The following is a 72,089-nucleotide window of genomic DNA, read 5'->3' as shown; positions in this document are numbered from 1 at the left end:
CTGGATAGTAGGAAAAGATATAATTTAAATAATTTTTGGCGTATATTTTTTCTAAAAGTTCTAAAATGAACTGAGCAATTTTTGGAAAAATAAAAAAAAGCCATTAAACAATACGGTGTCCACAACTGAGCAAAATCCCCTAGAGAATCATTAATTCAGTGCAGAACAGAACACAGCTATTTCCCTTCTTATACTTAACCTGATTTTTCTATAAATATAGCTTAATTATGTTAGTTATTTTGGGCAAACACATTTAATTGTCATATCCTATGTGAGATATGGCCTACGAAAGTCTTGTGATAACTTTCGCTTATTCATGCAACAATTATTTATTGAACATCTATTGACCAAATAACATGAGTGCTTCAGTCTCTGCTCCTAAGGAGTACGCAGCTGGTGAGGGAGGTAGATTTGTAAACCTCCTGGTATAAAATGTGTGACAATAGCTCCAACGTGGGTGACCACAAAGTAGCACATAAAAGGAGCACCCAAACTGTTTTAGAGACTTGTTTCATGGAAGATTGAGTCCTGGAGTGAACATACCTAAGGCTTTTAGAGAGCAGGACAAGTATACTCACAAGGTGCCTGGGGGAGGAGTGTGGGCATGTTGCGATCCTGGAGGAGAATTAGGGAGGGGAGATGAGCGGAGCTTAGCAAGGAGGCTAACGGGTCAACCAGAGACCAGCTTCTTGAAGGCTTTCTGAAAGGTACTCTGAGTTCAATGGAGCATCAGTAACGTTTAAGCAAGGAAGTGATGTGATCAGAGTGGATATATCCAAAAACTCATCATGGCTGCATGCCACTCCACTGTCCAGTCAGTTTTACGGGAGGGCATATTAAGGACAACTTAATAACTTCAATTTAGGTGAAAGTTGCGTCATTGAGTAAATAGCATTTTGTAGTCAATATATGGCTAACTTTAAATGGTCAGGGAGAAAACTAACAAAAAAGACTTTTTTTTCTTAAACCAGATTTGAAATTTTCGTTTTTCCTGGCTCTTTCATGGATGTTAGCTTCAAACTTCAAATATTTATTTAATTTTACTGGTGTTGGTGGATTTACTATCTTTGAAAACCAAGTGTGACATAGCTTTATTTCATATTAATAATGCTGTCTGAGCTTGGTTTCTATGACTTTTGAATACTATTTGGAATACAAAGACGATCTTCTGGAAGTGGAACAAGACCTTTTCAGCTGTGCTTGTGTTAAGCGGTTTCAGTCCAAAAATAATCATGCTCTTGTATTACCATAGGGCAGTGGGCTTTCTTTTGTGTTCAACCTTGATTTGGATCTGTAAAATTTAGTACGCCAAGTTTGTCATCAAATCCTTGGAACTCAGGAGAGAGAATGGAGTTTGAGGTTAGCTTTGCAGAAACAGAACTTTTTATTAATATTGGAAAATAGCCACATTGATTCAAGGAAGGGTGGAAAAGCAGTACCATGTCTCCTTCAGTTTGAAACAACATGCAATCTCTTGCTAAGTGCTTTGCTCCAAAGAGCTTAAAGTGCATAGTGTTGGGCTGCCTGCAAAATCAGCGCTGGAGAGAGGAGGAATAACTGAATGATGTCTTTCCTCCTATAAATATCAAGCTCTTTGCCCGAGCAGGCTCATTTGCCCACTGCTCTTAGGCCTCCATCAAATGTAGCTCTTTAATGTCAGTTAACTTGTCCAGGTGATAAGCACAGGACTTGTCTAGCCAATGGCTCTGTGCCTACATTTTCATGTTTGGCTTGGTTGGCCTGGGTTTTTCCAGCAGGCTGTCGTTGGAGTGAGTAAAGGGAGAGATTGTGTCCTCACAGACCTTTGTGTTAAAAATTACCTTCAACTTTCAAACCAGGTCAACCTATCTGTATTCTAGACTGTTGGTACCTGAAATGAGAGCACCTTGGAATATCAAGCCTGTCCCTGCAAAATTCCTGCCCGGTTGGCACCATTCTTTTGTTGATTCTGTTACTCTGTGTTATGGGTTGAATTGTGCCCCCTGAAAGATGTTGACGTCCTAACCCTCACCACCTCATTGTTGAAGTCCTACACCCACTATCTCAGAATATGACTTTATTTGGAAGCAGGATTGTTACTGATGTAATTAGTTAAGATGAGGTCATACTGGGGTAGTGTGGGCCCGTCATCCAATATGATTGCATCTTTATAAAAGGCAGAAATTTGGACACAGAGACACATATACGAGGATAACTCCATAAGAAGATTGGAGTTGCACTGCCACAAGCCAGAAACTAGGAGAGAGGCCAGAAATAGGTCCTTTCCTAGTGCCTTGAGAGGGAGCACGGTCCTGCTGACACCTTAATCTCCGACTTCCAGCCTCCAGAACTGTGAGACAATAAATGCCTGTTGTTTAAGCCCCTCAGTTTGTGGTACTTGGTTACAGCAGCCCTAGCAAATGAATACACTCTATTTACTCAACTCTCTCTCTCTTATTTTAAAACATTATTTCCTGAGCATACCCACTGAGCTAAAGGTAAACTTGACATCCTGGTACCCTGGCCTGAAGTGCAGTCTGGGCTTCCTCTAGAGATTGCTCTGCCTTGAGCTGTTCTAGTATAATTGCTTTATTTAGTCAAATCAGAGAGTAACACCCAGGCTCATTCTCAACCAGCTAAGTGGCAGCCTTGCGCAGTCTGTCCCGCATGCCCCGTGGGAGTGATTGTATAACCTCCAAAGTCCGGTGGTAGGCCACAGTGGCAGATCCTTCCCCCTTGCCGGGCTAGACGGACCATGTTAAAAAGACTTTTGGCATAGCCCCAAAATAACTCCCACTAGCCAAACTAATGTCATAATTCATTTTTAGTACATAGGTCCTTTATTCTATCCTTAACTCTGAAAATAAAATTTACCAACTCGAAATGTTAGAATTATTTTAGAAGTGGCTTTAGAACTATCAAGGTAATTTAAGATGAGGTTAACCATACTTCTATTTGGAAGAAGTCGGGTAACCAGCTTACAATCTTCCAAAACTCTTTCTGTGGTGTATTCAGCAGATACATTTGACTATTAATCATGCGCAGCACATTGTGTAGAAGATACAAAAGTGAATGTGTAAAATGTAGCTCCTCTCTATGTCCAACTTAATAAATATTTATTAAGAGAGAATAAATTAAGAGGAATATGAACTCATTCAACAATGAATTATTTGGAACTAACCACATGCCTGGTACTATGCTGTTCCATGTAGATACACTAATGGGTAAGATAAAATGGGCCTGCTCTCAGGAACTTTCCATGATAGAAAAGGGTCTCTTTTCAGTTCTCAATTCTCAATTCAATTCTCAAGGAATATGTACTTTAGAAGGGAGATGAGATAAATGCAAAAATAAGTATATTGAAATCAGATTTGTATAAAATGACTTGAATGCTAGGCAAATTTCTTCACGCACATAGAAGTGAAAGCAAATGGAATTCTACAATTAAAAATAAAGTGGTGATGTCACATGGGACAAACTACTGAAATATTGGTCCAGACCAAAGATAAGAATTGTATCACATGAGGCTCTTATACCCATATCCGAGCGAACTGTGACACGCCTGTGCTGCTGCCTTTCTGCTACTCCTTTCCACCCTGATGCCTTCTCCTCCTCCCCTCATCCACCTCTGCATTCTAGGAGCGTACTCTTCACATGAGATGCTCAGTAAATTTATAATGGCACAGACAACAAGCAGAATATTCTTAGAAAATTTCTGAGCTTGTTAGCACAAAAACACAATTATACACTTTTTACTATACAGGGGAAGAGTGAGGGGGTCAACATGGGCGTGTTCATTTCTTTCATTACCAATGGTCAGTGGAAGGGGAGTTTGTTAATTTATTTGAGGGAATCTGCTCCAGACCGCTATATCAGCATGTGCTAATACAATTAAAATTGCTAGTCTTAATTACTACATAAGTAGAATTAGTTTGGAGAAAATATTCCAAAATGGAAAAAAACCTATTTTTCATCTCCCTATATGTCAATGGAGAAAATTACCACTAATGATTCAACTAACAAGGAATAATGTACAGAGGAAGGAACTAAACAGGGGGCTTGAAGTCCTGGGTTCTAGTTTTTGTTGTGTCACCAACTGTCTGTGTAGTTATGGATAAAGCATGTTTTCTCTCTGAGCATTGTTTTTTATTATCCATAGAATCAGGTGAATTGGCCCGGATGATCATTAAGTTTCTTTCAGTGTTGAGACTCCATCTTACAAAATTAGCTCAATTAGAGCAAGAGGCCCATGATATAAATATTTTGGATTCTTTCTGGCAGGATGCTGGCCAGCTGCTCTTGCCTGCATAAAGCTTAGCCATCTCCAATAATGTAAGCGGTTGAGCAAAGAACTAGTAATAATAGGGAACATTCGTACCAGAGAGTATGCCAAGGGTCTTACTATCTCTATTTTGATTTTTCACCAGAAACCAGGGCATAGGTCCTTATATCGTCTGCATTTTACAGAGGAGAAAAGTGCTCTGGGTCACTCAGCTGGGAAGTGAAGACCAGATTAGCACCCAGGTGTACCTGACTCCAGAGGCTGATGTTTTGAACTCAAGGCTTCTATAGTCGGTTGAATGATGCCCTCCCACCCCCAGCTCCAAAAGATACATCCTACCCTTGGAAACTGTGACTATAACTTTATTTGGAAAAAGGCTCTTTGTGGATGTAATTAAGAATCTCGAGATAAGATCATCCTGGGTTTAGGGTAGGCTGCAAAGTTAATGACACATGTCCTTATAGGAGACAGAAGAAGGGGACACACAGAGACACATAGGAGAGGTGGCCATGTGAAGACAGGTGCAGAGGTTGGAGTGCTGCAGCCCCAAGGCGAGGAACATCTGGAGCTGCTGGAAGCTCGAGAGGCAAGGGAGAATCCTCCCCTGGAGCCTTTGGAGGGAATGTGGCCCTGAGGACATCTTGATTTTGCACTTCTGGCCTCTAGAACTGAGAGAACAAATGTCTGTCGGCTTGATCTAGCAAGTTTGCGGTAATTCTTGTGGAGACTCTAGGAAACGAACACAGCTTCCATTCTAGTGGATCTTTAAAATCATGGGAAGCTTTTCTTACATGCAGACAGGAGGGCTTGGGCCAGATAAGCCAAATGAGGATATTTGTACACCAGGCCATTTAGTTGCCAGCAGTCCACAGAAAACTACTTCGGGAATGACACCCCTGCCTTACACCACCATGGCTTTCACCTGGGCCAGCATGACTGCAGTTAGCCACGCACTGGGCTGCTGCCTCAGCAAGAGATCCAGAATTCCACACCGGGTGCTCCCCGAACCTTCCTCAAGCTTATTATTGCTCAGAAATTACTGACAAAATATTGCAATGGTTCAGTACAATTTTTATTTTAACAGTGAAGTGAAATATCAACAAGCCCCCAAAAGCTAAAAAACCCAAAGAGTTGGTCACAGTGAGCTGCTCCTTTCCTTGACCATCTGAAAGGAAGATCATAATTTTTTCGCAGGACAGTAAGAAAGTTAGGCCGGAACTCAGGTAAATTCTCCGATCTCGAATCTCAGTGTTGGTGTATCTATTCTTTGGTTTTATCATAGATATTTGGTTCAGTGTGGAATAATCCCTTGTGGAATAATCCTTTGTGGAAATGCAATCTTGGCTAAAAAGTGGCCTTGTTCCTTCTTTGTAAAATTAGAAGCTGCCAGTTTTTGTCAAACCTCTAGGTAAACAGGGCGTTACGTCTGAGAAATCCCACAAGCAGCTTGGGATGTAAGTACTGTGAGAATATAAATCTACCTATATCACAGTAAATGAAATAATCGCAGAGGTACAGTTCCCCAGTCTCTAAAAAGATAATGGTAATGACGCCTGACTTGTAGCAATCTTTGTAAGATAACTTTGAGAACGAGACGATGTCCAATACACAGCTTGGCATAGCCACATGTGGCCCTTATTGTTTCATTTCTGCTGGTGTCTTTTAGTGGACTTGAGATCAATTTTCTCTGTCAATCTCATCTGCTTTATGTTTTCCTAAGTACATGTTTCTCATAAATAACTTTTTAGCAAGAAATTATTCTAGAGTATTTCATATTTATTACTACATTTTCGGGAACGTTTGTTAGGTGTTTATTTAGAAAGCATGTATGATCATTGTTTAAAATGGAGTAGTCGTAAAGACAATACTCTAAGTAAGGAAAGATAATGCACTACAGTTATGTAATAATTTTGTCTCCCTACATGCTTGAATCAAGAATACTTTTATTTGGTTCTCTATAGAAGAGAAAGGGACTTTCGTCCTTTTGAGTCCCAAGGACTAATGGCAGTTGAAGATTCTTCTTGATTTTCTCATTTTGCTGAACTCTTCAGCTGAGTCCATTTTGTTTGGGTTTGGGGAAAGGAGTTGTTCCCAAGGAAAGAGAACTTTTAGACATATTTTGCCTTGATTTGACGGTAACAATAACATTAATTAGTTAGGGATTTGCAAAACCAGCTTTTCTCTCCCTTCTTCCTACAGCTTCCTTCTTTCATAAGTATCCCTGAAGATCCATTTGATAATTCAGTAGAGTCTGTTAATCACAGATTCCTGGAAAATTTTTGTTTTGGTAAATTATAAGATTTGCTTATTTCACTGTAAGACAGTGAGCAGTGTTCAAGAAATTCTGTCAATGCAGTATCATGGGAAAGCTGTTGTGGGTCTACAACTTTAGGCTGTCTATTGGTGCACATTGGTTTCACAGGTGATTGGAATTACTTTCATAACTTTTACAATACGTGAGTTAATATTTACTAAGGGCTTTCTGTGGTCCTGGAATTGTACTAAAACTTTGCCTATATTATCTCATGTAATCTTCTTCCTGTATCCATTTAAAAGGCAAGGAAATTGACGCTCAGAGAAATTATACAATTTGCCTAAAGTCACACAGTTAGTAACAGTGATTATAATAATAGTTTCTAACAATAGTACAGTAGTGATATCCAAACTATTAGCATGGGATAGTGTCTATTACTGACCCAAAGGACGATACAGTACATGATTTATTATTATTACTACGTACTCAATCAAGGAATGCTTCCCACTAAATTGCAAGGCAGTTTTCCCAATGCATGTTTTGGTTATGTTTGCTTAGCTAAATGTTTTCATTAAGTTTCATTGACACAGAGTAATATCAATACAAGCAGTTAAAGCAAAACATTTAGCATTAAATTGAGAGCTGGCAGAGGAAACTGGCAAGCTTTGTATAACTTATCTATTTCTGCATAAAAATTAAACTTAGGGACTTAAAATAACACACATTTATTTCCTCACAGTGTTTGTAGGTCAGGAGTCTGCACAGCTTTCCTGGGTGCTCTGCTTCCGGGTCTCTCATGAGGCTCCAGTCAAAGTTTCAGCAAGGGCTGGGCTGTCTTATGAAGACTTGCCCAGGGAGGGATCTGCTGCCAAGCTCACTTATGTGGGTGTTTGCAAAATTATGTTCCTTTTGTGCTGTTGAACTGAAGGCCAGAGTTTCTAGCTGGCTGTTGAAAGGAGGCCGTCCTCAGATCCTCGCTATGTGGGCCTTCCCAACATGGTGACATGTTTCATTAGACAAAGGAGCAAGTCCGCATCTAAGGTGGAAGTCAGAATTTTTGTAATCTAGTCGTGAAAATGACATCTCCTAATTTTCTATTGGTTTCCCGAGGCGGGTGGATTACGAAAGATTGTGAATATCAGGGGCATGAATCATTGAAAGCCATCTTAAAAGCAACCTACTTTAAATCCTTTCCCTTTTTTGGCCATTTTGCTATGTTTCTGGAACGCCATACTGTACTATTCTTGATATATTGCTGGAAATAATTAAAAAGGGGGAAAGGTTCTTAAGCTGGGTTCCCTCTCATTGAAATCTCTTTCTTGGTGCCTGTGATATAATTCATCTGGCTCTCTGTCCTTTCGGATTCTACAACTATCTAGGCACTCATATAAACGGTGCCTCCTATTGTCACATTGAAGTATGCGTCTAGTTTTTTTGATAGGCATTATTTTTTGAAGTAATATTGGGTTCACAGCAAAACTGAACGTAAAATACAGACAGTTTTCATATACCCTCTGACTCCACACACACATACCTTCTCTACTATCAATATTCCATACCATTTGTTAGACATGATGAGCCTACATTAATTCATCATTATCACTCAGAATCCATAATTTACACTAGTATTCACTTCTGGTGTCGTACAGTCTACAAGTTTTGACAAATTTATAACGATACGTATCCATCATTATAATATGCAGAATAGTTTCACTGTCTTAAATATTTTCTGTGCTCTGCCTATTTATTCCTCCCTTCTGCCCCCAACCCCTGGCAACCACTAATCTTTTTACTTTCTCCGTAGTTTTGCCTTTTCCAGAACATCATTTAGTTGGAATCATATAGTATGTAGCCTTTTCAGATTAGCATCTTCCATTTGGTCATATGCAATTTAAGTTTCCTTGGCGTCTTTTCATGGCTTGATAGCTTATTTGTTTTTAGTGCTAAATAATATTCTATTATCTGGTTATATAACAGTTTATTTATCCATTCACCTATTGAGGGACACGTTGGTTGTTTCCAAGTTTTGGCGGTTATGAGTGAACCTGCTATAAACATCTGTGTGCAAGTTTTTGTGTGGGCATAAGTTTTCAGCTCATTTGGGTAAATACCAAGGAGAATGATTGCTGGATCATATGGTAAAGTATGTTTAGTTTTACAAGAAACTGCTAAACTGTCATTCCAATTGCTGTACTACTTTGCATTCCAACCAACAATGAATGAGAGTTCCTGTTGCTCTACATCCTTGTCAGCAATTGGTGTTGTCAGTCTTCCAGATTTTGCCCATTCCAACAGGTATGCAGTGATATCTCATTGTTGTTTTAATTTGCAATTCCCAAATGACATATGATATGGAACACCTTTTCATATACTTATGCTTCTTTGTGGAGACGTCTGTTCAGGTCCTTTGCTCATTTTTATCAGATTATTTTCTTATTATTGTGTTTTAAGGGTTCTTTGTATATTTTAGATAACAGTCCTGTATCAGATATACCTTTTGAAAATATTTTCTCCCAGTTTGTGGCTTACCTTCTCATTCTCTTGACATTGTCTTTTGCAGAGCAGAAGTTTTTAATTTTAATGAAGTATTGTTTATAAATGATTTCTTTCATAGACTGTGCCTTTGGTATTGCATCTAAGAAAGTTGTCACCGAACTTGAAGTCATCTAGATTCTCTCTTATGTTATCTACGAAGTGTTTTATTGTTTTGCATTTTACATTTAAGTCTGTGACCCATTTTGTGTTAATTTTTGTGAAGGGCATAAAGTTCTTTGTCTAGGTTCATTTTGTTTTGCATGTGAGTGTCCAGTTGTTTCAGCACCATTTGTTGAAAAGCCTATCTTTGCTCCATCGTATTGCTGCGCTCCTTGGTCAAAGATCAGTTGACTATGTTTGTGTGGGTCTGTTTGTGTTCTCTCTAATCTATTTCTGGTCTCTCTAATCTGTTGCATTTATCTGTTCTGTATTTTTTGGTCAATACTACACTGTCTTGATTACTGTAGCTTTTAATGTCTTTAGGTTGGGTAGTAGTCCTCTGAATTTGTTCTTTTCCTTCAATATTGTGTCAGCTATTCTGTATCTTCTGCCTCTCCATATAAACTTTCTAATCACTTTGTTCGTATCCACAAAATAACTTGCTGGGATTGGTTGAGATTGTGTTGAAACTATAGATCAAGATCGCTTGACAATATTGAGTCTTTCCATGCATGAACGTGGAATATCTCTCCATTTATTTAGTTTTTCTCTGATTTCTTTCATCAGAGCTTTGTACTTTTCCTAGATAGATCTTGTGTTTGTGTGTGTATATATATATATATATATATATTTATTTATTTTGGATTTTTATTTCAATAGTGCAGCACTTGGTACACAGTAAACAATCAATAGTTATTTCTTCTTTTTCTTCTTCTAATCATTATTATGATGATGATGGCTGTGATCATATTGAGTTTTCTATGGCTTATACTACAATATTTTTTTCTACTTATACTGTATATTCATATTTCTAAGGTTATACTACCTGTGCTATAAATCTTTTGATATATTACTTATCCTACTTCCTATTCTCGGGTAAGGTAGGATATGCAAAATGATATAAATTTCAATAAAGGAAAGTAAAATTTCTTTCTGTGATTAAGAGGAAAATGTGGGAGGAGTAATATATCAACTTTCATAAGAATAATACAAATCAAGAATACAACTATGGAATGACTTAGATAAAATATTTTCCTAGCAGGAGCATCCAAGCTAGGGAGATGCAGAGATGCTTGGAACAGCCACCGAGAGGCTAAGTCTCCAGTACTTGCAATTCCACCGTGGCCTGTGTTGTGAGAGCTGGAAAAGAGTCAAATTATTCTATGAAAGAAATTGGGGATGATATTTAGAGACTGTATTACAAAGAGACAGACGGAATCTTGCAGGTGATGGCTAAAGAGTGATAGTGATGAGAACAGGCTTTTATTTTGATGTTAGTAGTTTGCTGTGCAACACAAACCCTCTCCTTCATTTATCACAAGTTCCTTCAGTAAACGCCAATAAATCTGCCTTGCTCATGAGTAGTTTGATAAAGAGATACATTTTGAGGGGAGAAGACGCAGAAATAAATCATTTTTGAAGACTGGTCTGGTGTGAAAACAAAGGCTACCCATTGAAAATAGGCACATATAAGCAAATAATTTAACTTCTCTGTTATCTTGGTAATGTGCTATCTGCTGTGGATGCAGAACTAAGTGTGATAGAGACCCTGTCTTCACAGAGGCCACAGTCATTGCTACAACATATCTTGCACATTTCATAATGTATTACTTGAGAACCTGTTTAGACAGTTACTGATAAATGTGCCTTGAAAAAGGATTCCTTGATTAAAGAGATTTGGAAGATGCTGCATGCTCTAGCTCTTCTTGGAGACTCCCAAAGCTCTTTAGTAAATTGAAGATTGAGAAGTCTATAATTAAATGTACTCACAGTCATCTGTACTTATTTAACTTTGTTTAAGCTAGTCTTTCCCAAATGTGTTTGCTCATCAAACTCATTTTTTTAGGAACATCTATATTATCTGCTCGTGGACAATGTTCTCTGGGAAAATCTCATTTAGAAAATATAACATTAGCAGGAAAAATAAAGTACAAAATGTTACATTTTTGTAAGGGGCCATGAATTTGTTAACATAACAGAAGATTGGAAAAAGCTATCATTCTCCTTGAAGTTCCTTGAGAATGATAACCCTAAGTCATTGTATTAGTTAGGGTAAGTAACAAGTGCTGCTGTAACAAAAAAATCCCTAAGTCTCAGTGACTGAACATAACAAAAGTTATTTCTTGCTTGTGTCACAGTTGCAATGCTGGTTGGCAGGGAACAGTGTTTCATGAAATCATTTAGTGAATCAGGCTTCCTTCAACATGTAGCTCATATTCTAAGTCATTCAGTTAGTCAGGCTTCTTGCAACCACATACTGAAGCATCAGAGGCCTTTACTTGATCCTATGCACCCAGTGATCATATGAGGAAAAGGTATTTCTCATGGAGAACTACGTAGATAGTTTTGGGTGCCAGGCCTAGAAATGGAATACATAACTTCTGCCCACATTTCATTGTCTGGGACGTGGGGATATGGCCTCATGTTGATTACTGTACCAAGCAATAAGAGAGAACACAGATATGGATGATCATTTTCAGTTTCTATCACAAATTTTGAAAAGTATCTAGAAGTTTTCTAGTGGGGAAAAGTAGGTAAGAATATTTTAGGCACAGGGATCCATATGAATAAAGGGCACAGATTCACAAAATGGAGGAAGCTTTTAAAGAAGTGATAGTTCCAGGTGGCAGATGAATGTGGAGAGATAGTTTGAGAATAGACCATAAAGGGTTTTCTAACCCATTTGAAGGATTTTTGACTTTATGTTGTAAGTTACTGGGAATCAATGGAGATTTTCAGGAAGAGTGCATATTTATTTCATATAAGTAGCTCTGATAAGAGTATACAAGATGGACTAGAGGGAAGAAATACTTGTGAAAATAGAAGATAATATAAAGGAAGCTGTTGCATTTGCTTGGCAGAGAGGGTTCGGACTTATTATGAGGATTGCATTAGAGATGAAGAGGAAAAGCTAAATCGGACAGATAATTTCTTGGGAAAATCAGTGAGGTTTGATAAAGGGTTTGTTGTGGTGGAGGACTGGGAAAAAGAAACGATTTTAAAATTTCTGGTTTTTGAGCATGAAAGGATGGTGTCATAATTTATCAAATATTATTCTGGAGCTGGAATAGATTTGGAGGTAAAGATAATTAGTTATATTTTTTCACATTGAGTTTAATGTGTTGGAGGTACTTGGCTGGTTTTTGAAAGAGAATAGACTATTGCCTGGAGAGAAATAAGCACATAGACTCCACTGAAACCTTGGGAATAGGTGAAGCAACCCATGGATAACAATCAGAAAAATAATGGAAAGAGAGCCAAGGAGAGAACGCCACAGAAGGCTGAGAGTTCAGTGATACTTGGAGAAATAAAACACTATGAAGTTGGCTTAGCGATCAGAAATGAAAGTTTATCAAGGGTAGTGTCGTGCCCAGTGGAAAAAAAATGCCCTTTCATAAAATATGATATTCAAGAACTTTTCTTCCTTCAGTAACACAAGACATTTTTGTCAAGGTCATATGGAAAAATAAAATATGTTGCCATTAGGAGTAAAAAGCAAATCTGTGACCTTTGCTTAAAACATGTTTCCAGACTTGTTGTTTGACTAATAGAAAGCATTTATGTTGAAAACACGGCAGCTGATATCACTTTTCTCCATAGTATCAACATTTGGTAAACACCAGATTCTATTGGAAAAAGAAGGGAAAGCAATGTTGGTATGTGTAGTGCATGCTATGGAATAAGTGACAGTGTGGTAAGTCAGAATGCTCTAGCAGTCTTTGACCACTGAGGCTGGTGGGCTGACTTTGTGGGAAGATGGAAATGATTGTCACATTTTTATTTACTTAGAGGGAGAAATGCAAAATGAGTTCCATGACAAATGCATGTCCAAGAGATATTTCTGTGCAGGAGAAAGGAAATAGCTGCTAAGTGGAATCTGATTTAGGGCATAATCAAAAGTTGAAAATTTCCATATTGATTTATTTGTGAACATTTCCTTTGTGGACTTTTAAGTGGACATTTATAAAAGGATTAGTAGTTTTTGGAGGGGGAATGCATGAAGAATATGTTGCCATTTTGGAACATGAACATGGAAACAATAAAAAATTACTCTAACCATTTTCTTACTTTATTTAAAGGACAAATAGGATATTGAGCATTAGCTATATTATTAAATTAGGGCTCCGTATGCATCTGTGTATTTTCCACCCAGATGGATGTGGTATGTGTGCCTCCTTGCTCTAAATGTTATTGTACTTTCTTGCTGTCTCCCTTGCCTCTAGACAAAGGGAATCAGTAGTGTTCCAAGGAGACTGAGAGTGCTACGGGAGAGAGGAAAAGTATGGAGAGAATTTTATCTCTGCATTCTGTACAACATAGCCAAACTTCTCCAAAAATTTGCTATAGTCACAGTTCACTTCACTTCCCTTGGCTTCAACACTTTCTTACTCTTACATTCTATCAAAACAATTCTGAGCAAGGCTGCCAACGATCTCTCAAACAGTGGACTCAGTACAAGATTCTTTATGCATCCGCCTAGTTGACAGCTCTCTTGTTTTGCTTACTTGGCTTCCATGAAACCATTTACTGCTAGTTCTTATCTTACTCTATGGCCACTCCATCTTTTTTGTGTTCCCATTTCAGCAAACCTTCAGTCATTCTTCGGCACTAGCTTGACATTATAAAAGACCTGTGCTTATGACACATTGTACTTCATCCTACAAAATATCACCATGCTACAAAATATCACAGAGTCCATTCAGGTCAGTGTTCTGCTTCTTAGGATATTCCACTAGAGCCAAATACGTTTTATCCATGGACACAAATGCAGCAAGCCTGTGAAGGTGGTTTTGGGGTTCATGTATCTCCTGGGGCCCCCTGCTTGATTGCTGTGTTCTGCTGGTCACATTCTCAGCAGTCCCCAAGGACATATACATCCTTCTAAGTCCTACTGACTCCCAAAGAATATTTCCTTCTGCCTAGTTAGAATTTCTAAATGGTAGTTTTGCATCCATATCCGGCAAATTTGGGTCCTTACTTTTTACAACTACCCCATCACACACACGTACTGTATTCCTGATTCAGTTTGTACCATCACTGTTCAGCTAAACGTGCAGTGAGAAATTGGGTTGCCATTTCAATCGCCTTCATATCCTTTACTATCATCACTGCTTCTACTCCTTTCTCTTTACCTCACTCACACTCTGCTTAATCTTGTACCAGTTAATAGGTTTACCAATGGTGCCTTACAAATCATTCTTAGTTCCCTGCCCTGATCTCTATATTCACCATGTATCCTACAGTTAACTGACAAAGTTGCTAGTATTTTATGACAGAGATATGAAATTATACCTAGGAGCTTCCCCACGTTTTCCAGCCTCCCTTATGGTTAGAATAGAGACAGAGACCAGTTCTGGCCAATGCACTTTGAGTGGAAGTGACATGTGACTTTCCTAGCCCAAGAAATTTAAAAGCAGAAGTGACATATCCATGTTTATTTTTCCCCTGCACGAGCAAATTTGAGGTCTTACATTCCAGATTCTGTAGCTTCAAGATGGCTAACAACAGTCTAGCAACGGTCAGAGTTGATGGGAACAATCTCTGAGATTCCAGTTTGTTACCACGGCATAGCTTAGTCCATCTTGACTAATACACTTTGTATCTGTTCTTCTGATTGCCAGTGTTTTTCCTCTTCAGTCCACTCTCTGCAGCGTTACCTGCTATCTTTCTAACTGCACCCCACTCTGTTCTTTTTATTGTATGATATAATTGTCCCCCACGTCTACGAAGTGACGTCTCCACTCTCTGATAGCACACACTAGGTCCTTCAGGATCTGGCCGTGATTACCTGGAGACTCTTGTCTCCTGCAGGCTCTTCCTTCACCTCCTCTCCAGGCACATCAAACAACACATAGGAGCTCACGCTCTTTCTTTATTTGAGCCTGTGCTATTTCCTTTATTTTCACAGGAGCAATAGATAAATACATTCACACTGTATCAAGTCAAACAATGTAGGAGCATCTAAAAAAACTGTAAAACTCTCTTTCTCTCCTTTCCCTTACATTCATTTACATCCTGAGAATTAGAAACCATCATCTGTCAACATTTTGGGGTGCATTCTTCCAGTCTGCTTTCCAGGAACTATCTTGTGTAAATGTGCATATTTATATGTATTCTTTCCTAAAAATAAATGGTATTAAATTCATATTTCATTCTGCCCTTATATTCTTATCGTCTCTTTTATACTTTATACTCTGTTCCCTCTCCTTAGAAGCTCCTTTCTTTATTCTGTGGAATACACATTTCTCTTTCCAGAAGCAGCTCAAACATCAACTTTTAGTGAAGTCTTTCCCTAAATCTCTGACCTGAAGGTTAATTCTGCCCCATCTTATTCCTTACATATTCGTCCATCAGAGTTCTTATTGCATTATAATGTAATTATGGGCTGTGAAATACTTTACTCAATTTTTCATGCCTGTAGTGGACTCTTTTCAAATACCTACATGAATTAAGTCCATCATACAATCAACAAACCTTCCAAAATCTTTTCTTTTACTTAGCACCCTACCTAGTGCTAGGAGGAGTAGAATGAATTCTCTGGTAAGAGGAACTTAAAATCAAGCTTAAAATCAACACAGATTTTAGTAAATTTGACAAAAATGCAGAAATTTGAGGGGATTATCCTAAATTTGATAATTGGTATAAATTTGTTTTTTCTTCATTGGACCCGCTGCTCTCAAGTACCCTCCAAATTCTTTTGGAGTTCTATGATCTAGCCTCTTTTTGTATTTATTTCTCATTGCATCTTTTATGACTCTATAATACCTTCTACTTATGTTTATCTTAGCACTGAGCACACTCCATTGAAGTTGTCTATGTACTTATCTGTCTTATGTACTGGAATATGAATACCATCAAGAATAGGACACTACGTTATTCATTAATATAGCCCCAGGGCCTATTGAAAACACAATGAATGCATCAAATAGTTTTTTGATGAGTTAAAATATACTTTTGCTATGCGTTACTAAATAGTTATCACTTTTTGAGTACTTATTTTGTGCCAGATAAAGAACTAAGTGCTTTACAAATAGAACCTCATTTAATTCTCATACCAATCCTGTGGTGAAGACACTATGCACATTTAACAGATGATGAAACTGAGCCTTAATGAGCTTAAATAAATTGATTAACATCACATAGCTCATAAGTAAAAAAGGCCCACCTGAACTCTATTTTGAACCTCATTACCCCTGCGTTGCACTTGCTGGTGATATATACTTTGTTTCTCTATATTTTCCACTTTGCAAAACGTATTTTTCAAATGTGTTGTCATGGACTGAATCTTTATGTTCCCACTAAATTCATATGTTTTAACTCTACCCCACAATGTGATGATATTAGGAGATGGGGCCTTTGGGACATGATTAGGATGAGATGAGGTTGTGAGGATGGACCCCTCTTGAATGGGATTAGTGCCCTTGTAAGAGTCTTGAGAGAGCTTGCTTTCCCTCTCTGCTCTTTGCCATGAGAGGATACAATGAGACGTTGGCAGTCTGCAACCTGGTAGAGGTCCTCATCAGAATCTGACCATACTGGTACCCTAATCTTGGACTTCCAGACTCCAGAACTGTAACAAATAAATTTCTGTTGTTTGTAAGCCACCCAGTCTAAGGTACTTTGTTATAGCAGCTGGAACTGACCAAGACATGTGTCATAATATAGCTTTGGTGTTTCTCCCTAGAAGCTCCAAATTCTTCTACTCTCCATCCCTTCTTTCCTCTTTTTCTATCTTTCTTTCATCTTACTTTTCTCGTTCATTGAAGATTTAAAGGCGGTGTAAGCAACATTTGTGCAAAACACTGACTCCAAGTGGATCTCAAGCCTTATTGACTAGATCTGAAATTTTAAGGAGAAATAATCCATGGTCATTCTGTTGTTTGCTCCAAGGCTTCTTTTTAGTGACCAAATCTGAACACCTCCATGTATCTTCTTTTCTTCCTTCCAAGCATCCCAGAGACCTAGTCAGCTCTCTTCTTTCTTGGATTCTGCCACCACTCACTATATTCTTTGGGTTTCTTCCCCCACTACACCTGGTTGCTGAGAATGCATTTCTCTAAATGCTTCTGTTTCCAGCCTCCCCTTAAACTACATGGTACTATTTTTTAAATCCCTTTTGGATTTCCAACTCTGCTGAAATTAATCAAAGGATTCAGTTTTTTCTAGTGCCCTAAAATCTCCATCTCTTTATTAATAGGTAAGGATAGAAAGAGACTGTCAAGTGCCTGGAGGAAAACTGGAGTCAGTTTCACAGGGACTACTGTTTTAGAACTCTTAATATGAGACTGTAAACTCCAAGTCTACAAGTAAATGAAAGCTACCAGGTTTCTTTTCATGTGTACAGAATACTTTGCTCCTGAATTGGCATCAAAAAGCGAAATGCTGTGTAACATGAGACACCCACTCCCCTGGGGCAGAGAATGAAGGCACGTTCACATGATGGGAGCTAAATGCTGTTGACAAACTATCGACTTCTGGGAGTGAGTGAAGAAACATTACTCCTCATACATATTATTCATTTATTTATTCATGCATAACGTATTTATTGAGCAAATAGCATGATAGAAGAACTGGCACATGCTTCTAGAAGCTCATAATTCATAGACTTTCCCCAGTCTCAGGCTGCACCTTTTATCCTACTCAGCAATTACTATTAATCACCCATGGAGAAACTAGCCTGTACCACATCAATTGGTAATACCACTTCACAACACAATTAACCACTCCTTATGCTGAATGGAGCTGTTTATGAGCCCATCAGCTGTTGGAAGGACAACAGTATGCTTTGATAGTGGTGACACTCCTTGCTTAAAGAATATCAAAGAACATCAATGACCCCCCCTTTGCCTTTAGGACCACAGTGAGCTCTGTGTCATGGTGCAAGAGGTTCTATCATAATTGACCCCCGACTAATCTTGACTCATCTGTCACCACTCTCTGGTTTGTGCTTTCCTCACTAACTAAATCAGACTACTGGAAGTTCCTCCCACACATCAACATGTTTCTCATTTCCTTCCCCTCCTCTCTGCCTATAATATTTCCTTGCTTCCATGGCCCCCTTCCCCTCCCCAATCCCACTTAGGTGCAGTACCTCTTATTGACTAATTCCTAATCATCTTTAAAGGTTCAGTTTGCTATGACCTCCACAGGAAACTGTTCCTGACCCCAAGAATATTAGATTTTAATACTCCTGTTCTGTATTCCCTAAATGCTATTCATTGAACTCAATTGCCTCTCTGCAATTGTAACAACCCATTTCTGCGTCTGCCCATTATACTGTAAACCTCTTAAAAGCAAAAACTCTGCCTTTTCTATTTTTATATACCCAGGTTCTTGCATTGTATCTGACACATAGTAGGAAAGAATGAGCTAAAGAGTAAATAAATGTAAGAAGAGTGGGGTTTAACTTTGTATCAGTCTAGAATTGCATTTAGTATCGAGTAATACATCCTGGTACATAGAAAATAGTGGTTCTCACATAACATGAGGATATAGGTGGTCTCATGCTGGTACATGTGTTCCACTTGTGTCTTCAAAGACCCAAGCTCCTCTATATTTTTGTTCTTAACTCTTCTTCTTCTTCTTTTTTTCTGGTGAGGAAGATTGGCCCTGAGCTAACATCTGTTGCCAATCTTCCTCTTTTTTCAAAATTTTATTATTATTATTCTTTTTTTTGAGGAAGATTAGCCTCGAGCTAACATCTGCACCCCTCTTCCTCTATTTTGTATGTGGGACGCCTGCCACAGCATGGCTTGACAAGCAGTGCTTAGGTCCACACCCAGGATCTGAATTGGCGAACCCCAGGCCGCCAAAGCAGAATGTATGAACTTAACCACTGTGCCACTGGGCCAGCCTTAATCTTCCTATTTTTGCTTGAGGAAAATTGTCCCTGAGCTAACATCCATGTCAATCTTCCTCCACTTTGCATGTGGAACACTGCCACAGCATGGCTTGATGACGGTATGTAGGTTCTCGCCATGGATCCAAAACTTTGAACCCTTGGCTGCCAAAGCAGAGCACGTGAACTTAACCACTACAGCATCAGGCTGGCCTTTGTCCTTCAATCTTAACAAATGACATCCTCCAAATCTTTTCATGGCCACAAGACGACTGTATAGCTCCAGTCATTATGTCTGCATCCTAGGCAGGAAGAGTGAATGCAGACAGCTATGTGGCAGTTGAGCAAGGTAATTTTTAGGCACTTTCCCCAAAGGCCAACCAACCATTTCTGCCTATATCTCATTAGCCAGAATTTAATCATGCGGCCATTCCCATCTGCGAGTGAACCTGGGAAATGTGGAGTTTTAGTTGCATAAATTGTCATATCCAACAAATCAAGGTTCTGTTAGGCTAGAAAAAGAGGAGGATGTGTATTGTCTCCCTGCAACAATAAAGAGCATTTGGATGTCTCATGTTATGCGTTGACTTAAATGAAGGGTATAATTTTAATTTGGATTGAGACATCTAAAGTTTTTGTGTGGCTATTTTGTGAATTAAGACCTACTTAGAGAAACAGATACCATGGCTCAACCTGAGAGAATTAACACATGGGTTTTAGAAAAGCTGACAGGCCAAAGAAGGGACTAAGAGGCAACCCAAGCCCTAGCATTAGCAGGAAGTGCAACCACCCTCCCCTAGTATAGGTGAAACTATGTGAGAAGGTGGTGTCACTAGAGTCTGAGAGCCAAGGGTACTTACTGGGAGCTTGGACATCCGTGGGAGTTGCCTGGAGGAGCCTGGAACCATAGAGAAGATGCAACCGCTACCAGACATGAGTGAGACAGAGAGTGAGTGAGAACTACTCTAGATTCTCCCTCCCTCTTGCTTTAATCTCCACCAGTGCCTCCCACTGACTGCACACACAGAAGCCTGTTGGCAAGGCAGCTTGGGAAAAGTTTGCAGGGACAGTCCCCTGTGATCAGGGAATGGATCTGAGAGAAAGTGGGTGAATGTCTGGCACAAGCACTAGGGCAAAGAACAAGCTCTACCTGAATGCAACATTTCATAAATCTACAAGAGAAGAAGGACAGAGTAGTGGGGCACGCCCTCACTTGTATTCAGAAGTGGATTTATGTGCTAATTCCTCCACTTACCAGCTGTAGGACTTGTAGCAAGTCACTTAAACTTCCTGAGCCTCAGTTTCTTAATTAAAAAAAATGGAGATGTTAATAGCTCAGTGTTGAAGGACATTATGAATGTGAAAACACCTGTAAGCACATTTGTGAAGGATGTATTTGAAGATGACTTATTCAGCACCTACTATGCACCAGGTACTGCCTGGGTGCTGTACCTACATCATCTCATTTAACCTGGCAGGGATAAATGGAACCATTTATAGTTGAAGTTGAATAAATAAGAAGAATTGGGCTTAGAGAGGTTGATAGGAACTCGATTCTATAAAAGCCTCATAGATATTGTTAAAGAGAGTTGGGTTTTTGAATGTTATGGAGAGTCTTTGAAGCCTTTTAAACAAATGAGAGACAGCGGAATCTAACCTTTAGAAAGGTCAACCTGGGTGTCAGGCAGGAGAGTTGTTTGGGGGTGGAAGAAAGTGGTAGAACGGAGAGAGCAAGGTCAACAATAAAAAACTTGCTTAATTGTTTTTCACATCCACTTTAATCCTGCATTTCAAATTGTTAGATTTTTTTTTTTTACCACCTAAGAGCAAAAACGTGCTATATACCGGTTTTGAAATAAGTGTTTCACTGAGAATATTTGCTAAACCTTGATCAAAATTGACATCCAAGGAAGGATTACAGTTAGGATTTCCCTAGAAATTTTGTTTCTACTGGTTAAACTCTGTTACCTTTATGGCGCTAAAGGGCATGGATTTGACTTAGGGTCATGTCCCTCCTGGTCAGTATATAGTTTTTCTGTGATCAGAATCCGTGTGGGACATGATGTACCATCTTCCTATTTCTAGGCTTCTACAGATTTACATATTTTTGTACGTGGTCCCCTGCACCTGTTTGCATGTGTCCGATTTTGTGTATCTGACAGATGCATTCCCAGAGGATGTTGCATGGGGGGAAAGGAGTACCTACCATCTCCGGAAAACCCAAAATTCTGCCTTAGAGGAATCCATCATTGGCCTTTTCAGAATTGTTAGAGCAAATAGATCTACTTATTTTTATTATTTTATTTGAAAATATGGGTTGAGATAAGCCAATGCATCATCTCTGACGTTGGGGATATCTCATGTGCTGGATTGTGTGACGGTCCTCAGGATCATCCCCAAAGCCCCTCTTGAACTCTCCTTGTATCTCAGGAGATAGGAGACAGGGAACTACACACCCCAGCACTTTCACTACATGTTCCTGTTTGCTTTCTTCTAATAAAGGACATTGTATTCATATTGGAAGGTGGAAGGGCTTCATATCAGAAGCCATGATACTTCTTTTATCGATGGTAGGTAATACCTGGCCTTCAGCAGACATGAGTTCAGCATCAACAGTGGCTTCTGGGAAGACTTTGGGTTTTTTTTGTTTGTTTTGAGGAAGATTAGCCCTGAGCCAACATCTGCTGCCAATCCTCCTCTTTTTGCTGAGGAAGACTGGCCCTGAGCTAACATCTGTGCCCATCTTCCTCTATTTTATACGTGGGATGCCTACCACAGCATGGCTTGCCAAGTGGTGTCGTGTCTGCACCCGGGATCCGAACTGGTGAACCCCGGGCTGCTGAAGCAGAATGTACGCACTTAACCACTGCGCCACCAGGCCGGACCCTGGGAACACTTTCAAAATCACCTGTCTCAAGGGTCCAGGCAGCAGTGACCATTTGACAGTGGTTTCCTGTAGTTCCTGACCTGGTGGAAACTTGCCGATTCTCAGAAGGCTGGTCAGGTGAACCTGAGCGCTAGTTTCAGCCTTCCCTGATCTTGGTCCCTGCAACCCTTCCTACAGTGTTATAAGCATCAAATTCTGGATATCAAATCCTTTCCTACTTGAAATACCTAGAGAAGCTCCTGTTTTATTTTCCAAACCTGACTAATACATCCCATGGATCCTGGTATCCACCACGTTACCTAGAAATCTAAGGGGAAATGATTTTTTATTGCTGATTACTCACATCAGGACTCATGGTAGACTGAAAGACAATAGAAGTGACAGAATCAGGTGGATACATTGAGACATTCCTCCTATTTCACATGAGATCATACACCTTGAACAAAATCTTTGAAAATTCATCATAATATCTTCTCTTGAGTTATGGCTTCCACACACCAGAAACCTTCTTTCTTTCTTATAGAAAACAGCTTCTTGCAGGTTTGTCTGTAACTCCTCCAGATAAACTTGTAAAAATTCTAGAGTGAACACAAGGAAAATATCATCTGAGACCTCTGTTATACATGTGTGAACAGTGTATTAAATAAGCACAACACATGGCTTAATCAAAACATCTGTATTTTGGACTTCTTCCTTGTTTTTGCTCAGTCTTAGATAAATCACAGTCTGATAGTCACCTTAAGGAATAAACACTACCTTAATTCAGATATTTGAGTGTCTTGTGTAAATTATTAATCAAAATTCTGAACACAGTTTGATGTCAGTTTTCTCCCATCCTCAAGCTGTAACGGGATGTAAGCCTGTAATTCATTGGCTTCTATCCTATTTCTCCACCTGATTCTCCTCCTTCAGTCCCATTCATTTGCTTCTCAGCTTCCAAGAGCTCCAAATTTAAAGGAAGGTGGTGGAGAAGTGGAACCATGTAAGAAAGGACATGACTTTAATTGGTTCTCATGTAAATGGCTTTATGTTCTCTGGTCCTATTTTAGGTTTAAAGCTAGACCTTTCTTTATCATAGGGTCACTTTTTTTTGCCTTTTGTTAGATCCCTTTTGGACTGTTCCAACTGTAGTTCCCTTTACCTGGGTGCAAATGCATCTCTAGTCCAGCTTTTTGCCTCAGACTCTTTCTGAACCCCTAACAAACCAGTGTTCATATAACATCTAGCTTCTTGAGGCTGTGTTTCCTCTATCCGTATGAACTGACTTATTGGAGAGTTAGCAACATGAACATAAGTCAGCTCTGTTTCCTGATTTGCCCACATCAGGTCCATGGGAAACACCCATGAATCCTTTTCACTGACAAACTCAGGGACCACAGCCGTCCATCCCTTCTTCTAGTACTAACACGTGTGATCTTCCCCACCTCGTTTTCTCCATGAACATCTGTGAACGTCTTTTCATTTACTTCTTCATTTGAATCTCATTATTTCAATGTTGTTGTTCAATTATATTGAATCTGAGTATTGTTTTCCATTCCTGAGAAGATATTTTATTTTATTCTATAGCCTTGTTCTGTTTTCTAGAACCTCTTTTCCCCTCTCTTCTATAAGAGAATTGTTAGATCTTGATTTCTGGAGTCAGGGTAATTCTTTGGAAGTCTTTCTCTGTTCTTCACCAGCTGCATGACGTTGGCCCAGTTAGTTAATCTCCCTGGGTCTTACTTTCCTCATCTGTAAAATAGGGATAAGAATAGTATCTAAGACATAGGTTTCTTGTGAAAAATAAGTGATATCCATGTGAAGTTTTTATCGATACTTTAAATAATTGTTGGCATTTTGTTATTATTATCTATGTCCAATTATACTTTTAATTCCCAAAATGACATCTCTTAAAATTTACCCTGTCAAGGTAATGATTGGAGGTGATTTTTGGGGGAGGAATCTAATTACCTTCTAATTTTAGGGAGTCGCTAGAAGGTTAGGAACAGGCTAACATCCCTTGCATGGAGGGAGGATATGACTGAAACACTAATGTGGAGAAAGTAATCCACAGGACCAAGAGCAAGCCCTGGAGCTGAGTGGAGGAGAAGGAACTGGCAAAACAAACAAGCAAATGAATAGTTATTAAGATTGAGTAAGAAATAGGAAAATTCAGTATGCAAATTGTGAAACAGGAGATGTGCTCACAAGAGGGGGTGTCAGCATTATTCATTACAGTAGAGAGGTTAAGGCAATCAACTTCTACTTCAGTCAGACCTTCCACAACCTTTAAGTGAAGAAACGCCTGCTATACACCAAGCACTGCTCCAGATAATGGATCTAAGGCAAACCCACAGATTCAAGCGATGTCTTCAGAGCAATGGCTAAGAAAATAATTTCTTGAAGATGTGAAAAAGAAAACCATTTTTGTCCTGCTTGAGCAGTGGTTCTCAACCTGGGGAACTTAAAAAAAAAAGAAACCTATGTGTGAGTTTCAGCCTCAAGATTCTAATTTAATTGGTCTTAGTAGTTTGGCATTTTATAAAGCTCCCGAGTTAATTCTAACCTTCAATTAGGATTGAGGCTCACGTACTAGAGTGGTTCTCAAAGTATGGCCTAGACTATCAGAATCAGTATCATCTATAAACTTGTTGGGAATGCGAATTCCCTGGTCATTCCTCACACATACTGAGTCATAAATACTGGGAGTGCACCTATCATTTCATCAAACTCTCCAGATGGTTCTGATGTACGCTAAACCTTGAGAACCATTGTATTAGTGTTGAGTTACAGAGGTGTATTGTGAAAAAAAAGGCTAGATTGTCAGCCTTTGCATAGAAGACGTATGATCAGGAAATGAAGGTGGGAATGAATATCTCCATAGTTCTATGGTAGAGAGTGGTTGAGCTGTTCCCTCTCCTTCTGCGTCTTCTGCTTCTGTTTTGTCTTTGTCTTCTCCTGGTTTATGTGGTTTTGTTCTATTTGTTCAGGTGTTAACCTTGTGTTTCTTAAACACTGCAGATAAGCTGAGCTACCATACGCACTTTGCCTCTGGTTGGAAAATGCTGTGAAACTTGACATAGAGGCTAAGTAGAATTGGAAGGGGAAACTGTGCACATTAATGTTCAGAGAGGTAAAGTCACTTACCCACTGTTTCTCAGCTAGTAGACAGCAGACCTGGCATTAGAATCCAGGGTATTTCTCTCTAAAATACGTGCTTTTCCCCTACTATAGAACAGATCAGTGTTATCTTCTTTCTGGACACACTTCTAGACTAGAATGCCCAATCTTTTTTACAGTGGGCTGTGGCCATGTGACTGAGTTCTATGGGAGCAGAAGTGAAGTGTACCACTTTAAGGCTTGGTTTATAAAATATTGCATATGTTATTCTCCATGCTCTTCCTCTTTCTAGTGGCTTCATGCAGATATGCATGGCAACCTCACTAGTAAAGACGGTGCAGCAAACAAGATGGTAAGAGCCTGGGTCCCTGCATTACCACCTGGAAGACATGTGGCACGCTTAGGCTTCACATAAAAGATAAACAAACTTCTGAAATTTGAGTGGTAAGTGAAAAAGAAGCTGGCACAACCCTAACACACTCCAAACCTGCAACGACCACTCAGGACACTCCTACGTGACTGCTAAGCATGTCTTCCTCTTTCTTATCTCTCCTGTTCACTGTCACACTTGCTCCCTGAAGAAACCGTCTGGCAGGGCTAAAATAATCTGAACCTTTGCTTTTGCTGTGATGGATTAATTTCTGCCTGTAATTTCCTGCTTTGCATGGCTTTAGGACTTTTGTCTCCAGAATAGAATTCTACTAGGATTCAGCACTCCCTTCAGCAGTTAGAGCATGGCCAATCAGCTAGCAAGTGAGTCGATGTTTGAGCAGTCATCTTACTAGGCTCTCTTTGCTTCTATGTTGCTGGTCTTTGACTCAAAACTCCCACTTGCTTCAGATATACTGTTGAACCAAACTTGGAGAGAAAATGAGTCCCTCAGGGCTTTCTGGAAATCAGCCCATCATACATTTTTCAACAACATCCATGAAGTTACTGTCATTAGAAAGAAAATTCAAATTGTCTGTCTTCCTATGTATTTTTAAATGCACTTTAAGTAAATAGAGTCTGATACTACAACTGGTTCTCATTACGCACTAATTACTTGCTAAATTTGATTCAGAAGAAGAAATTTTGAGTTATTCAAGGACAAAAAAGTCTCCAATCCTAAGAAAATATACATTTTTCACATTCCTACTACTCAAAAATAGCTAACACATATTTCTTCATGTTTGAAGGGAAAATCTCCCAGGCTAAAGAATTTGTTCCAAGTTTTGTCAAGGAAAGAATTTATGCTTTAATTTGGTGCCTTAAAATGGAAGAAGTTTGGAATAAGGCTATCTCCTTGGTTCTAAAATGCCTTTACTTAATACCATTTTTTTAACGTGATTTTGACTTTCCCCAAAATGTGTGATCCTTGATAATCTATTAATATTGATTTTTCTTTTTTAGCCAAATGCTTATGGAAAACTTCTCATGCTATGCACTTTCTTTGAAATTTGGGATATCACCAGCATATTGAAAGTTCTGAGATGTCTTTCTATAAAGACAGCCTCCCCATCCTCTGGCCAAACTTTGTTTCATTAAAAAAGCTTGCTTCCTAAAAATGTTTAGCCACTTCTATGTTTTTGTATACTTTTTTCAGATGTTCTTTCTGTGAAAACACACTTCTACATGTTCTTTTGCTAACTTCACCTGTTTCTCTCAAGGTCGGTCCTAGAACATCAACGTGATCCTAACACGTTTGAATTCCTTCATTTGTATTGTTTATTATTCCCTTCATGATCTAGCATAGTGCTGTTTTAGGCACTTAATACATATTTCTTTAAAACTTGGCTAAAGAAGAAAACAAAGTGATAGAAATATGTAAAAATTCTGCTTCACTTCCCTACATAAAATGTGTGACATTTCTCAAGTTGCCTTGGATTTTTCTGTTGATGTTTGACCTGTTGGGATGAAGCTGTAATATAGTCAGCCTGGAGTAGCAACACATAATCAAGAAAAACACATTTATTAACAATGGTGCACTCTTCAAGGTCCAGAGGACCTAGTTCTGACCTAGAAATGCTTTTGTAATATAACTCCGTTATAGTTACCTATTAGTTTGTCTTCCCTGCTGGACTGTAAATCCTTGAGGGCAAGAGCTTTGTTATCTCTGCTTCCAAATCCTCACTGCCCAGTGCAGTGACCGGCAGAAATACTCCATAGATGTTTAGCTTATGTGTGATCGCACTTGCTATTTTCATAGAGAAAGAAGCTCCATTTCTAGTTCTAACTCATCCAATGCCCCTACGCAGTCAAGTTCTATGTTCTGGGGATATGGATCCAAGTCATATCCTCAGCTCATGATCTGGCAGGGAATTTTCCAAACTTACAATGCGTTTCATCAATATAGTATAAAAAAATATTTTAATTCTCATAGGACCTCTTGTATTAAGGAATGGTTTCTTTCCCTGAGTCTGTCGCAAGACTTACCACTGCAAGTTTGACAACTTTGAAATTGAAGTTTTTTTGCTTTTTGCTTTTGTTTTTTTGCTGAGGAAGATTAGCCTTGAGCTGACATCTGTGCCAATCTTCCTCCACTTTATTGTGGGTTGCTGCCACAGCATGGCGGATGAGTGGTGTAGGTCCACGCCCAGGATCCGAACCTGCAAACCCTGGCCACTGAAGTGGAGCATGCCAAACTTAACCACTACACCACTAGGCCAGCCCCTGAAGTATCATTTTAACCACCAATTACTTCTCTCATTCATCATATCCACAAGTAGTTCTACTGTTTTTGCCTTCCAAAACCAACTGTAGAAGCAATATATTCATGTTTAAGAGATGTGAATCAGCTGAGGTAGCTTCATGCAGCTGGATTCAGAAAGATACTGCCCATAATTTGAAGCTGTTGGTTTTCTTGAAAATGTATGACTTCTCTTATAAATGGGAGCAAACTCTTCAACTAAAGCAATCAACAAATCAATTAAAAGCATATAAAAATAAAGGAAAAAACCTATCTAAAAGTGATTCAAAAATTTAAGTTTATAGAAATTATTATAACTGTACATAATGTTAATATTAATACAAAATAGTTAATTGGTTAGTTAATATTGTTAAATAAAAAATATTTATAACATTTGTTAAAGAATGGTAAGGCAGACTTTATTCGGGATCATCGTGATAGGTGTGGGGACCACTGGAATGGGGTTTTTCAATGGAGGAGAGAGATTGGACTCAACTCCAAATACAACAGGGAAATGCGGGAATTTATAGCCAAGGAGAAGGGTCGAGTTTAGTCATTGGAAATTTACAAAGAGGAAACATCAAAGTAAAGAGGGATTCTGGCTAAACTAACCTAATATAATTCTTCCTGAAGCTAGACCAGGGGGATTAGATGTCACCTGGGGGATGGTGGCGGATGAAAAACCCTATTAGATATGGAGGGCAATCAGATGTCAAGGATGGGGGATTCTGCTTAACTGACTTAGCAGAATTCTTGTTAAAACTGAACACTACAGAGACAAAGGAGACCCAAAAGTTAAGGCCTACTTGGGAAGAGGATTCAGAAGAACCTGACCAGAGTTTGGTCAAGGGCAGAATCTTTGTCAATATATACGTAGCCTTTACAGACCAGTGTCACTCAAAGTGACTTGGTATAGACACACCAAGCTGGCTAATGATTAATGATTAAACTCACACTCTTTTAACATGTGTTGAATTTTATTTAGTGGGGAAAACTGTGTATTTAAAATATGTAAGCTACAAAATATTTGAATGCTAATTTCAATACTAATTTTATTTAAAATTTTAAAAAATAGTTAAAAGATCTAAATTTTAAACATTATGTTTGAAAACTCTCATAAGATAAATCACTTGATAACATTAACTAGCACCATCATAGGCATTATTCAGCTTCAAAATTTCTGCTAAAGTAAAAAACTCACAAAGATAACAACAGCAATAGTAACAAACTTGTAGATATGAGTCAGTGCTTTAAAATATTACCACTCAAAGACATTGTAAGCATTTTGCAAATTTATCTTTTTTTAATATATAAATATTTAATCTTTCAGGAATTAGGCTAATTTTACCTTTTCTGTTTATAAAGCCATGGCCTTCTGTGCTCCATTCAGTCCCCAAAATGGTGCTGCTTGGCCCAACTACGTATTTTGGTTTTGACTCATAGCTGTCAAATAATTAGGGGGTTCACTCACTCTGCCTAAGGCCTCTCTTTAAAAATTTTCTCGCTCTCCTATGCTCCTACGTCTTCAAATTTCTAAGACTTGTTTTCTTCCACCTCTCTTCTACATCATCCTTTCATGACCATCATCCATGTTGCCCTTGTGGCCTGAAAATAGTGTAGCTTTCTCAGAGATCAGGGAAGAAAGAGAAGTTATATGAGTAGAGTAAGGAAAAAGCTGTGGCGTCTGCTGTAGAAATGACTTTCAATATCATATCAATGTCTCTAGTTTATTCCTATGATGTTTTCAGACAGGAGAAAAATCTGCTGGCTGCCATGCTGGTTGCTGCTAATGTGCTAATCCGAGTGTTGTTCTGATCAGATGCATGTGAATTGCAGGTTATGGTTTGGACTGAAGCAGCTGGATCATCAATAAACATAGTCCAGTGACACACATTTGTTCCCAGTGACCCACTGCTAAAAATTATCACTTTAATTTCTACCTTTATAATTAAATACAATTAATATATTTTGGGAGATATTCCTTGGAAAATTATAGGAATTTGGAGAACATTTTTGTTAATATTTTTATTTTCTCTGACTGCATCTTACATTGCTAATAAACTTGCAAGTTCCTAGCATGTTCATTTCTAATAATAAAACTCATACAAAAAGTGGAATTTTAGTACTGCAGTACTACAATATTTAAGGTCAGGAATCTTGGTAATCTTAGTCCCTGAGGTCTCACAAAGAAGCCAGACTCCCACACTGATGTCCAAGGCGGACCCATCAGTATCACAGACATGGGAAAAGAGATGAGAGATGAGGGGATGTTAAAACATGTGCCTCTTTCATTTGACAAGATCCAACAGCCATTTATGATAAAAACTCTGAACAAAATGGGCATAGAAGGAAACTACCTCAACATAATAAAGGCCATATATGACAAACCCATAGCCAACATCATACTCAATGGGCAAAAACTGAACCCCATCCCCCTGAAAACAGGAACGAGACAAGGAGGCCCTCTATCACCACTCTTATTTAGCATAGTACTGGAGGTCCTGGCCAGAGCAATCAGGCAAGAAAAAGGAATAAAAGGAATCCAAATAGGGAGGGAAGAAGTGAAACTCTCGCTGTTTGCAGACGACATGATCTTATATATAGAAAACCCCAAAGAATCCATTAGAAAACTGTTAGAAGTAATCAACAACTACAGCAAAGTTGCAGGGTATAAAATCAATTTGCATAAATCAGTAGCATTTCTATACTCAAGTAATGAACCAACAGAAAAAGAACTCAAGAATACAATACCATTCACAATCGCAACAAAAAGAATAAAATACCTTGGGGTAAATTTAACTAAGGAAGTGAAGGACCTATATAATAAAAATTACAAGGCCTTTCTGAGAAAATTGGATGACGACATAAGGAGATGGAAAGACATTCCATGTACATGGATTGGAAGAATAAACATAGTTAAAATGTCCATTCTACCTAAAGCAATCTACAGATTCAACACCATCCCAATCAGAATCCCAATGACATTCTTTACAGAATTAGAACAAAGAATCCTAAAATTCATATGGGGCAACAAAAGACCCCGAATTTCTAAAGCAATCCTGAGAAAAAAGAACAAAACTGGAGGCATCACAATCCCTGACTTCAAAACATACTACAAAGCTACAGTAATCAAAAGAGCATGGTACTGGTACAAAAACAGGTGCACAGATCAATGGAACAGAACTGAAAGCCCAGAAATAAAACCACACATCTATGGACAGCTTGTCTTTGACAAAGGAGCTGAGGGCATACAATGGAGAAAAGAAAGTCTTTTCAACAAATGGTGCTGGGAAAACTGGAAAGCCACATGTAAAAGAATGAAAATTGACCATTCTTTTTCACCATTCACCAAAATAAACTCAAAATGGATTAAAGACCTAAAGGTGAGACCTGAAACCATAAGGCTTCTGGAGAAAAACGTAGGCAGTACACTCTTTGACATCAGTATTAAAAGGATCTTTTCGGACACCATGCCTTCTCAGAGAAGGGAAACAATAGAAAATAAACAAATGGGACTTCATCAGATTAAAGAGCTTCTTCAAGGCAAATGAAAACAGGATTGAAACAAAAAAACAACCCACTAACTGGGAAAAAATATTTGCAAGTCATATATCTGACAAAAGCTTAATATCCATAATATATAAAGAACTCTCGCAACTCAACAACAAAACATCAAACGACCCAATCAAAAAATGGGCAGGAGACATGAACAGACATTTCTCCAAAGAAGATATACTGATGGCCAATAGGCACATGAAAAGATGTTCATCATCGCTGATCATCAGGGAAATGCAAATCAAAACTACACTAAGATATCACCTTACACCCGTTAGAATGACAAAAATATCTAAAACTAATAGCAACAAATGTTGGAGAGGTTGCGGAGAAAAAGGAACCCTCATACACTGCTGGTGGGAATGCAAACTGGTGCAGCCACTATGGAAAACAGTACGGAGATTCCTCAAAAAATTAAAAATAGAACTACCATACGATCCAGCCATCCCACTACTGGGTATTTATCCAAAGAGCTTGAAGTCAGCAATCCCAAAAGTCCTATGCACCCCAATGTTTATTGCAGCACTGTTTACAATAGCCAAGATGTGGAAGCAACCTAAGTGTCCAGCAACAGACGAATGGATAAAGAAGATGTGGTACATATATACAATGGAATACTACTCAGCTGCAAAACAGAACAAAATCATTCCATTTGCAATAACATGGATGGACCTTGAGAGAATTATGTTAAGTGAAACAAGCCAGTGAGAGAAGGATAATCTGTGTATGACTCCACTCATATGAGGAATTTAAAATTATGGACTAAGAACAGTTTAGTGGATACCAGGGGAAAGGTGGGGTCGGGGGTGGGCACAAAGGGTGAAGTGGTGCACCTACAACATGACTGACAAACATTAATGTACAACTGAAATTTCACAAGATTGTAACCTATCAATAACTCAATAAAAAAAAAAGATGACAGAAAAAAATTTGCCTCTTTGACCTCTGAAATGGTAGGAAAAGCATGGACTTTGAAGATGGGCATTTGAGTTAGGAAAAAAAAATGTTCTATCTTTTTCCTTCCCTTTAAAACTAGGAAAAATAATTCTTATTCAGGGTTGAAAGGAACCTAAGACAATGTCTCATACTCCTTAAGTATGGTATAGATTGGAACTATTATTCTACAGCTATATGTGGGAATTCCTATTCCACAGATAAGGCAATGTCGCCTTTAATTACGCACATTCAAGGTAGCCTTTTCATGAATCCCATTCAAAACCCCAGAGAGGCGGCCGGCCCTGTGGCCGAGTGGTTAAATGTTCTGCTCACTCCGCTTTGGTAGCCCAGGCTCATGGGTTTGGATCCTGGGTGCCAACCTACTCCACTTGTTGGTAGTGCTTTGGAGGCATCTCACATACAAAGTAGATGAAGATTGGCACAGATGTTAACTCAGGGCTAATCTTCCTCAAGCAAAGGAAAAAAAAAGAGGAGGATTGGCAATGGATGTTAGCTCAGGGTGAATCTTCCTCACAAGAAAAACAAAAATCCAAAAAAATAGAATATACAATCTTTCATTTCTGCCTTGAACACCCTTTGTAACTGGAATCATAAATGAACTTACATGTTGGATTTATTATACTCTCAGGGCTAAGATATAAGAACTAAACAAAACAACTTTACCAAAAGAATATTTGGCAAACTTCTTGAGGGATGAAAATCTCATCTGATTTTGTGATCTTCGTGGAAATTGGAAGAATGTGCTAAGTGATTTTGTAACCATGAGGATGATTATTCTACATCCTGAATGAACCAGAATGTAAACTGCCTGGGGGGGAAAGAGTTATCACCAAAGCACACGCGTAGTTGTCTTCAACATTGAAGGATGGCAATTGATAGAAGTTCTCACCTATGTAGATTAGTCAATGTCTCTACAACGTTAGTTAGATATGATTTCCCTTCCTTTCATCATTTGCAAAGTGGAGATAACATAAACATCAGTGGTTGAGAGCATGGGCCTTGAGTACTATGATATGCTTTAATTATTTCATGATTGAGACGCTAAATAACCTAACAATAGAGACATACTTTAAAATTGCAAGATGCATACAAGTGAAAGTTACTGTTGTAATATATGAAGAGCCATAATGCGTGTGTGTGTGTGTGGCTCTTGGCTGGCTTTTAGGTCTTATATCAAACTTCCCAAATGCTTAGGGTACTACTATTAAAAATTGTGCCCAAATCAGAAACCTGTCCTACTGCATGAATAATTTAATATGCTATAATGAAGATATAGCACTTCCGTGGAGAAATAAAAGAACAAATTAATAAATTATGTTGGTACAATTGGCAAGCTATTTGAAACAATGCCTGATATATTTTCTCATCTTTAGGGAATATTTGACATTTTCTGGCAATTCAACATCCTTTGAACACCCATGTTATGTTTGGAGAGCTTTCCGCATTATAAATTCTGCCTCCCCAAAGTCAAGTCTTGGAACTGTCTCTCAGCCTCTTTCAAAGGTCAAATCAGAGCATTTGACCTGGTCTTCAAAAATTACGTCAACTAGCTCATGACCCAGGATGTAAGTTAGTAAGTGACTAAAGGGGTGATGCTTAGACTCCATTGTTTGTCAGGCATGGTGGCAGGGACATGTGATTTTGTTTTTAATCATGATCCCTAACTGATATATGATGGCACCGCATGTAGCAAAAGAAATGTCAGATTGATTAAAGAATTACATTTTAAAATTTAGATTTTTAAAGCATATACAAAAAGTAACAATAAATCACTATCAAATCTAGGAAGGAAAAGCATTTTAATTTTAAAAGAAATGGAAAAGTTACAAAAAAAGAAAATCAATTTATAAAAATTAAATTATTTTCAGTCTCTATAAATATATCTAACAAATACAACATGCAATAGATTAATTGATTTATTATATAATAAGTTCATATAAGATCTGAGACAACACAAATATTGTTACTGAAAGCCTGAATTAAATAGCAGAGAAATGAGAAAAGAGAATTTACAAAATAAAAGAACAAATGGATAATAAATATTTGAGTAGAATATTCAAATTCATTGGAAATGAAAGGAATTTAAATCCAAACCATGATGCAATGCAACTTATTGCCTGTCTAATCAGGAATATTTTTCATTTTAACAGAAATACCTCATGCTGATGAGTTTATAGAATACTGGTATATTCATATACTAGTAGAGAGAATACAAATGGATATAAACATTTTTGGAAACATTTTAGAAATAGAAATCAAAATATTAATGTCTTCTGAACTAGCAGTTTCTCTCCTATAGATGTTTTGTTAAGGAAAATAATCTGAAATATCCACACAGATTTATGCATAGGATGCTTATCGAAGCATTAATTATTAAAGTACAAAAATTTAAAAATTAAAGTACAAAATCAACTTAAATATCCAATAATAGAGATACATTTGGATAATTCATGTAAGTGAATATTGCAAAATTGTTAAAACTGCTAAAATGTTAAAATTGTTAAAACTATGTTTCCGAAGAGTTTTCAATAGCATGAACAATACACATATTAAATTTAAGCGAAAATTGAGGTAACAAATTATCTCCATAATCAGATCTCTACTACGTAAAATACAGAGGGAAAAATGTGGGAAGGATGTCAGCAATCAATTGGTCTAAGGGTCATTTGGTATAATTTTTTTTACATATTCATATTTGCAAATTAAATTTTTAGTAATTAAGAAAAAAGCCCCCTAAAATTAATCTTGTCCACAAGAATAACTAGTTTGACTAAATTTGGTTTAAAAATAAAATGTTAAATTAAATTAAACAGTCCTTGTCGGAAACAATTTGTTTGGTGGAAAAATTTGCTTTCCACTTTTCCCCTGCCAAGATCATTTATTTTAGACAATGCTTTTATCTTGTGCCCCGCTCAGAAACCTCATTGGCTCCCTGTTTCTTATGCCTTCAAGTCTAAACCTCTTTGACGGCTTTTCAAGGCCTTCCATAGCTTTATTCCATCGAAAATTATTCCCTCTTACTCTGCCTTCTGCTTGTCTAGATTCCAACGTGTATTGAACTTACCCTTGAAACTCCATACGTGATCATAAAACACACACACAAACACACACACACCCTTGGACTGTCTCCTCGGCAGTTTGAGAGAAATCATATTGCTTACTCATTTACTCAACGAATATTTGAGTCTCTGCTATGCCAGGTACTATTGTAGGTGCTGGGGATACAGAGTTAAGAAGGTTCAGGAGCCTGCTCCTATGGAAATTTTTGCCTAGAGGAAAAATTATTTAGCAGTAATCCTCTAAAGGCCAAGAGGTGCATGGACTCCTGAACAAATTTGAGGTCTAGCTTTAGAACTTAAGTTTGGCACTAGAATTCTGCATATTGGGTCAAACTATCTTGCACCTTGGAGGAAAGAAAACTTTCACTGATTTCTATCCTTAGTTACCCCCTCTTCCCCAATATTTACACAAAACTACTCTACAACTGCAGAAAATGTACTATCATACGTGCTGTAAAAATAAAAAACGCTGTTGAGGGCATTATTCCTTTGTGTCATTCTGTTCTACCTTATAAAGTTTATGTGCGAGTAATAAAGAATGCTTTGTTTCCTCTGAGGAATCAGTTTGCTTCCTCCTAGTTGAAAAGGATGAGGATATGTCACATCCGGTTTCCCTTTTTACCCTGACTGCTGGGAAGATCAGTGCCATATTCTTCGATTGCAGTGACATCTACTAATATTGGCATACTTTTCTTAGTATTGTATTCAGATATTTATTTTTCATTTCTATTTTTATTGCTTCCCTTTATTTGCTGTAACGTCCTGTAAGGAAGTCCAAACTCCTTGAGGAGAGAGAAGAGGACTAGTCTAAAGGGTACTACCCAGATGCTGCCTGCTCAATTGAGATACTCATTCCTCAACTGCTTGGAGTGATGGTGGCCATTGACTCCTAGCTGAGTCTCTCTTTAGTAATTGCCATAGGTCAAAAAAAGCCTCCTTTGGGCTGGCCTGGTGGCACAGCAGTTAAGTTCGCAGGCTCTGCTTTGGCGGCCTGAGGTTCACGGGTTTGGATCCTGGTGTGGCCCTAGGCACCGCTTATCAAGCTTTGCTGTGGCATGCATCCCCCGTATAAAACAGACAAAGATGAGCACAGATGTTAGCTCAGGGCCAATCTTCCTCAGCAAAAAAGAGGAAGATTAGTGGCAGATGTTAGCTCAGGGCTAATTTTCCTCAAAAAAAAAAAAAAAGGCCTTCTTCCCAAGTCTATATCCCCATCCCTGGGGCAGCCCACATCCAATATCTGGTTGACAGAGGCAGGAGTAGAAAGGCCCCGATCCCTTTTTCTCAAGGGAAGATAATGCTGAAGGCCATTCCAGATCAACCGCGTTACAGTTCACCTTTTTCCTCAGCCCAGCTCTGCATCTCTCACCCTCACGTGTGTTGTTCTCTAGAACATTCACCAGTACATCTCATTCATGCAAATGTCACTCTCAGTATCTGTTTCTCAGGAAATCCTACCTATAATACCTAGATGAATAAAAAATGAAAATGTGTAATATTCCCTATTAGTTACCCAGAGGTACCCTCTACAGGGTCAGGTCAATAACATTGCTATCCCCAACCTCGTGTGTCGTATGATATCCACAAGGACACCATCAGTCATTAATCTCCATTTTGTCAAAGACTTCTGCAGGTCTTAGAGTTCGAGCCTCACTTGTTAGCATTTAATTCTTTATTGACTTCTGTTGCTCACTGTTCTTTCAGGATGTTATAGCCGTGTGGTTGTGCTTGACAGCCCTTCTCACTGATCCTCACCTTTTTTGCATTCATGGTAAGCTTCCAAGTACTAAAAACTTGGCAGTGCCTTGGAGATATTAAATAGCCCTCATAGCTATCGTGCTACTTGCTTCTTCACTTTCAGCCTGCATCACTCCTTGTGCAGAGAATATAATTTTATCATCTGGACATTATAATCTTATATTCATAAGAGGCAAAACTCGAGACCATACATGGCCATTTGTGGTGCCATCTGAGACTTATGAGCTCCCTTATCCCTATAATTAGAATCAGGATTGTTTCAGTTTGCTAGGGCTTCCGAAACAAAGTCCCACTTATTTCGTGGCTTAAAACCACAAAAATTTTTTCTCCCACAGTTCTAGAGGACAAAAGTCCAAAATCAAAGAATTGGCAGAGCCGTGCTCTCTCTGAAGGCTCTCGGAAAGGCTACTTTCTTACTGTTTCCTAGCTTCTAGTGATTGCTGGCAATCCTTGGAGTTCCTGGGCTTGTAAATCCATCACTCTAATGTCTGCCTCCGTTATCACATGGCTTTCTCCCCACGTGTCTCTGAGTCTACATTTCCCTTTTGTTGTAAGGACACTAGTCATATTGGATCAGGACACACCTTAATCCAATATGACTTCATCTTAACTTGATCCTATTTTACAAGATCCTATTTCCAATAATGTCATATTCACAGGTTCCAGGAGCTGGGACTTGAATATATCTTTTTGAAGGACACAATTCAACCCAAAATAAAGACACATCTTGCTCTGCCCTTGGCTTCCTGATTCAACAAGACCAACCTGACAGATGCTACCATAATACCGAGCATCCTAAATTGAGTAAAATTACTTTTGTTTATTGGGTGAAATGTGACCTCATACCTAGGAAAAGTTCACAGTGCATTGCAATAAACACTAATAGTGTCCCTGTTGTAGGCAGTTGGCATGCCCTCCCTACTTATTTGAGGCCTTCCTGATCATTTCCTTTGTCTGTCTGCCTCTCTTTTGCCTGAGGTATGCAGGGTACAACATTTGATTGCATTCTATAATCTTCTCTTACCAACTGTACCTTCTGTTTCAAACCTTTTCTTATCCTTCTTTCCTCACATCCAACTTCCACATCTGTGTATCATTCTTAAGGATTGTGTAAAATGATGAGAGTCATTCTGACAACTCTTTATTTTCTAAACTTTCTATATTAAATTCTGACATGAAATAAACATAGAACATTAATTTAGGAAGATATTAAGAGCTATTTTAAAAAGTATGTATTGGAAGTGCTCCACAGACATGAACCTAGGAAATATTGTGTACTGAGTCTCCCCTTCTAGATTCGCAAGATCTTTAGAATATTTAGGTTGTGAGAAGTCCCACAAGCAAACAAAAGCCAGCCAACGAAACAGATTTAGTTTGGTTTAAGTCAGCACTTCCCAAATGTATTTAATCACAAAACACGCTGAGGAGAGCCACGTCGTGGAAACTTTTTATAGCCTCCGTCTGAAGAACAAAATAAAACTGTCATCATCTCGGTATGTGTCAACACACAGAAGGCTTTTCTAGATTAGTCTATGACCCAAAGTGAGTAGAGTCAATAATGAGAAGCTCAGACAATAGCACTGGCTTCTAAGGGAAAGTTTCATCACCTTTTAGGATGTATTTTAGCATAGACATTAAAAGTATGGGTGCCGGAATCACATTAGCTGAGTTTAAATTACTTCTCCACAATTACAACTATGTGTCTTTGACCAAATTATCTAATCTCTCAGTGCAACTTCCTCATTTATAAAATGATTATATTAACAATAATATCTACTCATGGTATGATTATGGGGATGGAACAATACGTATAATACACCCGGCCTCAGCGCACAATTCAGTCTCAACCTGAAAACTCCCTGCTCCTGCCCCCTCATTCTCTCTCTCATTGCACACACACACACATACAGCATGGTTAATGCTAAAATTATGTTGAATGGTAAATATCTCCATTAGTCTTCCATCTTAGAGTTGGAACTTGCTTTTTGGCTGTGGAAAGACTCTATGCTGGGAGCTATCAGAACTCTAGTTCGAATTCTGGGACTACTTATTTGAGAGGTCTTAGGAAATTCATTCTTTCCAGATTTCATTTTCTTTACCTGTAAAAGGCACACACGAAGCAAAAGGTCTCCTCCAGTCCCAAACTTTGAAAATCTACTTTAAAAATTTCAACGGGGGCTGGCCCCATGGCCGACTGGTTAAGTTCACCCGCGCCGTGTTGGCAGCCCAGGGTTTTACGTCCTGGCACGGACATGGCACCACTCATCAGGCCACAGTTTGGCGGTGTCCCACATGCCATAACCAGAGGGACCTACAACTAGAATATACAACTATGTACTAGGGGTCTTTGGGGAGAAGAAGAAGAAGAAGAGAGATTGGCAACGAATGTTAGCTCAGGTGCCAGTCTTAAAAAAAATAATAATTCAACAATTATATTCCAATATAACTGACATTTTATTTTCATGAATAAACACTTTATTTTCACATGCTGCATTACACCTCCTCACACTGTGGTAGTTATTAATTTCTGCCAGTTGTTGCTCCAGCAGCTCAAAACTTTAGAGAGTCGTGTTAAGATGATCCTGTAGGCTGCCTAAAGATTTCAAGAGAAACATTGAAATATTAGAAATGCATTTCCCACAGATTCATAGACTATCCTCATTTCCCTGCGGACCTAGCTATCAGCCTAGTGTAAGCTTAAGGGCATGGAACTGGAGTCACAAACCAAAATAATTATCTTAGTTCTACCCCGTTTCACTTGCGCAAGCTCTCTGTGCCTCAGTTTCCTCATGTGTGAAATAGAGTCTATACCTTGATAGTAAGATAATATGTGTAAAGGATTTGTAAAGCAATGCTCATGGTATAGAAGGCTCAGTACACTTCTGTTCTTATTACTGGTAGGTAATTCAACATTTTTGCGGATGAGAAAACTGAGCCTCAGAAATTAAAATGCCTAAACTGGAAGTCACAGAAATAATTAACGATAGAGCTGTGACTGGATCCAGGCTTTGAGCCTGGTTATCCCTCCCTTTCCTCAACAATTGCATTCCAGCTAGGATGGCTGTACAATCTCAGTTGCTTTAGCTATAAAATTTGATTACTTCCTCAAAAGCCCTAAATCACTATGGCTTGCTTTTCAAAGTGAATTAATTTTTTGAAGCAAAAACCTTTTGATTCAGTTATTTTTCTGGCAGATGAGGCAGATTTTCTGGCAGAAAGTTTCTATGTAGATGAAATACAAAAAATTTCCATTTCAAAAATGTTTATCTATTACATAAATGAAGAAAATGTATAAAATTTTATTTTAGCCTTTGTTAGGAGAAAATCTGTTTTTTCACGCTTTCTTATTTTTCGTGAGGAAATTCTTTGCTAGACCTCAGCATGGGTGGACTCATTGATGCAACAGTATTTAAAATCTGCTATATTCCAGACACTGTTCTAGGTGAAGAGGAGAGAGAGGTGAGCAAGACAGGTACATTTCATTTTTATAGAGTCGATGTTCTAACACAAAGCTCAGTAAACTCTGGCCTCAGTCCAAATCTCGCCAGCTACTTGTTTTTGAAATAAAGTTTTACTGGAACACAGCCATACTAATTCATTTCTGTTTTGCCTGTGACTACTTTCACTACAATGGTAGAGGCGAGAAATTGCAACAGAGACGCCAAGGACCTCAAAGCCTAACATATGTACTATCTAGCTCTTTACAAAAAACTTTTGTCTACCCCATCCAGTATGATAAGCCATTTAATAAACAAGTAAACAAACAAATAAACAAGATTATTTCAGATACTATGAATAAAATAGTTATATAACAGAGATAACAGAGAAGGCTTTATATCTGAGTGGTTACTGAAGGTCTTTCTGTGGTGGAGACCTTTGAACTGAGACTAGAATGACGAGAAAGAGTGAATCATGTCAAGAACCAGCTAGTAAAGAGTTTCTGGAAATAGGAGCAGCAAGTACAAAGGACTGATCAAAAACTATCTTTGACAGAATATTGTGAGCAAGGCCAAGAGCAGTATGAGAGGTCAGAGAATACGTGGGGGTTGAGTCACATGGGCCCCAATTGGAGGAAGAGTGACATTTAACTTGGAAAATGGGAGAGAACTCAGTATGTGTTAGGTCATCATGCGTGACTTCCTCTCTCTTCGACACTTATCACAAGCACATAGAGCAAAGCCATTTTCTTCCTTGTGGATAAAAGTCCGCATATTTCTGTTCTCCTTCTACTTCTCTTGTCACTGGGTGGATAACTCTGGATACTTTTGGGTCGAAATCTTGGGTTCTGAGAGGAACACAGCAGGCCCTGCCCCATCCTCCAATTTTATCAGTAATAAAGTCACACTATATTTTAGTTCTGATTTGGCTTAGTGTGTGTTCCTGATTGACTACAACCCAGAGAAGATAGGAAAAGGGCTTCATTAGCAGCCTCATAGGCAGATTGCTTTCAGTTAGGTGTAATGGTTTTGATATCATGACACAGAGTCTGGTGAAAATTTTCATGAATAAAATACACTTTATACACAGAATATGTGAACCAGCTAGGTAAAATAGAACCTAATATCGTATCCTAAAACACAAATGAAATCTTCTTGTGATCTGCATTTGAAACCGTAATTATCTGTGTAAGTCAGGGGCAAATGAGCAAAGAATGGTTAAAACGCAGAACACCGTATAGGTAAGCACAGCTGTTCTAACTACAGGGGTCTCTGTTAGGAGAACTGGGAAAACCATAGATGTAAGGTTGATGAAGTTGCAAGAATTGTCCAAGCGTTTCTCCTAATAACTCTTACAGACTATCTCACTACAGAATACTTATATTGGTTTTGCTTTCATCTAAGGCATTCTTAAATTGCTTTACTCATATATTCATATAACCATTGTGATACCTCTATTATTACTACTAATAACAATGATTAGTATTTATATTGTTCATGACATTATTAGATAAATTAAATAATAATAATGATTAATTCATACAGCTGAATTTAGTGGCAGAGTTGGGATCCTATTCAAGCCGTTTGACTCCACAGCCCGTGTTTTTAATACATGGTCCTCACAGCAATGATAGAGGTCATTGTGGAGCAGGCTGTGTGCTGGAGAAGAAGGGGCATAGGCTTTGCAGCCACGTGGATCTAGATTCAAACCAGAGATGTACTTCGCCTGGGCTATGTGATTTGGAACATCTCATTTACTTAGCTATTCAATCTGGTTTCCTCATCTTTAAGTTGTGGATAAAACACATAGCTCATAGGATTGTTTGTAGGATTAAGTGAGTTAAAATGAGGAGAGCATCAAGTACAGCACCGTCCACTGGGTAGGCACTCTATCAGGAACAGCCATTTTTATAGTCGCTACATTTACAGAGCAACAGAGTGAACCCCAGCTGAAAATAGTAACATGTTAACAATTGCTTCGTCAAATTTGGTTTGAGTATCTACAATGTAACTGATACATTCTTTTTCTTAAAAAAATGAAAACTGAAATTCTATTAATTGCAGACATAGGAATTGAGAACTGATGCAAATTAGTTTATCACAGCTCTGATACCCATGTGGACTCACACCAGGGGCATGATGTCGTGGACGAAAGTCACAGATGTGCATCAGTGGATGACACAGAACCACACATCAAAAGATGTAGAGAACTCAAAACAGAAGCAAGGAGTTATTACAACTTGTTGTAAGCAGTTTTCCTACTATGGGGAGTCATCTTTTCCTCAGTGGACATTTCTGCTGGCTTTATGTAGCACCAAGTTAAAGAAATCCAATCCTTTCTATTTAAGACAAGAAACTCAAGTATTATTCAAGTATTCAAGTATCAAGAAACTTGAACTCAAGTATTATTTGCAGTCACTTTCTGTGTGTGGAGTAAGAAGCTCAAATGAACAGCATCCCTACAAACATAGGCCAAAGCAGGTCTATATTTGCTTGGATATTTCACTGTTTAGATTGGGGTTCCAGGTAAAATCAAGTTCCAAATTCCCCTACCCATGTTAGAATTTTCTTTTATTACGAGAACGTTTTTTTCTGAGTTTTTATTGAGATTATGATAGTTTACAACCTCGTGAAATTTCAGTTGTACATTATTTGCAGTCATGTTGTGGGTGCACCACTTCACCCTTCGTCCCCATCCCTCACACCCCCTTTCCCCTGGTAACCACTAATCTATTCTCTTTGTCTACATGTTTAACTTCCACATATGAGTGGAGTCATACAGAGATTGTCTTTCTCTATCTGGGTTATTTCACTTAACATAATACCCTCAAGGTCCGTCCAAGTTGTGAATGGAATGATTTTATCCTTTTTTGTGGCTGAGTAGTATTCCATTGTATATATATTCCATATCTTCTTTATCCAGTCATCAGTTGATGGGCACTTAGGTGGCTTCCACATCTTGGCTACTGTAAATAATGCTGCAATGAACATAGGGGAGCATGGGACTTTTGGAATTGTAAGAACATTTTATACCAGCTATCATTTATTCAGCACTGTTACATGCTATATGATTCCTTATTCTTTTAGATTTCTTTCTAATACTTTCAAAAAGCCCATAGGACATTGTTAGGGAATACGAAGTTCAGGAGATTAATTAACTCACAAGGATTCCACATCTGGCACTGAAGTAGCAGAATTTTGGGTTTGGTTCCTCTGGTTCAGAAGTCCTTACCTTAATCTCTCTGGCCCTCTTCTTCATACTGGCAGCTGATGAATAACAAGCATTTCAATCTGCCAGTAAAACCTAAAGTTATCCAGAAGATATCATTTGAGTCCTTTAAGGGCTGATCAAGGCTCTGTTCATATTTTTATAGTACATTTTTCAGAGGCAGGTAAAACAAACGAAATTAGAACACATGCTTCCAATTCTCATCTCTTGCCTATACCCCTGAAAAAAATCCCCCAAACAAAAAACTCATGGCCATATCATTGGAGGAGCTAATATTAGAAATTCAAAGACTTTATTTAGCTGTGTTTTCTTAGCATCCGAACATCTTGTCCATTCGATCAAAACTGCTGTCAATTCACTAGAGAAAAACGACCTAAGCCTGCTATTTGGCAGCTAATTATCTAAATATTTCTCAACCAAGTGTTAGCGTGTTAGAAAAGTAAAGTTACAATCTCAAAAACCCTTATCTTGTGTCTAAACAGATTATTATTTTTGGTTCTCCAAGCCAGGGTAAAGGAATAAAAATTATAACATAACTTGGAATAAAAATTATAACAATGTAAGACTAAAATTTGCTTTATTCCAAAAGTTAATTCCTTTTGGAGAATTCTCTCAAGTGGAGGGAAATAAGTGGAGTGGTGGCCTTTGAAATTTATTTAACATGATCCTTCGTTTGTGAGTTGGTGCCTCCAGTGTATATCAGGATACCTTTTTTTTTTTTTTTTAAATTTGGAAAAAGAAAGAAATGGTGAGTAGTTTGAGGAAAAAAGGATAACAGAAAAACCACCTGTACTATTTAAATGAAAAAAATGATAAATTTTTATGTCTATTTTTTAAACCATGCAAATGGAAAAACACATGGTCTAATTTTATTCATTCACTATGGAAATTTTAATGAATAGACATTCTGAGCATAAAAATATACAATGCTGTTCACCTGGACCAAGCTGTGGTCTGAGCTTGTAAAGAGGATATTCCACAGCACCCACCTTGGACCATTTGGAGAGTCTGGCTCATGTACAGAATTCCAACCCACACCCTTGAAGGTCCTTCTTCTAAAAACAAGACAATGATGGGGGGAGGAATTTTAGACTACAGGGAAAATGAGGGCACTAGTGAACCCATGAAAGCTGTTATGGAAAGTCCAGTGGACATCTGGGAACTTTTCACTGCCCAGATGCTATTTTATTTCCTCTAATTTCCCACTGAGAAACTTATCCTTCCCATTCTACAAAATCTTGCTTGCGCTGTCAACCAAGATGTCACCTTTTCCCTGGCAAATGGTGCACAAGTGATCCAACCTAGGGTTAGCAACTACAGCTCCTGGGAAAGTATGTCTTAAGCCATGTGATCCAAAAATGTATTCCATGGGCAGATCCCTTAGGAAAATGTCATTATTTCCCACCACGCCCCACCCAATGACTGCTGTATTAAGGAATGTTTTTTATTCTTTCCTTTTGATTCTGTGAGATAACTCAAATTCTCAATGCACTATTTCAATCTCTTTCTTGAGCTGTCTCTTTCGCTTAGGTTACTCAGACTTAGTTTCTATTACTTGCAACCAAAGAACCCCAACAAACACACAGATTTTAAAAATTTATTTAAATACATAAGGACACTACATTAAATAGAAAGTGCACACTACTATTGCACATATTTACAATACATATTGTTATTGAAATAATATCACAGTGGTCATATTAACTTTCAGTTTTCATCCCTCAGTCATTGGACAAATTTTAGGATCTTTCTCTCTGACAATTTCAGTGCACGTGCCTTGGGTGGTAGACATGAACGATGCTGAGTTTTCAGATTTTGGGTGAGAGAAGAGTTAGATACAGGCTGAGGGGTACTGGAGGGGAGCTTATCATGCTGCTTTCAAGTGTAGATTGAGGAAGATAGTTACACATATGTTTATTTTGTTTTGTTGTAGCTAATATGCACAAAAGCCTTTATCTTTTATACCTGACCCTTCATTAAATTGTTTATTATGTTCCTAAAATATTGATTCTACCATTAGATAAATTACTAACTTAATTTGTGATTCTTCTCACAATTGAGGAAAAGATAGTAGCAACGTAAATCCCTACATGAAGGAATTTCACTTAAGTGGAATTTGGGGAGAAGTTACTATGTATATTTCAGGTTTCAAATGTGTTTCTAGACAAGTCATATAAATCTTTTTAATCCATCTGTATCGTCCCCCTTTTCCACATTTCACTGACAGAGGTGGGCACTGGATGAATCGTGAAATTGGCTCAGGAGATGTTTTGTCCCCTTCATTCCCCATTTGGGCCATTTTTATCCCTTTCTCACTGCAAGCAATCAGAGTTCGCATGGCGCATGGATTTCCTCTTATCAGGGGGAAAGAGACAAAAATTGAAGGCACCTGGAAAAGGTTGTTTTCCTCTCCTCTAAAGAATCTGTAATAGTCTAATTTCAGGTATTATGACACCTGTGGACAGGTTTGCACTTTAGAAAACAGGGAGAAGTTTACATGGGGTAACAAACTCCTACTTCTTGACATAGGGCACTCTGTTTTTGTCAAGCTCCTAATTTTACTCTTGCAAGAGTCTTGTGAATCAGATTCCCATTTGATTTTTGTTTTAGAAATGAAGAAACTGAGGCTAAGGATTTAAGTGAGATCCACTAAATCCCCCTAGACGGGAAATGGAAGAGTCTAGATTGTAATTTTGGCTTTTGGGCACTAGCGCCCACATTCTTTGCATTATCCCATATTGCCTTTCTAAATTCCCCTTAAGCCAGGCTGGCTCAGACCAACCTCTCAGCAGCAGACATCCCCAGCTTTCCTTCCAGTCATTTCTGTCAACCATTCCCTTCATATTTTTCAACTCATTTTTAAAGGAGAAAAGAAAGCAGACTCCTGTTTTGGAGACTTTTAGCTAAAGCTTCCCTACCCCCTTTCAAAATTTAATTTGCTATAGATGAGAGAACCTGAAATCACATGCGCCAAACCTCCAGTCTTCAAAGTGACAAAAACCATACAGGAGATGAGAAATAAAAATATCAAGCTACAATTCAATGAACCATAGAATCTCAAGATTGGAAGGAAGTTAAAGTCATCAGGTTCAATCCTGATATTTCTACAGAAATGCTGTATAATCAGCTGCTGGCACAAGACTGATGTCATTTCAGAAAATCATGTACCACGTAACACGCCACATAGTGCCAGTGAAGATTTATTCAGTGTTTCCCATTTCTGTCAGACAGTGTTCTAAGCGAATTGTCCACATAGTCATATTATATATACATAGTAGTAGCCATTATATGTTATCATATAGTCATAACCTATATTAATCCACATATAACCCATATAGTCTTCATAATGACTCTATGAAACATTTTTTTAACTTATTCCATTTTAGAGATGAAGAAACTGAGGCATAGGCTTTTTTAACGTCCTTGAAGTCACATGGCTAGTAAGTAGCAGTTGGAATTTGAACACAAGAAGTGTGGCTCCAGGATTGCTACATTACACTTCCCTATGAGATTGGAGAACGGAGCACTCGCCTTCTGCAAGGATTCTAGCACTGCTCAGGCACTGCAAAGATGATGACTTTGTGGATGATGTTCTTTTCATTATCTCTTCTAACTTCTTTTCCTGTTGTATAGCAAAGCTATAGATTTTTATATGTTGACGTTGCTATTGGGTAACTTACTGACCTCAGTTACTAGTTGTAATAGCTTTTCAGTGATGCCTTCTGAGTGTTCTAGGTGTAAAATTATAGCATCTACAAATAAGAACACTTTTTCTTTCTTCATTCCAAATGTTATACTCTGTATCAGTTTCCTGCTTTATAAGATTGGGTATAGTGTTGGGCTTCCTACAAATTAGTTGGAATGATGAAGACGTTGTGGAATTTTGGAGACTCTGTTAGCAGCTAAGAAGCTTTTCAGGCATAAAGTAATAATGGTCTGGCCTAAATACGGCATGGGGAAATCAATATCTATTAGAGAGGAATTTTATATAAAAAATTAACTAAACTTGGGGATATGGCCTGAGAAGCACTAAAAGGTTTTAAATCTGAAGCATGCAAGTCTAATTGATAATGATCAGGAAATTGACTCTGTTTTAATGGTTGTCAGATTCCACTAATCTATTCATCTGAAACAAGGCGACTAGAAAGCAACAATTAGAATTTCCAGTTTATGAACAATTCTAGGAATGTGTCTTTAAGAGAAATTAACATATATTTTTTATTTATATGGCCTCTTCATAGTCTATTTGCTCTATCTATAAAATGTATTATATAAAGTTATCATAATGCTTATTCAGTTTATAAATTGACTTGAAAAGCAATATATTGACTCATTTAGCATTTTCAAATTCTGAGATGGATAATACACTGGTTTTTCAAATTTTGTCCATTCAGAATCATTAGGATAGCTCTTAAGGATGGGTGTGACCAGGAGATTCTTGGTGTAATCAGTCTGAGCTGGAGCCTGGGAGCATACATTTTAAGCTATCAGTCCAGGTAGCTCTGATAAACTGGTCCACAGACTATGCGTTGAGAAACCCTGGTGTCAGTCTTTACGGTTTGCATCAGCGCTGTGAATTTGTGTGCTGTATTTGGTACACATATCCCTGTCATTCACATACCACATTTCAACACTTTCTAATGTTTCTCTGAACATGACACGTTGTTAAATTTTTCCATATCCCTGTCCACGTGGTTCTGACTTCTGAGAGTGTCCTGATTCGTCTACCAGATTAACAGCCAAGTTATCCTTCTAAACTCTATTCAGGCTCGGGGGAGCCTTGCTTCTCTTCCCCAGGGTGGAGGGATCGAGTCTGCATGCCCCTCACAAGTGGACAATGCAGCCGAGTCATCCTTTCAGCTCTAGTGGGACTAAGCAGAAGGACCGCAGGTGAGGCAGCTTTCCTGTGCTGCGTGTATATAGAAGCCTCTACGGCAGCCCTCAGCCTACGGAAATATCCAACTCTTGTGTGAGCTTGTTCTCACACCCAAACGAGGATTAAACAAAAGCAGGAAAGCAAAATTTTGAAGCAGTACTACCTCTGTCATTCCTACTTATTTTGCTTACTCCAAGGAGGAGGCGGAACAATATTTAGAATGGTCTATTTTATAAAAGTAAAAGAAGACACTATATACGTACGATCATAAGGAAATAAAGAGTCTGAATATACAGAGCTTTCATCTACCTCCAATAATTACTTATAAAGAAAAGGAGGAAGGATAAAAATGCGCCACCACTAAAATTCAGGAACGATGATCAACCCGTTTCTGGAATCTGGGACAGATTTCCGTGAACTGCAAGAACAATAGAGATGGATTAAAAAAAACACAATAGCAAATCAGAAATACAATACTGTCAAACACTTTGAGCCTGTTTACTTGAAAGTAGGTAGAAAGATCCTGCCTGTCACTTGTTCGATACCCAGGTAGCATGCAACTGGGAGGACTGGTTAGCCAGCATTCCGAGATTCCTGGAAGACTGGTGATGTAACATGGGAACTGTACATCCACAAGGAAACCTCCGGAGTTGGGACGGAAACACGGAAAGCCAGGTCACAATAATCATTGGTGAATTTAGTTTTGACTTACTGCCTCCGATTGCATGAGTGCCAGACTGTCACGGCCCCTCTCAGGGTCTCTCAGAGCCAGATATTCAGGCCCTGAATTATGGACCATGAGCTCTGCATAGCACATCACTATAATGGCCAGTTTTAAGATTAAAACAAACAAAATAAACATAACCTACCACACAAACCAACAACCCACCAAAACACTGCAGAGAAAGAGAGAGAAAATAGCATCCTGAAGACAATTCTCAAAGAAGATATCTCACGCTGTGTCAATCACTGGCAGCATCATTGAGGTAAGTTTACACATCCAGAACCAAATATGATGGGGGCAGCACTCATCGGAAAGGCAAGTTTCCAAAAGATCTGTTTAGAAACACTCTCAGCATACCACAATTTATGTGATTTGAAAGATATTTTTGCAATCTCTGTTTTTTTCTGAAAGAAAGGGGGAGCCCCATCTCTTCTTATCTCTCCTGGATGGTCTTGCTGTTCCTTTATAGGAGCTCAAAGGGTATAATTTTTTCTTCTTTCAAAGATCCTAAGTGGAGGTTACTGCTCTGCTTTTATTGTCTGCTGCATTCTCAGCGCTGCCTCGCTCCTACTAGTTTGTGTAAGAGCCCAACAGGGGGCTTTCATTATCCCTTTTCTAAGTGTTGCCTTCCTTGCTTTTTTCCCTTGTTTCCTTCAATTTTGCAGGTATCTTCTTCATTTTCACTTTTCTGGGATGTTCCTTTGAAAAAGGAGAAATTAGTATACTCCTTTAAAAGTATATCTCATTCAAAACAGAGAGAGATTAATAAATTGAGAGGAAGGACATGACTCGAGAAAGTTACAACTCCAAAAACTGCAATTGTGGGAGAGAACAAGAGGGCAAGAACAGTGGATAGCGTGAAACAATCTAAGGCAGAACACTGAAAACCTCTATTCAGAAATGCAACAAATTAGACATTCCCTTTAGTCTGTCAATCTCCTCCTCAATTCTTATATACCATCTCTTTTTCCTGATGCTCAGTCTGAAGTATTTCCTCTCATGAAAAGAATGGAGGTTTTCAAACTCAAGTGCTTAATTAGGAACAAGGTTTTCCATCCTTTCACTATTACATTGTAAGCTCAGCTTCTCTTTTCTGCGCTATTTACAATGGAAGTATTTACAATAAAGGGTATCACAGTAGGACACTGCTGTCATTGGTGGTATCGAAATGAGAACTGTGGCGAGAAAATAGACATAAGTTCAAGTACTGTGGGCCATTCCTTGTAAGTGTTTTGTCTACTACAATAACAGGCAGGCACATACCATATTGGAACTAGACTAAGTGGATTGTGAAACATCTCGACACTATCATTAAATTGTTCCGGCCATATGGAATGAGTCTCAAATTTAGTACTGGAAGAAGGTTGCTCACTTCCAAATTTTGACACCACTCTTATAGGCTAGTTTTGTTTAGCCTTCAGGCAGGAATGGAACTAGAAATAGAGATTCTAGAGATGGTTGGGAGAAAATAAAGAAGTTTCATTGGAAGGATGTATAAGATAGTGGTTTTAATCGCATGCAACAGTGCTTCTCAAACTTTGGCCAGCATTAAAATCAACTGGAGGGTAAAATTCCTGGACCTTGCCACCAGAATTTTTCCAAGGAGTCCAATAACCTGTATTTCCAATATACTTCCTGGTGATGTCAGTGCTTCCAATAAATTCATGGATCACACTTTAAGTAGCAAGGACAAAAGCACAATGTTTTGGGGGGAGAAAAATCAAAGTGGGAGATTTTCCTCGACTCTTTCTTTCACTCGTATCCTACTCCCCTGAGCTCTCTTACCCTCTGCCATAATTTCCAATCTCTGGTCTTATAGGTTCTACCCTTAGATAACCTCTTTAGTTTACCTTCATATTTCAACCCCCCACTTTAGTTCAAACTCTAATTATTTTTTGCTTGAATCTTCAATGGTATCTTGAGTGATTCCCCAGTCTCTAGTCTTATTTCAATTTAATCTAGTTTCCATGTAACTTTCTTTTTAAAATAAGATCTGATCAAATTGTTCCTCTGATTAAAATCCAACAAAGGCCTCCAATTCTCTACAGAGTGAAGTCCAAGCTTCTTAGCATTGCATATTAGGCCTTGCTGATCTCTCCCTCATCCATCTGTCCACTTTTCTCTCCAGCAATTCCCCATCATCTCCCCTCCAAGTAATGCTTTATGTCTCTGACAGCTATGTTGAGCTACTTGTGGATTCCTGAACAGACTGACTATAGTCTCTCCACTTGAAATATCCCTACTGTTCAACTGGGAGGAATTTTTATTTGTCCTTCAAAATCCAACTCTGGCATAATTCCTCTATGAAATTTTCCATGACTTCAGATAGCCAATTTCGTAAAACCCTCTCTCTGCTGTGGCCACTTGTCAACTTGTGGTAATAATTTGCTTATTTTCTTCTCCTCCAAAATAGTGTGATTTCCTTGAAAGTGGAGTTCAAAACACAACTTGAGCAGCATCTAGCACAATGATGTTTGCTCAATTAAATTGATTTTAAGACATATTACATCACATTTGAAGATTTCTGTTTTTCATATTTGGAGAGAAGAGAGGAAAGATAAAGGAATTGTGTCAAAACCTCTAAAATATGGCTACAGAGCGATGTGATGTCTTTGCTAAAATGAGACAGTTCAGTCAGATAGGATTTCTGTCTTGTTAAGAGGCTTATGTGGATCACTGTAAGGACCAGAAAACACTTAGAAACCAATGAGCGTGTCTGTCTATCTTTGTGTTTCGAGTCTTATGCCTTAAGTGCATTGCTTAAATACTCAGTACAAATATCGTCAATTGTATGTAGGGCGTGCAAATTGCTAATACTTGGGTTATTTTATTCCACCTGTGCTGAGCTTTGCAAAACTATTGAATATCTTTTACCTCATTAAACATGAAGCCTACAGCAAGTCTGAATATTTGCAAAGTATCTCTTTTCCTATTAGCCAAAAGAAAAAAAACTTTATAAAGTACAACATAATAGAACACTTTCCCCCTTCTTCCTCTTTCATTTCTGTTTATATACACCAACGAGAGTCAAGAAAACCTGGGTTATCATAAATTTTCAGTGCATTCTTACATATCTCTAAGGCCAGGGGCAACTCTCAAAGATCTCACTATTAAGAGGAAATGGGAGTTATAAAACCAAACAATCCTGGCCCAAAACGCTACATGAACAGGCCAAGGAAAATTCACTGGAGTGAATAACATAGACTTACGCTGGCGGAAGTAAGAAAGGAATAAACCCAGACAGAGCCCTAAGACAGGTGGAGCTCTGATAAATGCTAGTTTCTGAAATATGCGACCTGCAGTTTTGGTTCTCCATATGGCTCCAAGGCAATCTGAGGGCAGTCTCCTAGCACACATGCTGTATTTTTTGTTTTTCGTAGCCCAAATTCTCATAGATGAGTGACTCACTTAACCTCTCCAGCTGGCTTCAGTCTATTAAAGCACTGTGCTTTCAACATGGGCTCAGATCTGAGAGGGACTGAAAGCAAGAGGGGCTGGGTAAGCTGCTTTTGGACTCAGAATTCACAGGAAGCTCAGGTATGTGCTAGCCATGATGCCACTGTACAGTGTAGGTGGGGGAACCTCTGGTTTATTTGATCCTTGGTTCTCTTTCTAAACCTCCCTGTCCTAATCCTTACTGTCACATAACTCAGGAGCAATTTGCACCTCCTGGGGCATTTTTAACCCAGAAGAGTCCTTAAGGTAGCCCTGATCTTCCCATTGGAGAATACACCAATTGTAATCTTTGAAAGCATACAGAGCTCATGGTTGCCAAGGAAATCAAGAGAACAAAGCACAACTGTTTCAATTTTACTGTCTTGTTTCGGGAACTATAGCCTGCAGATGGAGAAGATAAAATGCAGTCTGTGGGTCATTTACGTGATAGTTTTAGTCTCTCTCCTCCAGATTCTCACCTCTATGCTTGAATACTGCCTACATCATCCTTGGGAAGTGTCTATACATTCTAAAAAGAAACAACTCCGGTAATAAGGAATTCATTATTTCTAAAAAGAACATTTGCCTACCTAGAAAATCTCTGACTTTTAATCCTTGGAACAAATACAAATCCACTTTCAAACTAAAAATCATTTAGTATTGGAAAATAACACCAATTCTCCAAGTTCCTTTTTGACGTTGTTTCTCTTCTCTTTAACCTCATGGTTATTCTTCTCTGAATATTTCCCAGTTTTAAATTTTATTACATTTTAAGCAATTTATGTAAAATTTTATGTTAATTTCATTTTTAATTATTAAGTTTTTTATTATGTTTTCATTGACAAAATCAATAAAATTTCCTAGTTTTAGAAACATTTAGTTTTCCAAACAGAATAAAGTTTTAAATTCTTAGTGTATATATGTGTAAAAATGTAAATATGTGTATAAATTCTTGTGCTCTGAATGGAAGAGAGATGTGTTTTGAGTGCCACTTATATTTTAGATTTTAATGCAGCATAAAACTATCAAAGCCTTAAGTTAGAGTGCATAACATATTGTTGTATATTAGATTAACCATGAAAGCAACACCCCAAGGTTGTTTTTTTCTTAAAAAAATATGTACCTTATACTTGTGTTGTGTGTTTTTAACTCTAATATAGGAACTTACATTATCTGTGTCCATCATTTTAGAATCATTTTGAATCTAGCTACTTATTAGTGTACTGGTGACCTTGCCTCTATTGCTTTCTTCCAGTCAGTAAGTCAAATGTTGACCAGAATAGGTTACCGTATGGTAAATCTTTCTAGGATGAGAATTTAATTTTCAAAAATGAAATATATGTAAATATATGTATGCAAATGTGTATCTCACAACCAAGTGAAATTTATCTTAAGAGTGTGATACTTATTCAGCATTTGAAAATTAATCAGTATAATTTGTCACATAAACAATCTAAAGAAGAAAGATCATTTGATGCTCTCGAGATGCAGAAAATGACTTTAACAAAATTCAACATCCATTCATGATAAAAACTTTCAGCAAACTAGATGGAACAGATGGAAACTTCCTCAACATGATGAAAAGCATCACACACAAAAAAATGGCTAACCTCTTATCACATATCTGATAAGGGAATGGTACCCAGGATAAGTAAAAAACACCTAGAACTCAATGGTAAGAAATGAAATATGTTTTTGGAAAAGTATTTGAACTGACACTTTACCAAAGAAGATATACAGATGGAAATAAGCAAATGTAAAGATGCTAAACATCACTAGTTACTAGGGAGATACAAATTAAAACCATGATGAGACACTACTACTGGCATGGCAAAGATTTTAATAACTGACAATACAGTGTGTTTGTGAGGATGCAGAGCAACTGGAACTCTCATAATTTGCTTTTGACAGTGCAAAATGGTACATTAACTGTGGAAAACAGGTTGGAAATTTCTTATAAAATTAAATATTCACTTACCAATAGTCCCATTCCTGGGAATTTACCCAAGTGAAACAAATACTTTTGTAATTCAAAAATCATATGAAAATGTTTGTAGTAACTTTGTTCGTAATTGACAAGAACTGAAAATAACTGAAACATTCATTAAGAGGTCAATGGATAAACAAACTGTGGTACGTCATACTACGGAATACCACTCAACGAGAGAAAGGAACAAACTAGTGATAGATGCCACAACAATGTGCACGAATCTTAAATGCATGATAGTAAATGAAAGAAGCCAGCTCCCAAAGGTCGTATACTGTATGATTCCATGTATATGACATCCTGGGAAATACCAAACTATGGTCACAGAAAATGGATCAGTTATTGTCAGAGGCTGGGGTAAGAAGGAAGGATGACTACAAAGGGGAATGAGGGAATTTTTTGAGTTAATAGAATTTTTCTATATTTTAATTTTGGTGGTGGTTATATGGCTATACATTTGCAAAACTCAAAGAACTATACGCGAAAAAGTATGAATCTTACTTTATAATTTAAACCTTAATAAAAAATGCTTGATGAAAAGAACATTCTAGGGGCCAGCCCGGTGGCATAGTGGTATGGTTCACACACTGCTTCTGCGGCCAGGGGTTCATGGATTCTGATCCGAGGCACGGAGATACACACAGACCGCTTATGAAGGCATGCTATGCCAAGCTTTTGTCCCACGTACACAATAGAAGAAGATTGGCAACAGATGTTAGCTCAAGGCCAATCTTCCTCACCAAACAACAGCAAAAAAGAACATTATAAAAGAAACAATGTGAATCACATAGGATTAAGTTCCAGCCCAGATGATGTAGATTGGAAATGACACAGGATTTTAGAGAGGAGCGAATCATCATAAACTAGAAAGTCAGGAGGTTCTGATAGAGGAGGATATAATATTTTATTCAGATCTTGAAAAATGTTCATTGGGGAAAGGAGAGAAAAGGGCAAGTTCAGAATGGTGAGGATAACCGTTTGAACAAAATTGTGATCGCTTTGTGACATGATTTATTTTTTGTTTCGTCTAAAGACTTAAGAAAGGCAACCAAGTATAATAAAAGATTTAAATCTGGGTTTATGTCTCTGCTTTATTATGAACCAGCTATAGGAACTTGAATAAATTACTCAAAATATTTGATTCTCCATTTTGATATCCTTGTAAGAGTGATAACAATTCCTATTCTAGGATTCAGCAATTTACCAAGATTTACTTGGCCTCTAGATAATTCTAGACTTGACTCTGGCAATTTCCAGCTGAGGACCAGGTATAAGTTACTTAACTTCTCTGAAGCTCTTTTCTCTTTTCTGAAAAGAGACTGGTAATGATACTTATATGCTGGAGTTGTTGAGAGGATAGACTAGGATCATGTGGTCAGTGGGCACTCAGCTTGTTTGTACTTACTCTAAATCAAATATAAAATGAAGTGGTCATAGCCCAGGCAGAGGGAACACAGTATTCAAAGCCAAGAAAGCAAGAGAAAATCTAGTGCATTCAGAAAACTTAAGGTAGTTAATGTGGTAGATACTCAGGGTTAAAGGCAGAAGAGTGGTGAGAGAAAAGATGGGCAGTAGCTAAATTATGAATAATATGTGTGCTTTGCCCAGAAAACTTTATTTTATCCCTAATTATGAGAATAGCAATAGAGAAGTGTTGACAGATTTGAGAAATATTTTTGAGGCAGAATTTACAAAGTTTTGTGATAAATTGGGATCAGAAATGAGGGGGAAGAAGGAATCTGGTAAAACACATTAACTGCTGACTTAAGTGACTGGAACACTCATAGTGTCAGTACTTACCTAGGAAATGAAGGGCTAGAAAAGGGGCTATGTGTGTGTGTTTGTGTTTTTGTGTTGGATTGGAGGGTGGGAATGATTGATGAATTTGATTTTAGAAATGTTGTGTTTGCGGAGGTAATAGAAATTAAGTGGGAATTTTCGATAAGCAACTGTATATTTGGATCTGCAACCGAGAAGAGAAGTATGAGCCTGAAGGAGATTTGTGAATTTTAAGAACATAAGTGATAATTGTAAGCAGATATATATGTAACTTATTTAATTTCCTTCATATATATATATTAGGCAGAGAAGAGACCCAAAGACATAACTCCAGGAAATACAAATATTTTCTGTCTAGGACAAAGGATTGAGTTCAAGATGGAACTTAGAGAGAGAGACTAGACGATTCTGACAAAAACAGTAAAGGGTAGTTAACATTGAATGCTTATTATATAACAGACATCGTGCCAAGTTATATATAATTATTATCTCATTTTATGTATGAGGAAATGAAGGCTTAGGGAGAATAAATGATGTCCCATGGCACACATCTATAAGTGGTGGATCTGGGTTTGAAACTCTGGAAGTCTGACTGCAGAGCTTGAATTCTTATAAAGTAAATCCAACTTGGAGTGTTGTCACAAAAGTCAAGGGAAGAAAAGAATGAAAGAAGAGAGACTTTAATTGTGTTAAAACAAATTTTGTACATTTTGCCTTGAATTTAACAATTAGGGAGAAAAGCCACGAGTAATTTTGAAAAGAGACATTTCATGTATATGGTAGAAGGCCAAGCCAGATTACAGAACATTGACAAGTGGAGCAAGGAAATAAAAAATATGATCTTATTGATGATACCAAGATGACTTTTGCACTAATGAAAGGTCTTTGGGTTTCTGGAATAACTTTAAGAAGATGAGATAAGACTAGTTTGTAGAAAACTTAAAGATTTTTAACAATCACGTATTTGCCACATGACAGCTGATAAAGAAAGTAAAACTATTATGTTAAATATGTAGGACTCCTTATTTAACAACATGTATCCCCCCCACCCCCCCCACCTCCTGCTGTCCATTCAAACCCAAATTATGGGAATAGTTCTTCCTGTCCACCTGAATCAGAAAACTAGGTCAAGGCTCATGAATCTTCTACTCTCTCTTAGATAATGAAAAGGTCTTTGTAACTTCTGTCCACAAAGCAGTCTCAATTCAATCATTGACTTGTCCATCATAGTATAACAATAAAAATCTTATGACTTTGTTTGTACCACAGCTTTCCCATTCCATCTCTGAGCTAGAACCTGATTCAAGCTGATTGCATTTAGGGGTAGGGGTAAGGCTTCATAGGGTGCTTCTCTCTCTCCACTACCAACACTTTTCTTCTTCCTCCCTCACCTTGCTAATAGATTTCTGGCCAGTGGAACTTGGGAGATTTTAAGCAGTGGAAGAAATAGAGATACAAGGAGCAGGAAAGTATTTTCATTCCAAAAAATGTTGTGAATGAGTTGGGTTTGGTGCTCTCTGGGTCTAGGAAGTGTCTGAAGTTGACTCATTCACTTTTTGAGTAGTTTCCTGGATTCTTACAAGGGTCTTTTACCATCACTGGGAACTCTCTAATTCTCTAAATAGATAAGAGTGTTATTGTTATTCCTGGTCAATTATGACTTCTTCCTAAGCTGGTAGGTGAGAGAAAATACAATTCTAGTTTTCAAGGGATCTCCCAAGATCCCCTGCCTAGCCACACAAACGAGAATGAAACCCTCTTATCCTGTCACTCTTTCATGTGTAGTCTACAAGTCGTTTGTAGGAACCAGCCACTTTGGGCTCATCTTCATAGGCAATGCAATTAATTCCCAAACTGCTGTTGCCATGGTAATATTTCAAGTAGCCTCTTTAGATATCCTTTCCCTCTTTAGATTCTTCGGGCAAGATGCTAAAGTGAGTCCACTTTGCTTCTCAAGTTTCCAGGACATACAATAAGAAGCCTGAGTCCCATTTGAAGCCCTTTTCCCTAGGTTTGAGGTGAGGGGTAGGAATTCCTATCCCTGATCTCTTGGGAATAGTAGTGTTCATAGAACCCCATAACTTTCTCTAAAATTCCTCCTTAATCTCTAACTTCTCAACATTTGATACTTCTTATATGGGAGAAGTGTTGAAAACTGTGAGTTAGTGTTGCTATGAAATCCTGGGTAGTCTTGAACCTCAATCTAAAATATTTCTAAGTTCTTTAGATCTTTGCCTAAATTGATTCTAAAAGAATTCATTTAAATTGATTATGGATTGAAACTGAGAGGATTTTCGTTCTCATTTGCATGAAAGTCCTCTCTGAAAAGAAGAGTATGATGAAGAAAGAGTTCAGAATGCTGACCTCTGCCTGGAGATGCTGGCGCTGTATCTCTGAATGAATAAATTCAGTTGAGCATTAATTAAAATAGCGACATGATGAATTAGCACAGCTTCCTCATGCAACATAATGATCAATAAAGGAAAGACACAGGTGCCTTAGAGAAAAATTCAATCTAAGTGCAAATCTTTTATTCATAAGATTCAAATTAAATCTGTTTGACTTTTGAAAGATCCATTCAAACATTAATAAATGTTTTTATTTCAAAAGGGGAAAATGCCATACTTCTTTTGTAAACTACAATGCATATGATTTTACATGATCCCAAGTGAAAAACATGAGCCAAACACATTGTATAAATGAGAAAAAATTAAAATGAGTTTATTGTAAGGAGAAGTTTCAGAGTAAGTTATGTCCACAATTGCATCCTGTGCTTATGAATACCAATATTGTCACACATTTATGTTTGTCAAACATAAAGGGTATTCTTGACTAAAGAATTCAAGTTATATTAGAGTGAGGACTTAGAGTATTTTACTGTCATGACTACTGAACAGGTCTCTGTAAAGACCTTTGTCATTATGGTAAGGTTGACATGGGGAGAAAAATAAAAGATAAATCACTCTTGTTATGAACAATAGATGCTCATAGAGCTGACCTGAGCATGTTCCAAAGAGACCCAGCAAAGGCCAGTACTTCCATGTTCCATGTATGTTCCATGTATGTTCCCAGATTTTCTCATAGTTTAAAGCACTATGCCCTATGGAAAGATAAAACGGAATCCAGACTCTTGGGCTCATGGCACTTGGAATGTCTGAGTGTATTCTGTGAAGACAAAGAACCCTAGTTAAGACCACAGCCAAAATATATGTGAAGTGTTATGCGAAGACTTCTCACTGTGGAATAAATACAGAGTACTTACGAAACAAGAATAAAATTACCACAGACACCTCCAGCTGGGAACCAATATAAATTCTGGATCTCAACTTGGATTGTTTTAGAGATGTGCAGATCAAGTTCTTGGACGCCTAGTCAGAAAGTAGTATTCTCTTAAGTCAAGATCACACTAGTACCATCAGGAGATGGAAGTAGACAATGAAGTGAAATAAAATTAAGTCTGGCGAAAGGCTTAATGTGTTATGGAGCCCCCTCCAGTCCCCACCACCACAAAGGGAACTGTACTGGTGTAAGGTTACTTACAATAGATCTGATTGTGAACTGACTGGTTGGTGGTTTATAACGAGGTTTTTGAAGTCAGACAACCAGGGTCCTAATTCTGAGTCTGCAGTTAATACATTTAGTTACAGGCTAAAAATGGAGGAGAATGGCGGACGATTATTCCCCCACAGGGAATGCTTTCACAGAAACTCCGAAGATGAGGGAGCAAATGGTGTAGCAGAAATCCTAACGTTATTTTCTGACACATTGCCCCCTTTTGCCTCCATTGTGTCACATTACACACGCTAAAACATTACTTTGATCATCCCATAGTCAGCTCAGGAACTTGCATTTCACTGCTGTTTCTCCTACCACCCCTCATCCACCTCCCCCCAAATTCTAATCTCAAACTCAAGTTCAAGGACCTTCAGGATCATACCCCAATCTACTTTTCCAGATCTTTTAACACTTTACATTCTACATGAAGCTTCCTTGTCTGTCAAACTATGTAGTTTACTTTCCTCTGGGAAATCTTAAACATTCTCACTTTCACTGTTCTTGTTTATTCCTGCTATTCTTGTTTATCCCTATCTGGAATGTGGCCCCTCCGTTAAACATCACTTCCCATAGCTTTCCTCGTCATTTTCATATATAAGTGTAGTCTCATTTCTAGGTATTTCTAAAGTCCAGTCAAGTCTACATTAAGATTTCAATCTCTGATCTATGCAGTCCTCTTAGTTTCTGCTCTTCCTGCTGGGGTCCCAAATCTGGAAGACAGACCTTTTTGGTTGTATTATTTTAATTTTTTGAGGAAGATTAGCCCTGAGCTAACTACTGCCAATCCTCCTCTTTTTTTGCTCAGGAAGACTGGCCCTGAGCTAACATCCATGCCCATCTTCCTCTACTTTATATGTGGGATGCCTACCACAGCATGGCTTTTGCCAAGCAGTGCCATGTCCGCACCTGGGATCTGACCCGGTGAACCCCAGGCCTCTGAGAAGAGGAACGAGCGAACTTAACTGCTGTGCCACTGGGCCGGCCCCTGGTTGTATTATTTTAAGAGGATTCTAGCTTAACTCTCTTTGGTAAAACCTTGGATCTTTGTGTTTTAGGACAGGTTGTCTGTCTTTGCTCTCTTTCCAGTGCAATTCCAAGTAGTGCCTGCTAGGTTTTATGTTCAAGCTTTCCAAAGAGAGAGTCCAACGCCATATCCAAGGATACTCCTCAAATTTTGCAAAGAAAACATTCACTGCACTCTGACTTAGTAAGAGAACAGAATGGGTCTTTGAAATTCTGTAGCTCAACATATAAAAGCCTGAAGTCAGCATTCCTTCTGACAAGTGCACCAGTCTCTCTGCAGAGTACCCTTGTGGCTTTCTACATTTGAGTTTGGGTTGAGGAAACATAATAAGAAGTAATGGGGAGAGAAAACTAACATGGCATCCATTTCCTAGCTCTTCCCTTGAGACAGAAAGAAAAGAGTAGAATCAACCAATATAATACAACACCCTAACAGAATGAAGCAAAAAACTTCCACATGATCATCTCATTTCATGCAAAAAAAGCATTGTTGACAAAAGTCAACACCCTTGATAAAAACACTCAACAAACTAAGAATAGAAGAAAACTACCTCAACAGAATAAAGGTAATGTATGAAAACTCACAGCCAACGTCATACTCAGTGGTGAAAGACTGAAAGGTTTTCCTCTAAGATCAGGAAAAGGCAAACATGCCTGCTTTTGCCACTTCTCTTCAGCACAGTATTGGACGTCCAAGTCAGAGCAATTAGGCTAGATAAAGAAATAAAAATGAATCTAAATTGAAATGGAAGAAGCAATATTATTCTTGTTTTCAGCAACATGGTCTTTTATGCTGAAAGTCTTAAAGATTCCACACACAAAAATGTTAGAACTAACAAAATAATTCAGCAAAGTTGTAGGATACAAAGTTAATACACAAAAATCAGTTGCATTTCTATACACTGTACACAATACTATACAATAACAGTGAACAATCTGAAAATGAAATTAAGAAAAAAATTTCATTTGAAATGGCATTAAAAAGAGTAAAATACCAGGGCTGACCTGGTGGCCCAGCGGTTAAGTTCCCACTTTCCGCTTTGGTGGCCCAGGGTTTGCCAGTTCGGATCCCGGGTGCGCACATGACACTGCATGGCAGGCCATGGTGTGGCAGGCATCCCAACGTATAAAGTGAAGGAAGATGGGCACAGATGTTCGCTCAGGGCCAGTCTTCCTCAGCAAAAAGAGGAGGATTGGCAGCAGATGTTAGCTCAGGGCTAATCTTCCTCAAAAAAAAAAAAAAAAAGAAAAGAAAAAAGAGTAAAATACCTAGCAATAAACTTAACCAATGAGGCAGGTACACTGAAAACTACAAAACATTGCTTAGAGAAATTAAACAAGATACAACTGGAAAGGTATCCTGTCCTGATGGATTGGAAGACTTAATATTGTTAAGATGTCAATTACACCCAAAGCAACTTACAGATTTAATGTAATCTCTATCAAGATCCCATTAGCATTTTTTTGCAAATGGGATTGCAAAATCTATCCTAAAATTCATATGGGTTCTCAAGGGATTCTGAAGGGCCAAAACAATCTTGAAAATAAAAAGTGAAGTTGGAGGACTCACATTTTATTTCAAAACTTATTACCAAGCTAATGTAATAAAAAACAGTGCGATTACTTTTAAAAACCATACATATAGACAAGAGGAATAGAATAGAGAGCCCAGAAATAATCCCTCACATATATGGTCAAATGATCTTCAGCAAGTATGACAAAGCCATTCAATGGGGATAAGACAGTCTTTTCAACAAATGGTGCTGGGAAAACTGGATATTCACACGCGAAAGAATGAAATTGGACCCTTGCCAAACACCATACACAAAAATTAACTAAAAGTGGATTAAAGGCCAGAACATAAGAGCTACAACTCTAAAACTCTTAAAAGGGAAAAACGGGGAAAAGCTTCATGACATTGGTTTTGGCAATGGTCTAGTGGATATGACACCAAAAACACAGGTAATGAGAGTAAAAATAGATAAATTGAGCCATATCAATATTAAAAACTTCTGTGCATCAAAGGACAAAACCAACAGAGTGAAAAGGTAGCCTATTGGAATGGGAGAAAGTATTTACAAATTATAAATCTTACAGTTAATAGCCAGGGTATGTAATGATCCCGTACAACTCAGAAACATTAACAACCCAATAAAAAATTGTGCAAATGCCTTGAGTAGACACTTTTCCAAAGAAAATATGCAATGCCCAAGAAAGACATGAAAAGATAATCAACACCACTAATCATTATGGAAACAGAAATTAAACCATAATGAGATGCCACCTGATACCCATTAGGTTGGCTACTCTGAAAAACAAAACAAACAAAGCAAAACAGAAAATAACAAGTGTCGGCATGGCTATGGATATGGACATGGAGAAATTGACACCCTTGTGCACTGTTGGTAGGAATGCAAAATGCTGTAGGCACTATGGAAAATCATATGAGGGTTCCTCATAAAATTGAAAAAAAGATTACCATGTGATTCATCAGCTCGACTTCTGGGCATATACTCAGAAGAACTGAAAGTAGGGTCTCAGAGATATTTGCACACTCATGTTTGTGAAAGTATTATTTGCAGTTACCAAAAGGTGGAAGCAGCCCAAGCATCCCTCTTTATTAAAGATGAAATTATTCTGTTGTTGAAACGGTAATGGAGACTTTATTTCAGACTGTTGAAGCAGGGCCTTCCAATAGAGAAACAGATCAGAAATACAAGGACAAGTGGGGATTTACAGTCAATGATTAGGTTTAGGGGGTCAGTGAATTATTAAGGAGGAGACATCAAGGGAGGAGGAGTCTTGCTAAACCAACTTACACTTAACAGGATTCATGCTGAAGGCAGGCCAAGGGCTTAGATATCAAGGTAGGGATGAGGAACTTAGTCAGACATCAAGAGTGATCAGATGTCAAGGATGAGCGATTCTGCTATACTGACTTAGTAGGATTCTTGCTAAGACAGAGCTATGCAGGCCCAGCAAGGATAGGGGCTGAGGTTGAGGCCTAGTTGAGAAGAGGGTTCTGAGGAGCCTAACTAATGTTTGGTCAAGGAGAAAGTCTTTGTCAGTGATATATACATACAAGGGAATATTATTGAGCCTTAAAAAGGAAGGAAATTCCAATGCATGCTTCCACACGGATGAACCTTGAGGACATTATGCTAAGTGAAATAATCAGTCATAAAAAGACAAATGCTATATGATTTCACTTATATGAGTACCTAGAGTAGCCAAATTCATAGATACAGAAAGTAGAATGGTGGTTGCCAGGGTCGGGGGGAGGGAGGGGAATGAGGAGTTATTTGATGGGTTTAGATTTTCAGTTTGGCAAGATGAAAGAGTTCTCTGAATTGATTGCACAACAATGTGAATGTCCTTAATACTACTGAAATGTACACGTAAAAACGGTGAAGGTGGTAAATTTTGTTATATTTATTTTATCATAATTGAAAATAAATTTTAAAATTCTTCAGCAGTATACACACTTCTCATTGTTGTCCAACGTCAATTAGATTTTAGAAAAGTTTGAACCTTAGAACAACTACTTTGAAAGTCATCATGTGACCTACATTGAAATTTATTGTATTGAAATGTATTTACTGTAACTGAATCCTCTAAATTCTTGTTGCTTTTTCTTCATTAAAATCTGTTGGAATACTTTAATCAAATATTTAATGAATGGAATCCATGAAGCTTCAGATTCTGACACTTTTATTGAATCACAATTCTTGAAAACAATGCTCGCAAATGAGAAGTCATTGACATTAATCACAAGAAAATCAAAGTAGGAATTTAATGAATTAAAGAATGAATGCTCAAATAATGTAAATATATAATTTGGAAATTCCTTATTTGTACTTTGGAACATCTTGACTTAGTAAAAAAAATATTTATTGGAGTTGTTATTGTTACTTCATTAAATTCACATCTAATAACAGAAGGAACTGAAATTCATGAGGCCTAATTTTGCAGCATCTAATTTTGAAACATTAACAAATATGAATAGAGAAATTATTTGGTAAGCCTTACTGTGTCAAAATATTTGTTGAAGAAATATACTCTCGAGAAGAAAAACAATACCTGTGAAAATATTTGAGTTTTAATTTATACTATTTAATATAGAAAAAATAGAATTGACAAGATTCTTCATCTAGCAGAATTTCTCTGAGTTTACCAGTTATCTTAGCACCTATAGAAAAAACAGTTTCTCAAATACAAATATTATGGGATATATAGAAGAATCAAAGATGTCAATAATTTCAAATTTATGAACCTCAAAATATAATTTTGAGGTAAATTTCAGACGCATCTTCTCCAATAGTTAGTATTATTGGACTTTAATTTTTTAATATTTTTAGTATGTTAAAACTGTATCTCATAGTAAGAAAATGTACATTCTTGGAGCTTTATTTCTATTTTTTTCATGTTGTTAAGTCATATAATTTTTAAAATTGATTTTTCTGATTCTTCACTACTGATATACAATTTAAAAAATTGGGGCTGGAGATGGGATTCTTGGATTGTAGATCTTTTCCCACAACCAAATGTAAATTTTTTTCCTGTTTACTAGTTGTGAAATTACATTTGAAAAGTCATAGTTGGGCAAGAAACTACTAAAGCAAGAACTGCTAAAACAGTGGATCACCTGGGGGCCACATGCATTCTTCTGTGCTTCCATTTTGTAACAGTCCAACCTCTCCTTGAAAATCAGTCAATTATCCCAGCCAAGTTGGTGATTCCTTTCGTTCCCTGAGGGTCCTTGGAAAGAAGGGTCCCAGAGTGCCAGACACCTGTCCTAGCTAATGGTTCCATGTGCCCTTTGCTGTGTCTCCTGGTGAAAGTGTGGCCTCTTTGGGTTAACAGGCACTGACATTCCACCTACCACAGGTGGGCTGTCCTCTTTGCCACCTGGGCAGCCTGTGATCCATTTCTAAAACTCCTCAGAGCACCTGCTTTCTCTGACCTATCTCAGTATCAGTTGTAAGTTGGCACCTCTGGCAGATGTTAAGAGGCAGTTTAGCTTACAAGATAATTAATAGCAACCAACTCCTTTGGAAGAGAAAGGAAGAAAGCAAGATTGGATTGAAGGAGCTGTTGAATCATGTCAAAGGGCTGACAAAGCCTCTTCCGACCCCTCAGAGAGCTCTGGAACAAACATGTCCCATTAGAGTTGTCCAAAGTTCAGCCAAAATAGTTGGGTCTTTATACCCAAGTATCAAGCAGCCATCCAATGTGGACACCCCTCGGGAAGGTGTACCCTAGATCTGTGCAGCTGCAGCAAACCCGGAAGGGACTTATAGCTGGAGCAATTGCAGGGGGGTGTAGGTTGATCATCTCTGTGTCTACCACAGGGATCTAGCTTCCAAATTTATCCTCTTCGTCTTCAATATTTCAGGTTTCTATATTTGGCTCTGTGCTTTTTGATATTTCACTCACTTGTTCTTCTGGGTCAATAATAAAGCTCTCTGTGGAAGAAGGGATGTTCCCTCCCCTGCCAAGGAGCAGTTTCTATCTTGTCCATTTTCAAAACTGTTTGTTGACCACTGCTTTTCCTTGATTAAAAAAAAAGTGCAAAATAATTGTTAAGCTTCTTTCAAGCCATACCCAGTTAGACTCCCTGTGGCAAGGCGTGGAGAAGCTTCAAGGATTCTTCTGAAATGTATTTTAGCTCTCTCAGACTCAATTTCCTCTTCTGAGATTTTCCTCCTGGAGGAAATATTTTTCTATCCTGATTTTTTCTGCAACTCCCTACACAGAACTTCCTACACAAGGAAAAAAAAAAAAGACAGACTTGATAGAAAACTAAAATGCATCATTGTTAGAGGAAGGAAGTTTCCAGACTTTGACTTGAGTTTGAATCTCATCTGTGTCATTTACCAGGTTTAAATGTTGGGTAAGCAATTTAATTAAAACAGGATTCAATTCATTCTCCTTAAGGAATGTTTTTAAATTACCTTGAAATTTAATTGTGTTGCTTAGAAATGACTCATACACCCTGCTTACTTGGTGGGGCTTGAACTTGAACTCAGGACTGTCTGATTCTAGGAACTCTGTGTTTTTCTACTACACGTAAAAAATTTATTTGTTATAATGCCATTTCCAGCTTATATGCAAAAAATGTTCTTTGTGGTCACATTAATTTGAATTTAATATAATTTGCACATTATACAAAATATTATTCCTTCTTCGATTTTTTCCCACTATTTAAAAATGTTAGTAAGTGTAAGTTAACAGAAGATATTGCTGAATTGTACTGCTTTATAACTAGATTGAAACTGAGGGACGGGAGGAGATAAAAGAGAGATGACAAAGGTTAGGGGAGAGAGTGAGAAGGACATAGAGAGACAGAGAGAGATAGAGGTAGAGGCAGAGATAGAGATAGAGATGCCAGAGAGACAGATGCCACAGGCATATATACACGAACAAAGAAAAAGAGGGAGAGAGAAAGAAGTCCTTGGCCTTTGTCTTTCCACCTTGTGGAATAGTAGTCCAAGCCAATTAGCTTTAAAGGCAAGGTAAGATAATTCTAGCTGACAACTTTGGACCTGCACACACACAAAAAGGATTGATTCCTTAATGCTGTCTCTGTCTAGGGTTAGTCTATTTTAGGGGTCGCCAAACTACAGACCATGAGCCAAATCCAGCTTGCCACCTGTTTCTGTATTGTCTGCAAGCTAAGAATATTTTTACATTTTTAAATTGCTAAAAAAATCAAAAGAAGAATAATATTTTGTGACATGAGAAAACTAAATGAAATTCAAACTTCCACGATCATACATAGCATTTTATTGGAACAAAGTTCCACCAATTTATTTACATATGGTACTGGGCTGCTTCTGTGCTACAACGCGGTTAAGTAGCTGTGATGGAGACCGTATGACACGCAAACCCTAAAATATTTACAATCTGGCCCTGGTGTTTGTGGTCTCCCGGTCTATAGCCATACTTTTTTGAGAATCCATATTTTAGTTTATAATTTTGTTGAACTTTGGACACATGTGACCCATTTCTAGAGTTCAAGGAGAGACTTTGAGAGAAAGTGCTGACACTCCTTTCTGAGAATAACATCAATACAGTTGTTTCAGAGTCAGCAGGAACACACATTTCCTGCCTGCCACATGAACCAAATACATAAACATCCAAATAGGTTACACTATGTGTCCTGCTTTGTGCCTGGAACATCTTGGTAATTATCAAATAGCTTTATTAAGCACACTCATTCCCCATCATACACTTCCAGCTCCTCTTTAATTGTATTTTTGCTATTCTCTTTTAAACGGTTCTGTGAATTCATCTCCTTATCTTATTATTTCTAATGTCTTGCTGAGCTGTACCTGGAGGTTAATGCTTAGTTGAATGGAAGGGTAGGTCAAACCAGAATTTCAAAAGAGTTCTTTCACAGACTTTTCCAAGGGGATGTGGGTCCTTCATCCAACCCATTGCTACGTCCAGAATTGGCCTTTCTATTGCCTTATTTCTCTCTAAAGACTTGTCCTTTTCACTGATTTAAGCATTCAATTATATTCCGGCTGTTTTCTTTTCATTGATCTTCTTGGTTACTTGGTATCGGGATGTCCCTTCTCATTCTTTATAGAAACAAAAACAGAGCAATTGAAAAAAGGAAAATAATTTTTAACGGATTTCTTTTTAAAAACAGCTTTATTGAGGTGTAATTCATGTAGAAAGAGCTGCACGTAGTTAATATATACAATTTGATGAGTTGAACATATGCAAATACCCATGATACCATAACCACAACCAGGGTAAGAGATATAGCCAACACCTTCCAGAAATCCTTGCGTCCCTTTGTTTTTTGTTTTGTTTTTTTTGATGAGGAGCTGTCTTTCAATGGGTATAAAGTTTCAGTAATGCTGGATAAATAGGTTCTGGAGATCTGCTGTACGACATAGTGCCTAGGATTAACAATATGGTATTGCATACTGCAAAATTGTTAGGAGGGTATATCTCATGTTAAGTGTTCTTACTACACACATGCACACACACACACAGACACAGGAACTCCCGAGATTTCTTTTGTTTAACTCAGGAAGGTGAAAGAAAAGAGGCTTAGAATAATGTAAATTTCTACTGTAATGTTTGAGATGAGCACCTCACCCTCATGGTTATTTGAATTTACATGCAAGTATCTATATTTGTGCTTAAATTAGCTTACTTCTTCTCATCTGCAGGAGGTTGTACGCACCCTCAGTAAAGGCAGCATCTGCATAGCTCATAGTCAAATGGAGACTCAGTAGGGATAATGAAATATCAAATTAGAGAAATCATGGAAAAATAATTTCCCTCTGACTAAATCTCAGCTGCATTTTGTCCTGTTCTACATTTTTGTGGATGTGACTGTCCAGATAAATGTATGACTTCACAAGTTTGCTTGAAGTGTATGAGAAAGACAGGGCTCATCAAACTGACAGGATCCTGAAACACTTAGACATCAGTTGCTTTGACAACTTTCAGCTGAGTCAATTTGTTATATCCTTATATTAGTTGACATCATGTGTGAATATATCATGGGGGGCAACAGTCCGAAAGCTGACATAGTCATGACCCAGAAACTTCTCTGGGAGCAAGAATTGCATCTGACTCCATCTATTGAAATTTTTCTCAGCCTAAGGAGTAAATGTGCTCATGTGTATATGCTTGTTCACCCAACCAACATTTACTGAGCACCAGTGATAAGGTCTCAGATATAAAGATGAATTAAGATATCTTTAATCCTCTTGAGGTGTTCAGAGTCTAGTATAGAGAAAGACATAGATTATACTACAAGAGGATGTAACACATGCTATGACAGAAGTATGTAAATGTGCAGAAAGAAATGTTTCTTAGAGAAGGGAATATTCATGCTAAGAACCCAGGGATGTGTAAGAGTAAGCAAGACAACAAGGACATCCTATTCCAGACAGAAAGGAGTGGATAATAGCTGGTTTCTAAAGATCTCTCCTGCGACCTCCAGAAGCCAGACCCCGCAGTGTTCCTGTCCCTGTGCAGTCCCCAGTCCTTGAATCTCTGCTGGCCCTTTGATTTACTCTTGGTGGCAGAATTGATGGATGCTGTGCGACCTCTGAGGCTAGATCTTAAGAAACCTCACAACTTCCACCTGGGCCTCTTGGAATTCTTGCTCTTAGGATTTTCCGTCTTGGAAGCCATCTCAGAAGTGCATGTACTTGAAGTCCCCATGTTATGAGAAGCCTGAGCCATGTGGAGAGACTCGGAGGATGAAACATCACACTGAGAACGAGAGGCCAGGGAGCCTCATGTCTAAGCACCAGTCGCGTTCATAAAGAAACTGTCTAAGAAGTGCGTCTTCCAGCCCCAGACACAGATGAAGCCGTGAATCCAAGCCCTTCTTAAATTCATGATTCTAAAAAGTCTGAGCAAAATAAATAATTGTTTTAATCCACCAAGTTTTGGAGTAGTTTGTTACATAGCAGTGAAAAGCAGAATAGAGGGTGTATGTGCAAAACGCAGAGGTATGAAAGAGTCCATTCTAACCTGGGAAGAGCAAGTAGTTTAATAGGTTAGTATGACTGGAGAAGGAATGCTAGAGGAAATATATTAGAACAGTTGCAATTCCAAGTGTGGAAACTCTAGCTCAGCCTGAGTCCAGAGTTGGAGCTGACTGCAAGCATGACAGGGACAAATTAATGAAATGAAGTCTTTAAGTCTGTCTCTTCCTTCCTCTCATCCTGCTTGTCCTCCTCCTTCTCTTTCTCTCTCTCTCTGTCCAACACTATACTTGTCACTCTTTTCTACATAGTAGGGAAGATGACAATAAGCAGCTCCCAGTTCACTCTCCTGTAGTTTTGCGATCTTTTTACTTCCAGCTCCAAACTGAATAATCCAAGGGAAAGACTCGTATTGGCCTACCATGGTTCGTTTGTTCATCCCTGGATCAAAAAGCATGGCTAGTAAAATGAGCTTTTTTGATTCACTGGGTCAAGGTTAAATTTTCTGCCCAGGGTGGAGGGTGCTGTGGGTAGTGGGTAGGAGTCCTACCCAAATCAAATTAATAAAGTAAGAAAGAAGATATTTCCCCAAAGAAAAGGGAGTGATAGACAATAATTGTTTACTACGGAGAGAAAAGCAGAAAGTGAACATATTTCAACAGGTGTTTGTCATGGAAAGTGTCATATTTAGAGTTCAGGTATAGCCAGAATTTTTACGAAAGAGTGTTATATAGCCACTTGAGCTGTGATTGATTAGATGGGTTCTCTTCGCTATATCGTTTACCAAAGCCATGTGCATTTCTTTATCTCTGTATTTAGGCTTATCTTGTTTTTAATTCTGAAAACGTGAAGATGTAGGAAAAATGTTGATACAGTATTAAACATAGAGTTCTTCTTCCAATTTTACAGATGAATTTGTGTCAAGAGATTCATATTCTCTCACTTAGTCCCTTTCTTACTCATCTGTGGCACATTGTTTCAAGATCCTTAGTAAGAGAGTTTATTTTATAGCTATGGTATCAATCCCTTAATTCATGTATTCATACACTAAATCTTTAATGAAATGGTTCTTTCCTAGACTAGACAGAAGACAGACAGAGAGATAGATAGATAGATACATAGATAGACCGAAATTGGCTTTGAGCTTTGCAGTGATCCAAAAAAGTAGGAGTGCATGCACAAAGACAGTCAGTCACACCAGTTTTGATTTTCAACAAAAGAAAACATGAAATTGAAGCTTTCTGCAGCAATTAAAACAAGACATTTTTCATATGAAGCTTCATACAGAAGACTCAAAAGGAAAAGAGAGGTGCCTATCAATGTCTTTAATTATACCTTTCTTACAGAAAATAATCCAGACATTTTCTAAAATACTTAAGAGACAGCCTCTGTCCTCAATTACTAACACAGCAGTGTAAGAAAGAGGTGTGATCATGAAGAATGGCAACCTTTGTGATGTGATCTGTAGTGGGCATGTTTTGGGTTCTATTGAAACAAAGAGGATGCGTTGTAACGTAGCTAGGTCCCAATGGGTTAAGTTCTCCCTCTGG

This window comes from Equus caballus, chromosome 3 (assembly GCF_041296265.1).
Source record: "Equus caballus isolate H_3958 breed thoroughbred chromosome 3, TB-T2T, whole genome shotgun sequence".
Lineage (NCBI taxonomy): Eukaryota > Metazoa > Chordata > Mammalia > Perissodactyla > Equidae > Equus > Equus caballus.
This window is presented reverse-complemented; position numbering follows the sequence as displayed.